Source organism: Cyclopterus lumpus, chromosome 5 (genome assembly GCF_009769545.1).
Source record: "Cyclopterus lumpus isolate fCycLum1 chromosome 5, fCycLum1.pri, whole genome shotgun sequence".
NCBI lineage: Eukaryota > Metazoa > Chordata > Actinopteri > Perciformes > Cyclopteridae > Cyclopterus > Cyclopterus lumpus.
This window is the reverse complement of record NC_046970.1, coordinates 10326682-10398770: the sequence shown is the minus strand read 5'-3', so window position 1 is coordinate 10398770 and position 72089 is coordinate 10326682. Positions and strand designations below refer to the sequence as shown.

General features: G+C 43.7%; 1 protein-coding gene and 1 pseudogene across 1 annotated transcript; both read right to left on the bottom strand.

The window, feature by feature from the left end:
• Positions 1-31892: 31892 nt before the first annotated feature.
• On the bottom strand, positions 31893-61166 carry LOC117730454 (the record flags this gene model as incomplete). Its single annotated transcript, XM_034532173.1, is given in 11 exon segments — positions 31893-32011; positions 32014-32388; positions 32390-33875; positions 34892-34910; positions 45943-46080; positions 46915-47155; positions 56169-56350; positions 56492-56686; positions 58850-59228; positions 59879-60026; positions 61050-61166. Coding segments are annotated over 11 exon segments (3399 nt in total), but the record flags the coding sequence as incomplete, so codon positions are not given.
• Positions 61167-62779: 1613 nt separating this feature from the next.
• LOC117730453 overlaps positions 62780-72089 on the bottom strand; it is an 11510-nt pseudogene continuing 2200 nt past the window's right edge.

The following is a 72089-nucleotide window of genomic DNA, read 5'->3' as shown; positions in this document are numbered from 1 at the left end:
CCGCACTTATCGGGTAACCTGTAGAGGATCTGTGTCTGAGCCTTGTCCTCTCACTACTGGGGTCCCTCGGGGCTCAATCCTTGGTCCTCTTCTCTTCTCTCTGTACACCAACTCTCTCGGCTCTGTCATTCGCTCGCATGGCTTCTCCTACCATAGCTACGCTGACGACACTCAATTGATCCTCTCGTTTCCCCAATCTGAAACACAGGTAGCAGCACGAATCTCTGCCTGTCTGACCGACATCTCTCAGTGGATGTCCGCACACCACCTAAAAATTAACCCGGACAAGACTGAATGTCTCCTCCTTCCAGGAAAAGGCTCTCCCACCCACGACCTGACTATTAACTTCAACAACTCAGTGTTTACTCCGACTCCGACTGCCAGGAACCTCGGTGTGACACTCGAGACAGTCAACTCTCCCTGACTGCCAACATTACCGCAACAGCACACTCCTGTAGGTACATGCTGTACAACATCAGTCACGGCTAGACTACTGTAACTCCCTCCTGGCAGGTCTACCTGCTAATGCCATTCGACCGCTACAGCTAATCCAGAATGCAGCTGCTCGGCTTGTCTTCAACCTCCCGAAATTTACCCACACTACTCCGCTCCTCCGCGACCTTCACTGGTTACCGGTGGCCGCCCGCATCCGCTTCAAAACATTGGTACTTGCGTACCGTGCTGCGAACAGATCGGGTCCGGTCTACATCCAGGACATGGTCAAACCGTACACCCCACCTCGCTCACGTCGCTCGGTTTCTGCCAATCGGCTTGTAGCTCCGTCACTTCGAGCTAAACACTCTACGAAGTCACGACTGTTTGCTGTGCTGGCTCCTCATTGGTGGAATGAGCTTCCCATTGACATCAGGACAGCAGAAAGTCTCTACATCTTCCGTCGCAAACTAAAAACACATCTTTTTCGACTATACCTTGAATAGGGAAGGTAGCGCTGTAGTAGCACTTTGGTAGCACTTAAATAGCTCTTACTGATGGCAGTTTGTAGTTTAACTTTATTGAAGAAATTGTACTTGCTTGATTCTTGTTCTGAGTTTGGACTCATGGTTTAATGCCCTTAATGTAAGTCGCTTTGGATAAAAGGGTCAGCTAAATGACATGTAATGTAATGTTGTAGCATCCAAAGAAAAGCAAATTAATTCAACATCAGCTGTCTGCAACACTTAATTCTCACCAAAGTACAAACAAAACAATCTAAGAACCAACAATTTAGAATGGAATCAATCACTTTTACCCATTTAATCTACTAATACACTTTGACTTTCAATTAATTTCCCCACCTGTGATTTATTTCTCTCTGCTACTACAGCTTCAGACAAATGATGGGTGTTATAGATGTGGTTAATGGGTGATGCCATTGTCCAGGTATAGAGTGTTACAGTTGTATACAAGCCATGTGTCGTCAAATTATGATTGGCAATGCCTTAATCCACAGGTGTCAAACACAAGGCCCGCAAGCCGAATCCGGCCCGCCATGCCATTTTGTGGCCCGCGATGACTTGAAAGACATATGATCACCTTTTCTTAAAAAGATTTGAGAAAGTGCCTTCTGTTCACTCTACTTCATGCTGCATTCACACCAAAAGAGAAGCGAATTCTCGCGTTGCTTTACACGTGTGAGTTTACTCTGAATATTTGTGATCATTCACTTCATTTGCGCTAGAAGCGCCGGAGAGGAGGCGTGGCTTATCGCCATGAAAACAGTTCATTACCGCCATCCACCATGGAAGAAATAACCACTATTTCTACTTTGTATGTGTTGTGGAAGTCCCACACATTTCAGAACATCAAGCCCTCGTGTCTGGGTTCATAATATTAATGCTATATTATACATAATATTATCCGTAGCCACACACAGCTTCTCCAGAAACTGCGTCTGGATGACGGCCGCTTCCAGACAGATAGTCTCTGATTCAACAACAGTATGACGTCAGCGATGTCAGGCGGAGCATCTCAACGCTGATTGGCTTTAACGACATGCGACACAACAATGTTTCGCTTGAGTATAAAAATTGACTGAGGCGCAATCTTTGCGTCAAGTCATTCACGCGCCAGCTGAAATGACGAGTTAATCACATACTGTGCATCGACTTTGTATTAAAAAACATCCCCAGTTCTCCCATTATGAATTCCTCCAGACTCAGGTCTATGTCAGTGTTACACTAAGGTTGAAGTGAGTGTTGCTTAATAAGGTAATCAGAAGAAAAGTTAATGTTGTATACTTGAATCTTTCTTGCATTTTGTTTAATTTACTTTGAGTTGGTGGATAAAAGCTACTCCTCAAGACACTGATTTGTTTCCATAGTGCATTGTTGGCCATAAGTTACATCTTTTGAGGGTTTTTAAAACTACTTCTCACTACTTTTTTATTTCATGTTTTTTAAAAGTCTGAAGTTACTGAATAGTTATATATGTTGTATTATATTGTGTCCTTAAGATGCACTTTTTGTTTTTTAATTGACTGTGAAAGGGAATATGTATAGCTAGTTTTGTTAGTGCATACTGTGATATTCTGAACTCAGGTTCAAACTGCACCATCTTTTCATTAAATCAATTTGAAAATGTTCCTCGAGGATGAAGGTGGGTCCCGCAGCCAGACCAGTTGAGAACCACTGACCCAGACCACATCTGTCACACATATTTACACTTATTTGTTGGACCAGTTACTGTATGTCCTTCTCAACTGTGTCAAAAAAAGCTTTGAACAAAGTTAATGTAATAACGTGCGGTTGATCTTTGATAGATGTGGTTATAACACATATGATTCTTATATTAGAGAAATTTGCTTATATATATATATATATATATATATATATATATATATATATTTATACATTTATATAAATGCATGTACAATATTTGTACACTTGAATAAACAATAATCAAATACAACAATATGGTCGGGAGTAGTTACAATTGTAGAGTGTTACAGTTACAACCGGCCCTTTGAGGGCAGCCATGATGCTGATATGGCCCACAGTGAAAATTTGTTTGGCACCCCTGCCTTAATCCCAAAGGGTTATAATTTAAGCAGAAAATAAGGTATGTGGTTCACACAAGGTTTATTGTCTTAATTCATTATAAACTAAATACAGATTTATTTTCCTAAGAGTATGCCCTTTTGAAATTAATCATTAGTTCATGACAGAAAATTCCATCTTCACTGAGTTACTTCAGCATTTTGTATGAACGTATTTACTTTTACAACATAACTAACTTTTTTTTGATATAACCTAATTTAAAGTGATCTTCAGTTGTGAGGAACAAGTGAATCACCTTTCCATCTGTGTAGATTCTGTTTTTCTATTTCTGCGAGTATAACCATATTACTGTAATGTGGGAGTGTTTAATTCTCATAATAGCTGCAGGCACCTCAGACAGCCGCAGTAGTCGACGGGTCATTTAACTCAAGACGGGACATATCCCTGAAAATGAACTCCATTCAGCAACATTGCAGAACAGATGGAGGCACAAAGTAAACAGTTTGTTTTTTTAAAAACAAAAAAAAAAAGGACAAAGAAGATATCCAACCATGTCTACAGTGTTGTTTTTTTCCAGTGAGGACTCTAAGCTTTTATAAAGTAATCTGACAACACTTGCATCAGAGGAAGCTATTTGACATGCAAATGGTCTATTAATCTAAATATATCTACATTAGTGTGGATATGTTTGAAGCTCATGGAGAAAATCTATTTTGCAGTGTTCCTCTTGGGCATTTTCTATATGGTTAGAGGCCTTGTCACAACATCGCCTTTAGCTCACATCAGGCCTGAAGTATTCTCCAAACTATGTAGTTAAGTAGAATCCTCTTCAAGAAGGTCATGATTATATCCCCCTCACAGAGCTCTTCTATCATCCAGGCTGCCCTGGGCAACTACAGACACAGGCAGCTCTAAATGGTGCTGAGAGGTACCTTAAAGGATGAGAGATAAAATAACTAATCCATGTTAACAGTTTAGCAGATTTGTAAGGTTTTTTACCAAAGAAGCACTCATTTGCTTTATTTACAAACACCTCATTCATTGAGGATAGGCTGTCCGGTTTCATGGATCACAATGCAAAATCAACATTTTGCATTGTGATGACACAAGTCATCTCGAGGCATGTTAGCTCTGTGAAGCTATACTGTAGGCATGTTAGCCTGCCAACATGTTCGCATTGACATTGCCAAGATGTGATTGTTAGCAGGTATAATATAGTAATAATTTTATTATAATAAAAGGTGTACCAGTCCGGTTTTAGGGAGTGGAGTCAGCAGGAAGAGTAGAGGGTGGTGGGGAAGCTGTAACAGTTCCTAATTTCGTGCCACCATCTCGCTCTTGGGGACTGTTGTGACGAGCTGCAGCGATGCGCTCGGCCGACCAGAGGGAGGGGATGGAAAGCGTGGAGCGGGCCAGGAGCAAACAAACCCTCCGCGGAAGGCTCTGTGGATGCAACGGGGCCGAGGAAGGATGGAGACGAGACGAACGGAGGAGCAGAGAAGCCGTTGAGCCCGAAGAGCTGCGAGGTGGAACACTGCAGAACCATGCCAGCCGGGGAGGATGCAATCGCCAACCACGGACCGGACCACGGGAGCACCAGGACCGCTGAGAGGCGACCAGCCTCAGAGCAACAGCATGGAGCAGGGAGTCGGCAGGCTCGCCGGCAGCCGCCAGCCAGCAAGAGACCGTCGGCCAGCCAGCAAGAGACTGTCGGCTAGCCGGCCGACGCCAGTTGTCCAGGATTGTCCAGGCGGCAGCGGTGGAGAGCATCCAGCAGGGAGTCGGCTGGCTCGTTGGTAGCCGCCGGCCAGCAAGAGACTGTCGGCTAGCCAGCCAACGCCAGTTGACGATGCACTGTCGATTTGTATGATACGGAGTGGGGTCAGTGTAACTCAACCTGCATCATTGAAAGTATTTATTTCTTCAGAGGCTTTACAGACTAAAAAGTCCCCTGCACAGTAAATTCCAGCTGTGTTTATATATATATATATATATATATATATATATATATATACACATATTCGTATGAAGAGATTGTATCCATTTGCAGCATGTATACAAACACAGTCTTTGGGTCTGCATCATAGCACAGGGATACTATCAAATCCTTTAATTATCACAATTTAATTCTTGCCAGTATTTTTGTGTCATTAATTAACTTCATATAAATGAGCTAATTCGTAGGTGGCAATACCTCTGAAACATTGTTTCGGAGCCATATGTTGGCAACACGCATAAAATCACTTCATTTGGACTTTTGGCAAGGATTGTGTTGTTTTAGTGTAAATGATGTGTGACCGCATACAAACACATAATAATATAATTATAATTACTATGCATTGTTTGCATATCTGCAACAAACAAGACCAAGGGCAGATAGGAAGGTGGGAACTCACTGCGCCTTTTCTTCCCATATCTAGAAAAATTTACACAACAAACAATCATACCACAGTCTTCATGTAGCATGATACCCTGAGATTAAAGTTATGCAGAAAAAACAGTGCCAATATATGGACGTTAAATTCCAATTCAATTAGATGCAGTACATGAAGTGTAAGAGAAATGAAGATTTATAGAGTAAGGCAATTACCCTAAGCCTGGTGCAGCAGCCCTTATTTAGCTGAATGTAAGCTTGCCTTGCTTGGAGGAGCACTAATTACTGAAGCTTATAGGAGGCTTACACTAATCTTGATTGAATTTTTGAGTGTTATGGGAGATCTCACCATCAAACTTTTTTTCCACCGACAAAAGAGTAACTTTTAAAGGCAATGTTTTCAAACAGGTTTAACCTACAGAGTGTTCAAACAAATCCAGCTGCATAATTTACATAAAGTCACCTGCTATATTTCAAGAAAAAGCTAACAAAAGATGAGTCCATGATATCACAACAAGCAGCAGTCTGAGAATGTGAGCAGTGCTGAATATTGACAGGTTTAATGACTGACTGGGTTTATTACTCTGTATAGAGTGAATATAAATGTGTGAATCACGATGGTTTGGAGCAAAAATGTAACTCAAACATTCCTGATACATTCCTGCACACAAAAATAAAAGAACCAATTAACCATTGCAGACAATACTTGTAGCTCCACCAGTTTAACTCTAGGACCACCAAGACAGTCTGAGATGGCATTTGGGTTTTTATAATGCAATTAACTCATACCACATGATTACCAAATACGTTTTGAGATTAGAGCTGTCACACAGTTAGGAATATATCTCATGATTGGTTAGTCAGTTAGGAGCATAGCCAAGACACAGGCACACAAGTCAGTCACACAGCCTCTGATTGGTCCACAAGTCAGGAACACAGGCTCTAATTGGAAGACAAGTCAGGAACACAGGCTCTGATTGGTCGACAGACTCAACCCAAGGCAAGAGGAATTGCTAGCGGATCAACAATATGCTTGTTCCATATGAGCCAGTCCTGCACAGAATCGATCACCGGCGATTGCCAAGCAATGCTTAAGATTACATTAGTGTCCGACTTGATCCCGATTTGGTCTGACGTCATGAACACGTGGTGAACGATAACCTCACAAGAGCGAAGCAGCGTAGATTCTGCCGCCAGGTTTGACAGTTGATCTGCTCTAAGATTTGACCACAAACACCACATTTCGTAGACAATCCTTATTTTATGTAGTTGTAATATTTAACGCTCAATTGTTGGCTATTGGACTGAGATTTCATCGAAAGACATATCATGTGTGGTTGATAACAAAGCATATGTATACAACACATATCAAAACATGCAGCAAAGTGTTTTACAGGCAGACATAAAAAGTATAAAAGATAGCATACAATGCAGATGCATGAACATTTCCACATGAATACATCCGAACGAAGTCTGTAGCCTACCAATCAGATCTAACAGGATTAACTATTTATGTTTATTCTTTGAAGGCATCTGAAAACTTGGCCGCAGTTTTTTGTCAATGCCCCCTGCTGTTAACGCCTGCACTTGTCCACTTTCCAGGCGTATCGCAGTTCATGTTTTTTTTACCACACACTTGAACTCGTCCTTCATATTTTCATATACACATGAGTGTGTATGGCACGGAATGTTAAGATCTAGAGCAGGCCTGGCCAACCCGCGGCTCGCGAGCCTCATGCGGCTCTTTAACTAGTTTCATGCGGCTCTTCAGGAGCTGTCACATGACATGCGTCAAAAATGCTTGGCTGGCGCTGTCATTCACTCCCCCTACAGCTAGATGGCACACTGACCATGTAAGCCTGTTTGAGTGACGTCAAACGAGCGACGAGAGAATCTTTGGTGTGACATCATTTGTGTTGTAAACAATTTCCGTCAAGTTACCTCTTGAAATGGCAGGGAAAAAAAGCACAGCCAAACGAAAATATGAAGAAGAACACAGGACGTTTTTGCCAGAGTGGGAGAGTTTATATTTTTTTGTTAAACGTAATGGCAAGCCGATCTGCCTTATATGTCACGCAGCATTAGCGCATTTCAAAGCTTCAAATCTTCAGCGTCACTTCAGCTCACTCCACCCTAACATCGAACAGGAATTTCCAAAAGGGACTGAACTTCGCAAGAACAAGTTGGTCGCTTTGAAAAGCCAGGCAGAAAAGCAGGTGCAGTTTTTCCAAAAATTTACGAAACACTCGGAGACCGTAACGCTTGCATCATATCAGCTGGCTTGGAACATAGCACGGGCTAAAAAGCCATACAACGAAGGGGACTTCATTAAAAAATGCCTCATTGACGCCTTTGAAATCTTGGCTCCAGGAGACGACAAACTAAAACGGAGCGTATCAGACGTTCAACTGTCCCGCCACAGTGTTAAACGCAGAATATCGGATATTAATACAGCTGTTGAATCACAGTTGCACTCTGACCTTCAAGCATGTGAGTATTTTAGTGTGGCATTGGATGAGAGTTGTGACATACAAGACAAGCCTCAGTTGGCAATAGTTGCACGGTCTGTGTCAAATGAATGTATGATCAAAGAAGAACTCCTTGATATTGTGACATTAAAAGACAGAACCTGTGGCATAGATGTGAAAGAAGCAATGATGGCTGCGTTTGCAAAAGCAAATCTGCCCATACCGAAACTAACTGCAATAGCCACGGATGGAGCGCCAGCCATGATCGGATCCGTGAACGGGCTTGTGGGGCTGTGCAAAGCTGATCAAACATTTCCCGACTTTTGGAATTTCCACTGCATCATCCACAGGGAGCAACTCGTGTCTAAATCATTGAATTTAAACAACGTCATGAAGCCTGTGATGGAAATCGTCAACTACATCCGCACACATGCGCTTAACCACAGGCAATTCAGGAATCTCATCGCTGAGCTGGACCAAGGGCTTCCAGGTGACCTGCCGCTGCACTGCACTGTGAGGTGGCTGTCAAAAAGCAAGGTATTCTCTCGCTTCTTTGAGCTTTTGGATGCTGTGAAACTGTTCATGGAAGAGAAGGACAAGGACTATCCCGAGCTCTCAGACCTTGAGTGGATTATGGATCTGGCATTTTCAGTCGACATGCTGTGTCACTTGGACAGACTGAACCTGACCCTGCAGGGTAAGTTGAAAATGCTGCCTGACCTGGTGCAAAGTGTGTTTGCGTTTGTCAACAAACTAAAGCTGTTCGAGGCGCATATTCAAAAGGGAGATTTAACACATTTTCATACTCTGCTAAAAGCCAGTGAGCAAGTCACCAGCGCTCTGTCTCTCAATTGTCACTCTTTTTAAACCATGCCCTGGTGTAAAAATTTAGGGATTCTTGTGCTGGTCCTCACATGTGTCGATGGAATCCACAATGTTTCCCACATTTGTCAGGAGAAGCCTTAACGAGGGACCAAGTCCACCTCTCTGCCCCATCCGACTCCATTCTACAACCGAGCCACATTTTCTTTTTTGAAAGAAGTGAGAGCACTTTGTAAACTGTGATTAAGCCGTCATATCTAAACCCAAAAACACATTTAAGGACATGTACACGTTCACAAAAGCCTTGAGCCTGTCCTAACGTCCACACTTTTCTGATCAGAGTTATGGTTTTCTGTGACATTCCACATTTAGTTGTTGTGGTTCTTTTTCATGAAATACCAGATTAGTCAGGGGGACACAGCTGCTTGAAATGAGCTAATCAGCGCAACTTAACCAACAGATGCCCTCTCGCCATGGCAACCAGTGATACACACAGAGGAGAGATAGGGAAATGTGGGTGTGTCTCTGTGTCCACTGATACACACACAGGAAGGAAGGAAACAAGGAAGGAAGCCAGACAAGGAGGCAAGGAAGCCTGGCAAGGAAGGGAGGAAGGAACGAAGGAAGGAAGGAAAGGAAGGAACAGAGGAAGGAAGTCAGACAAGGAGGCAAGGAAGCGGAGGGAGGAAGGAAGGAAGGAAAGGAAGGAAGAAAGCCAGACAAGGAGGCATGGAAGGAACCAGGGCACCCTTCACCCTGGTTTCTCCCTCTCTCTCTTTTAATTTCTCTTTTTCTCTCTTCTATCTGACTTTTTCCCTCTCTCATTTCTTGGATTGTGATTCATATCTTTGATTAGTTAGATAATAGAGTTTTGCTTCCATTATTTACTGTTATACATTTCCACTACAAGGATTGTCAGTAATTCAGGTCAATGTTTTTGGTATTTTCAGCCATTCTCAACTGTTTTCAGCCATTTTCAACTATTTTCAGCTGTTTTCAGCCATTGACAACTATTTTCAACTGTTTTCAGCAATTTCCAGCTGTTTTCAGCTATTGTTTTATATATTTCAGCTTCATTCTTCAGATTTTAGCATTCCAACGCATTTTTTGAAGGAAATGCTCTTTCTAGTTAAACTTAAACTTATTCTTCCTCTTCTATTTCTTCCGTACGTATTTTGAACTGTAACTCGTTGTTACGTGTGAGCTGCGCGCTCTCTCTCTCTCTCTCTGGCTTCACCCCAGGATCCATAGGTGACGTCCATTGCCTGCGGATCAACCACCAGCTGAGGGCAATTGGTCATGAACCTGGTCACTTGATTGCAGGCTGTGCAGCATGGAGACTGGAGCAGCAGAGGGCAGCTTCCAGGCAGCAGCCAAAGGGGGTCACGTTAGTGAACACGGTGATTCCTGTTGGCAAGGTCACAGGTCTGAAGGGGCCTGATGACTGTTTTAAACCATTCATCCATAAAGGATTTGTGTCCCTCACAGGAGAGGCGAAGGATCAGCGGCCAGTGACGGTGCTACGCGACACTGGTGGGTCGCAGTCCTTCGTCCTGTCCAGTGCACTGCCCTCCGGTGCCAAGTCTCCTGTGCAGTGGTCAGGGGGATTGGAATGGGTTTGGTTCCTGAACCTCTCCACCGTGTTTATGTGAAGACCAAGCTTGTGTGTTGGTGGATGCCTATGGGGGTTTGTTGTGGCCAAACAGTGGTTTGGGTCTTATGGGGGGGGTGTTACGTGTGTCGTTGCTGCGCTCTCTCTCTCTCTGGCTTCACCCAAGGATCCATAGGTGACGTCCATTGCCTGCGGATGAGCCACCAGCTGAGGGCAATTGGCTGATTGGAGCTGCTGGGGTATAAGAAGGTTGGGAAGCCAGACAGACGACCCCGTGGGCCCAGTGAGCAGTATCAGAGACGGCTACAACCTTTGTGTTGTTGCGTGTGGCCGGCAGAGTGCTGTCGTTGAACATTCCAAACTATTGTAACTGTTTTCTGACTACCGTCGCTTCCTCCCTTTGAGGAAGTAGTCCTTATTTTATCTTGATTGATTAAACGCCTTTTTTGTTTATCCATTTGTTGCTCTACATTTATTGTTGCTCCCCGCCTCCCCTAGGCCTCAGTCGGGGAACGTAACACTCTTCCTTCATATTTTCAACTATAGAAACGTTCAAATGCTAAAATATTCAGCTCCTTCAGCAGCTATGCGGTAAGACCTTTCATATTTCTAACTTTTCAGATGTTCATATTATAAATCTTTTCATAGTTTTTATTTTAAATGGGATCACAATGAAGAAAATCTTAAACTTTAAAAACGTTATAAGATCTTCATACTTTCAGCTAAAGACACCATCTAAATGTTGACAGAACCTTCAACTATTACTGTATATTTTCAGATTTTTTATTATTTCACAAATAATACTTTTTTTTTTATGGAATAAAAAATGAATCGGGTCCTATAGAGGAACACTTCAAATCCCCTTAAACCTTTTCAACTTTAAAAGCGTCCAATGTCCGCATAGTTTCAGCTAAAGACACCATTTACATTTTTAAATGTTGACAAAATTGTTAGCTATAACTTTATAATTTAGCTTTTTTTGATAGCTTTTATACTTATTTAACTTTCCCCGTTTAAGTTTTATGTGTTTTTCAGCTCGTTTGAGAGTGCTCTGTGTGTGTGTGTGGGTAAGCTTAGAGCTGTGATGTCATCGCTAGAGGGGAGAGAGGATTCAGAATCTTAAACCAAAAAGAATTGTATATCGTCACTACGGCCACAATTGTTACTCTTTTTACACCATTTATGGATCAAAACGTAGGAAATCTTGTACTGGTCCTCACATGGGTCGATGGAATCCACAATGTTTCCCACATTTGTCAGGAGAAACCTTAACGAGGGAGCAAGTCCACCTCTGCCCCGTCCGCCTCATTATATCTTTCCCTCAAACGTCTTCTCACAGACAGTCGGACCTGATTTCTAAATCGCCACTACAGACACATTTCTTACACTACAGTCCCACCGTCACAGTATGTGTTCATCAAGTTATACTTCCTCTCAAAAAAATATTGGCAAAAAAAATAGAGCTATGGTTAACTGACTATTTGAGATAGTTTGATAGGTAATCCCTTTAGCTTTAACTCAATGTAATGCCTTTTAAGTTATCACACAGGTGTTCTAATTAGTGCAGTTTGACAGAACCAAAGACACATGCACACACACACATTCTTAAATATACACATAGACAGACCCTCTTGATGGATAGGAAGTGAATGTAATGCTAGCATGAAGTTAGCTTGTGTTAGACGAAATGTTTGTCTGTGTCTAGTTGCGTGCTTGTGTGTGCGCATGCGCGAACGGCCGCAAATACAGAAATGACACTGTTACAAATACTTATGATACGCCAAACGCTCTCTTCTCTCTCCCACTCTGTATCTCTTTTTTCTATTTCGATCTTGAATGCACCACAGTTGACGTGAGTGGAAGGTACATTGGCTCCTTCATAAGCAGGACAATGTCAGGGAGACCCCGTAGTGTCAGAGGCAGAAGAGCTGGTCACCGTTATGAATCGGAACAGTATGCATGACAGTGAATTACAATATAAGAGGCATACTTCTCTAACACATGAGAGCCAAGCAGCACTTGCGACCATATATATATATATTACTCCTAATACACATCACATTTATTTTTCACTTGCCCAATCGGACAACTGCATGAGGCAGGAAACCTAGTTGTCATAATTGATGCTAGCATTATGCTGTAGAATAAAGTCATACGGTTGCAGTCGCGAAGATACACTTAATTAATCAGCATAATTTGATGTTTGGAAGAAATAGCGTCTGCCGATCAATTGATCCTTTTCTATTTTTTATTTTTACAACATTCTTGGGGGTTGAGGCGTGATGACCTCGTTCCTCAGCATTAGGTGAACTAATTGTGTCCTGGTTCTGAGTCTTCTGCACCCTCTTACATTACTTTTGCTTTAGACGGTAGCGGATTCAGGAAGATCATTAGTGTGTAGTGCGTATAAATTTGAATAGAACCCACAAAATAGACTTCTTTTGCGGTGAATGACTTCACCCGAGTTATTATTAAAATACGCAAAGAGTAAATACAAAGCTCTAGATGTAAATAAAAGGAATAATGAATATCTACAGCAATCTAATAATAGCCGTATTCATTACTAATGGGTATTCAACAGGCGTTTGAAACGAAGCCGACAATTTTAACATGCATATTTATTTGCAATGGAACATGGATATAACTTGAACAATGATAACATAAAAACATTTTGATATAGTAAAACACAGTAAACAAACATGCACTTTATATTATTATTATTATTATTAATAAAAAACATTTATAGAAAAAAGACTAACACTATAAGAAAGAATATAACAGAACACAGTTTAACAAAGGAATTAATAAATGTTAATCATCCACGACCTCTGCCGTCTCTATTCGGTTCCCTTTTACCAACATTTTTATTTGAATGGGCGGGCTCTTCATTTTAGCCGCGATCGGCAGCCATTCATCCTCCTCAATAATAAAGGTCCGGTTGTCCTCCAGGAGCGGGTCCGGTTGTCCTCCAGGAGCAGTTCTAGCTCTCCTGGACTCCCCTCCACGTCGATGACGCCGAAGGCCCCGACCACCTCCAGGCTCGTGGAGCTTAACACCTGATGAAAGACAGCATACTGTCAAAGCACTACAATGATTCAACACAACTGATAGCATACGACAATATATGGTACAGCACTTGCTTTGAAAATTAATTGTATTGATTGTTAAATTGATGAAGTATTATTATAACGCTCGTCATCATTTTCCTGTACATTTTGAAGATGGGATTGTTCAGCAATGAATGCTGACAGGGCTGTCCTAAAATACACATCCACATGCTTCTACAAAATCAAAGAAAAAAAAGAACACGGTGGATTTGTTTGTTAATTTGAACATTTCATTAATATTTAATATTAGTTTTATTCTCTAACAATATACTACATTTGTTTCCACATTGCAGTCCTAGGACATGACTTACTTTTACCACCTCCCCGTCCACCGTGAGGAGACCCACGGATTCCCGGCAGGTACTGAGGGGGGTCAGAGGCGAGCGAGGATCAATCAGGGCTTCTGCCTCTTCTCTCAGGTCTGGCGAAATGTTTATTTCACTGCTTCTATAGAAGGCGGTGTCCTTGGTCACGTTGACCTGGTACGGGGGAGATGTGCCCCTCAACCCGTACCCCCGAATGACGTAGCATCTCCCAAACTTAACCTTATTTTTAATATCTTCAAACAATGTCACTTTAGCAACCGACTCCCCATCTGAAATCGCCATGGATGCATTTAGTTTCGTGGCCCTGGCTGTCGCACCTGCTTCAAAATCCCAGATTAGCGCCCTGGGCTGGTCTTTCAAAGCAACCACACATATGTGGAGTGGTGGGGGCTTGTAGTATGGCACCTGGGGCTTGGTTGAAAGGAGAGCTCTGAGTGACATTCTGAAATGAATAAATAGACATGGACAACGTTACAGAAAGCCTCCACTATATATACATTTCTGTATGTTCTGTATTTATTACTCAATAGCATCATGTATTCATTGACTGTAGATTGGACACCAATGATCGTTTTCCCGCTGCTGGGAGCCTCTATTGTTCCCGATTGAAAAAAGAGCTGATGTGGCGACGTCATCAACTTGAATGCAATTGGAACTGCTGTTCCAATTGCAGAACTGCTGTTCCAATTACAGAAAGACCATACTGCGTCCAAACTCCACAAACTCCAGAGTGCACAAGTATATGTATATATATATATATATATATATATATATATATATATATATATATATATATATATATATATATACATTTAATGATTGAATTGAGTTTTTAAACCGTAAAACGTCCATAAAGCCCTATAACGCACACATGCAGCTTCTGGAAGATGGCGGAATTTCCGAGAGTCCCTGAAGGCAATCAATCCAATCTCACTGCGCAACACCGGTGACTCCATTTTGTCCTGAAGTCTTGTCTGGTAAGTAGCTGCATTAATCAGCAGAAATACAGGTTTAATGTTTACAATGGCATAATACAAACATGAGCACAATGGCGACATATTCCCCCTGTTGGTACCTAGTAACGTCTTTATTGAAAGTATAATAATAAGTATATATATAATATAATATTAGCAATGATGCTATAGCATAGCTGCTAACACAGGCTTTATATCATCTTAGTGACTTCAGTAACAACAAGCTAACTTATTATACACTCAAAAAAAGGATATTGGGTGGCTGTAACATTGACTAAAATGTAACATTTCGAACGATATTTATTCATGTTTCCAATGTGATTCAGTCATGTAGGATTTGCCTGAAATTCAAAAACGTAACATTTACTAGATCCATTCAAGTTGAGATAAACTGAGACAATCGAGTCTGTAGGCATAACCTCGAAAAACAAGGTGAAGGCGGAGCTTGAGAAGAACACTGTTGGCTTGCACATGGAAAAGGTAAGGAGGAATCCATTATCATCTAATGTTAAATGCAAAATAATATATGTCTATAAATGTCTTCAGCTGTTAGAGAACTGTCTAGTTGTTCTGTTAAGGCTATTTATTTAGTGTTATTTTCGACCAGACTTAAAAAGCCGACATGTGCATGGCTAATTAAGCCGAGTTAGCGTTAGCTAACATTAAGTTGTAACTTTTGCAACCTCTGACATGACTTTCCAATGTGAACGGCGAGCTATTGTATTAACAAGGTAACTTGTTAGTAACATATACGGTGTCCACGACTAGCTAACGTTAATGAACAAACACACGTTAATGACGTTAGCATACTTCTTGTCGAGTGAACTTAGCAAATGAGTCCAGACCAGGGCCAAAAGCGGCGCACGGCTAATTTACTGTTGGCATCCTTTTACCGACTCTAGTAAAGGGAAAGCTAACTTTAATAATTACGACTTCTATTTAACTTGAAAGGTAAGAAGTTAAAGTTTAGTTTAACACCAATAAATTAATGACATTATCATTTTTCTCAATATTCTAGCTTAAGTGAAGTTGTATTGCAAAGTAAGCTAAACACGGTCCGTTAAGCTAGCTTAGGTGTATTTTAAACTTTTCTTTTTTATGACTGTAGTATTACTACTAGAGGGACAATCGGTTCTTATATGCATCGCCGTTTTCGCTTGAAAGATTATGACTCGATACAGAAAATGTAATAATTGAAAATGTATAACGTTAGCTAACTCAAATCGCAACATCATGATCGCCCGTACACACCGTGACACCGGGTTATCCGTTTTTTTACGGCTCTCCCTGAACGCAACATACACGTAATACATGTGCGTCTTGTTTACCGTCTTAGCTAGGCTAAATACCACCTGAGCTTTGGCTAAAGTCATGGAGTAGCATTACCGGAGGAAAGTGGATATGATAGTAGTAACACGCTACGTGTGGACATCCATTGCCATAGAATCTAGTCACAGTGACTCTAGGTTGTAACCGTGCACTTTATCACTGTAAGTATAGTTTTACCACATGTTCCAGAAAGAGTTATTGTTGTACGACAGCTGAATATCCATTGCCTATACAGAGAGATTTGTTTGAAGAGAAGTGTTTTTACTCCAAGGATGTTGCTACACCCATGGTGTTATTTTCCCCCCGATTGGTTCTCTTTGCAATGATAGAAGAGATGTGTTAACTTGAGGGTAACATTTATATGTGTTAATAATATTGAATTGATAAAAGTTCATTTGTTTACATTATGAATGTTTACAAATATGCTGTGTAGAAATAGAAAAAAGTCCCAGGGAGAACAAATATATAATCTATATATAAATGTTGATGACTCAATGTTAAATTGATAACCTTCATGGATATTAATTGATTGTTCTATCTCACTTTTTTACAGCAACTTCTGAATGCAAAACATTCTCACTGACTGCACCGTCCCACCGTTTCTTAGTCAACTTTACCAACTGCCAGACATAAAACGGTGAATGTTTCTGACTGAACAAGCCATTGGTTTTAATGTTAGGACGTTCAAACATAAAAGCTTCTACCAGCAAGGGTCAGTACATTGTCGGTCTCAGATTATCACATTCTTGTTTTGGTTTTGTTAGGCTGAGGGGATGTGGAGGTGTAAGGAGTGTAGTGTATCTCTATCTGGTAGATATGAGCTACTAAAACATATTAGACTACAGCACCGGCAGAGGCAGCGCTATCCATGCCCACATATAAACTGCCCATGTTCTTTTAAGACATGGAATGCTTTGCACATTCATTTAAGTAGAGTCCATCCTCAACAAAAATTCGCAGGAGCTGCTGGAATTGTCAACATTCAGTTGTCAATTGTGCAATTGTATTGATCTTCCTACAGAGAAGGATTATTTTGTACATATTTGCGCTCATTTGAAGAGTCATGAAACTGTTACTTGTATGTTTAGGGGTTGCAGTTTTAAAACAAATGTATATGGAACATTTCACTCTCAGGAAACGCAATCCACATACGTTAAAAGATTTCAATCCAGGTGTAGTTACAACCACTCGAGTTTCACAAGAATCCTGTGATAATCCTGAGGAAGATGAACATACTCAAGATAGCCCTGCAGTTGAAGCATGTTCAAGTAGTGCACTATTTGTTAAGTTCAGCAACATTGCCCCTCTCAATTGACATTATGAAAGGTGTACTTCAGAAATATAGTTCCACAACTGATAAGTCTGTAATAACATTACCACTGCTCTTTGCACATCTAGTCCCTTGCTCAAAGCCATAAGGAAGGATGGTCCCCTCAGCACATCTTATCTCCGGAATAAGTATTATAAAGAGAGCTTTAACGTTGTAGAACCCATTGAGTAAATGCTCGACGCAAAGGAAAAAATAAGTTTTCAATATGTGCCGGTACTAAAGACTCTGAAGCAGCTATTTGACAGGAGGGAAGTTGTGGACACTGTAGTTGAAAACCACAGAGCACAGCAGAGTAATAGGGTGACTGGTAAACAACATAATTACAAATCTTTTCAGGATGGTTCACACTTCCAAGAAAACTGTTTTCTGTCAGGTGAAGAGTTGAGAATTTTGTTAACTTTATACATTGATGATTTTGAGATTTGCAATCCTCTGGGTACTTCTCGCAGGAAACATAAGCTTTGCGGAGTCTACTGGACTTTGAGTAATTTTTCTCCAGGCTCACATTCATCACTATCCTCTATTTCAGGGGTGGCCAACTAGTCAGAGACTAAGAGCCACTTTTTTTCTGTGTTACTGCAAAGAGCCACATCATACACATGGGTACACATGAACATCATCTTTTAATCATGTATGCACGCATACACATCTAATGAAAATAACCACACCAACATGATAATATCAGTAATTTTCAACAGTTAACATTGTGTGCACTGTCTCACACACACACAAACTCTCAGTTCAAGCAAGTCCACAAACAATAATAGAATAATTTTCAATAACATCTTTCTCTTACTATGCTGCTTAGTGAGACTTCTGGCATTCCTTATCTTGAACAATCCTCTTCAAATCTGGCTTGTATTCTGTTGTTGCCACTCTAAGCAATTCTTTCAAATGAGTGTCAGTCAGAACAGATCGATGCTTTGATTTCACATGTTTCAGGGTAGAAAACAGACTCGCAGACGTACGTTGACCCAAACATGGACAGTATCTTAAGCGCAGCTGTTTGATGTTGGGGTATTTTTCAATTGGCACACTTTTCCAGAACTCAACGGTCCCTTCCCTTAAAACAGCTTTCAGTTGATCCTCCTCACAAAGGTCGATCATCTCCAACTCAGCCGCAGCCTCATCTGTGATGAGCGGGGCTTTCAAACAGTCTGTCTCCGCATTAAATGGGTCGACGAGGAACGTAATCTGTGGTCTTTTCAGTTGTAGATCACAGAACCGGGTCACAAAGCTTTCGTGCAGGTTTGCAACCAGTGTTGCATATCTGTCTCTTTTCTTTTTCAGGGCGGCGCTGGTGACTTGCTCACTGGCTTTTAGCAGAGTATGAAAATGTGTTAAATCTCCCTTTTGAATATGCGCCTCGAACAGCTTTAGTTTGTTGACAAACGCAAACACACTTTGCACCAGGTCAGGCAGCATTTTTAACTTACCCTGCAGGGTCAGGTTCAGTCTGTCCAAGTGACACAGCATGTCGACTGAAAATGCCAGATCCATAATCCACTCAAGGTCTGAGAGCTCGGGATAGTCCTTGTCCTTCTCTTCCATGAACAGTTTCACAGCATCCAAAAGCTCAAAGAAGCGAGAGAATACCTTGCTTTTTGACAGCCACCTCACAGTGCAGTGCAGCGGCAGGTCACCTGGAAGCCCTTGGTCCAGCTCAGCGATGAGATTCCTGAATTGCCTGTGGTTAAGCCCATGTGTGCGGATGTAGTTGACGATTTCCATCACAGGCTTCATGACGTTGTTTAAATTCAATGATTTAGACACGAGTTGCTCCCTGTGGATGATGCAGTGGAAATTCCAAAAGTCGGGAAATGTTTGATCAGCTTTGCACAGCCCCACAAGCCCGTTCACGGATCCGATCATGGCTGGCGCTCCATCCGTGGCTATTGCAGTTAGTTTCGGTATGGGCAGATTTGCTTTTGCAAACGCAGCCATCATTGCTTCTTTCACATCTATGCCACGGGTTCTGTCTTTTAATGTCACAATATCAAGGAGTTCTTCTTTGATCATACATTCATTTGACACAGACCGTGCAACTATTGCCAACTGAGGCTTGTCTTGTATGTCACAACTCTCATCCAATGCCACACTAAAATACTCACATGCTTGAAGGTCAGAGTGCAACTGTGATTCAACAGCTGTATTAATATCCGATATTCTGCGTTTAACACTGTGGCGGGACAGTTGAACGTCTGATACGCTCCGTTTTAGTTTGTCGTCTCCTGGAGCCAAGATTTCAAAGGCGTCAATGAGGCATTTTTTAATGAAGTCCCCTTCGTTGTATGGCTTTTTAGCCCGTGCTATGTTCCAAGCCAGCTGATATGATGCAAGCGTTACGGTCTCCGAGTGTTTCGTACATTTTTGGAAAAACTGCACCTGCTTTTCTGCCTGGCTTTTCAAAGCGACCAACTTGTTCTTGCGAAGTTCAGTCCCTTTTGGAAATTCCTGTTCGATGTTAGGGTGGAGTGAGCTGAAGTGACGCTGAAGATTTGAAGCTTTGAAATGCGCTAATGCTGCGTGACATATAAGGCAGATCGGCTTGCCATTACGTTTAACAAAAAAATATAAACTCTCCCACTCTGGCAAAAACGTCCTGTGTTCTTCTTCATATTTTCGTTTGGCTGTGCTTTTTTTCCCTGCCATTTCAAGAGGTAACTTGACGGAAATTGTTTACAACACAAATGATGTCACACCAAAGATTCTCTCGTCGCTCGTTTGACGTCACTCAAACAGGCTTACATGGTCAGTGTGCCATCTAGCTGTAGGGGGAGTGAATGACAGCGCCAGCCAAGCATTTTTGACGCATGTCATGTGACAGCTCCTGAAGAGCCGCATGAAACTAGTTAAAGAGCCGCATGAGGCTCGCGAGCCGCGGGTTGGCCAGGCCTGCTCTATTTACTTGGCAGTCTTGTGTAAAACTGATGATCTGAAGAAGTATGGTTATGACCGTGTTTTACATCCTCTTCTTCACGATATGAAAACTCTGGAGCAAGACGGAGTTTTCATTCCATTGCTTGGCAGATGTCTTAAAGGCACAATTCAGGTTGTTGTGGCAGATAACCTGGGAGCTCACAGTATAGCTGGTTTTAATGAAAGTTTTTCTGGAGGGTATATCTGTCGATTTTGCACAGGAACCAGAACAGACATCCAAACAAAAGAAGTAAAGTGTGGTGCATTCAGTCCCAGGACAAAAGAACTCCATGAATCTCATGTGAAAACAGCTCAAGAGAATGGTGCAAGCTCTTTTGGGGTGAAAAGACATTGTGCTATCACTGAAACGCTTGCCCACTTCAGTCTTCACACAGGCTATCCTCCAGATATATTAAATACCATTTTATTGCAACATCTCCCATTTGTCTTGTAATGTTTCCAGCCAACCAGGCTGTATATTTTATTAGAACTTAAGATTCAGTTTTCATTCACAGTAAACATTTAAAAAAATTTAACACTGAAGTTATTTTTAGAATTACCTTATCTAAATCATGGAAAGTATTTCAACACGATTAAACTTCTTTCTTTAAGCTATAAGCAATTATGTTGGTCCAATATAATTTACTTGGGCCGGTACAACTTAATTTATTAGGGTTGGTCAAACCTAATTGACTAATGTAGTTTTTACTAATGTAGAATTAGTTTAACCAACCCTATTAAGTTAAGTTGGACACAACCCTAGTGAATGCGTTTAACAAACCCAAGTAAATTGAGTTGAACCTACTCAAGTACTTTAAGTTGGATCAACATAATCGCTTAATGCTTAAAGAAAGCATTTTAATCATGTGGAAATCCTTTCCATGTTTTTATTAAGTTAGTTGAAAGCATCGTTTTTTTGAGTGTACTGGCTGTGCTTGTCTTTGGCTAACAGTTTAATATGATCGGCAGTTCTAAATATATTGTTAGCCCGTTAATCTAAATGCTTTATTTGTGTACTTGACATTCTGGGTAGTTAGCTAGTGTTAACGTAGCTGTTGAATGTTCCTCAGTTTACTTCGTTTTCAGAAGTTACACACTAATGGAAACTGGCTTGAGCTTGAAGTGAATCTTGATTTATCATATGTTGGTAATATTAAGCAAGAGTAATATCTACTTCCACAATGCCCTAAAATGTACAGGCTTTATTAGTCGTAATCCATCAGTGGCATTCAAGCATATCATATATTCTTTGATATTTGCAACTGTGACTCGCAGCCAGACTACCTGTTAGAGCAGACTTATGCTATTTACTAGTTTCTTTTTTTTGGAGGCCTGCAAGTGTGAACCCAAAAACTCAGTTTGTATTTTCTTATTTTTTTTATCAAAAACAATTCATCAAGATCTGTCCTTAAGTATAGAAATATCTAAACTGAAATTGATATGATACCACATAACTTGGCTGTGGATTACTGTTAAACATCCTACACTTTTGATGTTGTTTTGGAGACAATTAATGCCAGACGATGCTTTATCTTGTGTACGGTGCTGTAAGGATTATTCCTAAAGTCCCATGAATCAAGAAGACAAATTCAAGGGAAGCAATCTTGCCTTGTTGACAACAAAGTCAGCATTAGTACACGACTTAAAGTCACAATGCTATATAAGGAAATACATAAAAGTACTTTAATTACTTTTCAGAAGTTAACCTTGAAATCTCCCTCCCTCCTCCTCCTGCTTCCACTGCTGGCCTCCTTCCTGTCTGCAGCATCCCCGTTGTTGACTCCTTGCTAAATCTGAAGTGTAAGTTTATCCAAATATATTATGATTTTGCTTTCACGTGAAACTGATATTTTACTGGTTAACAGTACAGAACAGGGGTATTCAATTACAATTTCAGTGAGGTTCATTTAGAGAGAATTTCCTCATGCAGAGGTGTTATCACAATAATATTTAACTTGTGCTATGATTTAGTTCCATATATATTGGGGTCAATGACAAAAAAAACATTAGTGCACAGATGTAGCCAAACAAACGTAAAACAGAGTAATGTTGTTATAGTTGAGTGATTTGATTTGGTGACTTATTCTAAAGTGTTGTTGCAGTGGGCAGGAATGTTCTCCTGTATCTGTCCTTGTGACAGCAGAGGTGGAGGAAAAAGAGCTCCACTGTCACTCCAGTAGGTGGTGAGCGTGGTCCGGGTTATCCAATATGGATAATCATTTATCCATAGTGTGGATCTGGACTGCGGTCCGTCTATTAGTGGTTCAGAATATCGTCTTACTGCCAAATGTTTTACCCCAATAACTTTCATTACATAAAATTAAGGAGGTATAAACTAAAGAGTCCATTCATTGGGGCTTTAAATATGTGTGACGCCTTTTACAAAACACATGTTTTGACATCACAGGGTGTTGCCAGGATAATTGCAAAACAGCCCACTGATACATTTAATGACACCAATGTGTTTTACATAAAACTAGCAACAACTGGAAAATGCAGCATTAATAGGGATATTGGGTGGATCTCTTTTCAATCCAATCAGACACGTTTTAACAGCATTTTAGTTTTTGGTAGAAGTGGCTTCAAAGTTTTTTTTATATTCAAACAACTGTCTAATGTATGTTCTTTTGGTTTACATGCAGCATCTCTCCTCTCCTCTATCATATTGGTTCTCTATCTTTCCTATACCTTCTATCCACTCTGTCTACATATTGGTTCCTCTGACTTTCCTGTCAAATCTACCGCTCTGTCTTTGATTTTGGACGTTCCACCTTTGTATCCCTCTTCTATCCTGCTCTGATCTTTATTTGGATTTTTGGTGAACTTGGTGAAACATTTTGATGAAAACAAACTTTGGTTGCCCTTCATTTGGTTTCAGGTTACCTGGTCAGTCTTTTTGAATGGTCTCTGAGAGTCTCTCTTCTCTCACGCTCTACCTGTTCTCTCTCTCCCTCACAGATCTTTTGATCTATACATATATATATACATATATATATATATATATATATATATATATATATATATACATATATATACATATATATACATATACATATATATATATATATATATATATATATATATATACATATATATATATATACATATACATATATATATATATATATATATATATATATATATATATATACATATATATATATATACATATACATATATATATATATACATATATATATATATACATATACATATATATATATATATATATATATATATATATATATATACATATATATATATATATATATATATATATATATATATATATATATACATATACATATATATACATATATATATATATATATATATATATATATATATATATATACATATATATATATATACATATATATATATATACATATACATATATACATATATATATATATACATATATATATATATACATATACATATATATACATATATATATATATATATATATATATATATATATATATATATATATATAGAGGGAGCTGAGGGTGGAGATCAGGGAGGGTAAAGATGTCTACAGGACCAGGATGGAGGACCAGCTGCAGCAGAACAACACCATCGGGGTCTGGAAGGGCCTCAAGGCGATTTCTGGGTTCAAGGGGCTCAACAAACAGCCTGAGGGGGACCATAAGTGGGTGAATGATCTGAACTCATTTTTTAACAGATTTGACCAGCCATCCTCCCCTCCCCCCACCCAGACCTCCCTGCTGCGGCCGTTGCAGCCCCCATCTTTTGCACCCCCTGCGGATTGTTGCCCCCCCTCCCCCTGCACCTCCCCCCTTTCTACAGCACTCGGCCCCCCTTCACACCTCTCATACTCAGCACTCTACGACCGGCAACCCACCCCCACTCCAACACCTCACAGCACCACACCCCCCAGCGTGTCCCGTCACCAGGTGAGGAAGGAACTGAGGAGGATCAAGGTGAGGAAGGCCACGGGTCCAGATGGCATCAGCTCAAGGCTCCTCAAATCCTGCGCAGACCAACTGTGCGGGATAGCGGAGCACATCTTCAACTTGAGCTTGAGGCTGGGGAATGTACCACAGCTATGGAAGACATCCTGCGTGGTACCGGTACCAAAGACCCCACGGCCCAAGGACCTCAACAGCTATAGGCCGGTGGCGTTGACATCCCACCTGATGAAGACCCTGGAGAGGCTGGTCCTTGTCCATCTCCGCCCCCTGGTGAGCTCATCCCCGGACCCACTTCAGTTCGCCTACCAATCTGGCATCGGGGTGGATGACGCCGTCATCTTCCTGCTGCAGAGATGCCTCTCTCACCTGGAAAAGGCTGGAAGCACTGTGAGAGTCATGTTCTACGATTTCTCCAGTGCCTTCAACACCATTCAGCCTTTGTTTCTGAGGGACAAGCTGAAGCAGACCGGGGTGGAACACCACCTCACTGCATGGATCCTGGACTACCTCACCAACCGTCCACAGTATGTGCGGATACGGGAGTGTGAGTCAGATCGGGTGTACTGCAGCACAGGGGCTCCACAGGGAACCGTTCTGGCTCCATTCCTCTTCTCCATCTACACATCGGACTTCAAACACAACTCTGCCAACTGTCACCTGCAAAAGTTCTCTGACGACTCTGCGATCGTCGGCCTCATCACTCTACAAGAATGGACAGAGCAGACTCTTTCTGCTGAGGAGACTGAGGTCCTTTGGGGTGCAGGGAGCACTCCTGAAGACCTTCTTCGACTCGGTGGTGGCATCAGCCATCTTTTATGGAGTGGTCTTCTGGTGCAGCGGCATCACAGCAGCTGACAGGTGGAGACTGGACAAACTGGTGGGGAAGGCCAGCAGCGTGCTGGGGTGTCCTCTGGATACTGTGGAGGTGGTGGGAGACAGGAGGATGATGGCCAAGCTATCGTCCCTGATGGACCACCCCTCCCACCCCATGCAGGGTACTCTGGCAGCGCTGCACAGCTCCTTCAGCTACCGGCTGATTCATCCCCGGTGTCTGGTGGAGAGGTACCGCAGGTCCTTTCTCCCCGCTGCTGTCAGGCTACACAACAAGCTGAGCTCCCAGTAGGCCACAAACACTTGAACACTTTGGACTTCGCACTGAACAGCACTTTAGCCCAGTTGCCCAGTTGTGCAATACTAATACGTTTAAGTACTTTTTAATTTTTAAATTTATTTTATACACTTTATCCACTTTATTCTATTTCTACTCCGTCTGTATATATAATATTCTTCTTGTTTTTTACTCTTTTATCTTAATTCTGTTATTATACTACTTGTTTTACTTATTACTGTGAGCAATGCTGCTGTAATCCTGTAATTTCCCCACTGAGGGACTAATAAAGGATTATCTTATCTTATCTTATATATATATACACATATATATACACACATATATATATATATATATATATATATATATATATAAATACACATATATATATACACACATATATAAAAAAATAATCTATAATTATTTTAACAAACTACACAAACATTTGAAATTGACTGGAAGATAAAGACATTGAAACTGATTACAAAACTAGTTTACAAGACTTACAACAATTCATAGAAATGATTTAGCTGTAATTGAAAATTAAACTTACATATTGGACTGTAAAAGGAATATTTAATTCTAAATTGAATCTTGTACATTTTTGTAGTGAAAATCCATATTTGATACGATTACTTTAGTTCCCGAACGTCGTTGCTGTTTTGGAGAACTATTGGTTTGTATCCAAAGGTTTGTTTGATTGCAAATATCTTCACATTTGACTTCATACTTAGTTTTTGTTTATTCAGCTAGTCCAAATAAGTGTACAAGTAATACTACTACATATATTGTACTAATTCACCCTGATTCACTCAGTTGTATCTTGTCTAGAGATCTCCGCAAATTGTTTGAATCAGTTACTTTATGTGTTTTGTTGTTTGTACCTTTTATATACTATAATAAATCAACCTTAAGGAGAGACTTTATTTTTGGATTCTGATATAAACACATTTGTGGTTTTGAAACACGACAACAATGCCAAAGAAGGGTAAGAGGTCACAAGATCAGAGCCTGCGCTGGCAGAGGTCCAAGGGGAATCCCTGTGCAACAACGTCTGAAGCAGTCCTCAGAGCAGTGGAGAGGTAAAGATGTCTGCAGCATCTCATGCTGGAAGTGTGAAACTGGGAGATCAGCCTGATGCACCATGTGAACAATAGGTATCGTATGCAGCTGTTGTAAAGAGAGGACGACCGAGTGATGATCCAAGTGCAGCAGGGCCTTCTAATGTGAAGCAGGTGAACCCCAAAGGTCAAGGTGATGCGTCATGTGTACCACAGATGTTTAATGCAAGTGCTGTAAAGAGAGGACAACATGATCCATGTGCAGCAGGGCCTTCTAACGCAGACTGTAAACATCGGGAGATCAGCCTTCTGAACAACAAGTCTGTGCATCCCGCAGCCAGGCTTCTACTATATACGGTAGATTCAGAAATCAGCAGTGTACCTGTAACTCACTAACCTTTCATGCATTCCTTCATGAGAATGAAAATGTCACCAGAGCAGACCTCAACCTTGTTTTGGATAAAGGTAACACAATGTACAGAGAGACTAGGAAACAAGTCCCTAAGCACATCTATTTGACTACCGATGGACCGATGGACTGATCAGGACTGAGCTGCTTGTTATCAGATGTGAAGTATGCTTTGTTGTTGATGAGACTGTTATGTATTGCAGTATTCAGAACCAGGTCAGGCAGATATAGTTTCTTTGACCCACACTCCAGAACACCCAGAGGCTTGCCCCTACCACCCGGTTCATGCACTCTTGGTACTGCTGTCATGGTGACCTTCACATGTCTCAGTGATATGATTGACAGGCTCAAGAAGTCCCACAGAATGATGGAAACACAGTCCTCCTGTAACTATGAGTTGAAGCCTGTGGAGTTCGACAATGTGAACATGGTCAACCTGAACGATGCTCTCCCAAACACAGACTGCAGACCTCCAGCTGTTGTTGTGGATGAACGTCTTCTGTTGGATGAAGCTGCCGATGAATCAAACTCACCTAAAGTAAAGACAAACACAGCCACTGATCATCCTGAGACCCTTTTACCTGAAGTGGTCCCTCACACCACAGCTGTGAAACAACCAGAGGTCCTCATCAAGTCATTGCCATCACATGATGCTCCTCACAGCGAACCAGAGTTGACTGCTCAAGTGATAAACCATGTTCTCAGTGATCCCTCTGATAACATTTTGACAGGAGTGTCCAGTGACATCACGTCTATGTCATCTGTGAGACAACAAGAGGTCATCTTCCCTGATCGACAACATGAACCAGAACCCTCAAGTGAGCTCAGTTTCCTTCCATCACATGATGCTCCTCTTAATGAATCAAACATTTCTTCTTCAATGATAAATACTGTGGCTAGTGATATATCTGATACTGTAATACAGGAAATCTCTTGCAAATTCGCAAAGCATAGTAAACAGCAAAGGAACAAAATGAAGAGAAGACTACTGGTCTCAGAAAAACCTCCACAAAGAAAAGAGAATCAGAAAAGTCAAGAAAGAGAAAAGTATGCTTCAAATAGCGTAAAAAAAAAACAACACAATCCTGAATTTAGACAAAAGAAAAGAAATTATACAAGAGACAATGTTGACTTTCAGCAAAAACGGAAAGAGTACATTTCCTCCCGGTACAAGAAAAATCCAGATTATAGAGATAAAACAGATCTTCGTCTCTCGTTACAAAAACAATGCTGAATTTAGAGAGAGAAAAAAACAAATCTTGTTCTTACGTTACAGAAACAATGCTGAATTCAGACAGAAACGGAAAACAAATCTTGGTCTCTCAATACAGAAACAATTCTGAATTCAGACAGAAACAGAAACAGCACTTTATGAACCGTTACAGAGGTAATGCTGATTTTAGACAGAAGAAAAACCAAATCTTTTTATCTCGTTACAGAAACAATGCTGAATTCAGACAGAAACAGCACTTTAAGAACCGTTACAGAGGTAATGCTGATTTTAGAGTGAAAAAAACCCTGTATTTCACTGCTCTTTATAAAGACAGCATAGAGTTTAGACAGAAAGAGATCTCATATCACTCAGCGTTATGCTCATGACGAAGCATTCAGGCTACGACACAAATAACTAATGAGACAACGAATGCAAGACAGAAAAAAAAACAATCCTACATTTAGGAGTATGCATAACATGAGATGTGCAATGAAAATAAAAAGGAAATACAGACAGATAATTTAGATAAACAGAAGAAAGTGACAACAGTTTGCTCAAAGAGGCCATATCTGTTTTCAGATCACAAATAAAAGCCGGTCCCACTTATGTGTGCGCCGTCTGTCATAAAGCATAATTTCCAAACCAAGTGAAATCCTGTAAACGGTCAAACTATGTAAAAACTCCAGTCATGGTTGCAGCATGCCTCACAGGAAAGTACCTTCATGTTTGTGATGAGTGCAGAAATGAACCACAGTGCAATGTACCTGATGAGAGGAAGGAAGAGTGGATTTGTCACACCTGCCACAGACATCTCAAAGATGGAGTCATGCCAACAATCGCTGTAGCTAACAACTTGGAGCTCGCTGACATTCCACCTGAACTGTGTGACCTCAACATATTGGAGAGACATCTCATAGCTAAGTGCATAGCGTTTGCCAAAATTATTCCTCTTCCCAAAGGAAGACAGAGAGCCATACATGGTAACATGGTTTGTGTCCCGTCAGAGGTGGAAGTGAGTCTCAAGTGATGAGAGTGAAGCTGAAGAGACGATTGTGTTACAAAGGTCATCAGCTGTTCCAGACTGTCACCTGGTCTAAACTCGTGCAGGCGCTGCATAAACTCAAACGCATTCATCCACAATATCAGGACATAACTATCGGAGATGAGACAGAGCGTTGTGACCCAACACTTCCTGATGAGGATGATGAGGATGCAACCATGGATGAGGATGGATATGATAAAGCTGATTTAATGGACATTGACATGTGTGAGAAAAGCGCACTGTGTGAGGCAGAACATGAGACTGAAGGTGACCAGGATGTGTACATGTCGTCTTGTGATGGTGAACAACAACCAGAGCAGCAGAGAGATGATGCAGAACAGGAAGGGGACATGCCTAACGGTGATTTTGCTCTAGAATCATGCCTTCAGCCGTGTGATGTTTCAGAGGAGATTTTATGTTTCACTGAAGGAATCTACTCTGTTGCCCCTGCTGAAAGAAACAGTCCTGTTGGCTTTTTCAAAACCCCTAAACTTGAGGCGATGGCTTTCCCTGTGCAGTTCCCTACAGGTCAAAACACACTGGATGAAATGAGACTCATTAAAGTAACACCCAGCAGTTATTTCAATTGTTTTTCTGTATCGATGATCGTTTTGCCAGAGACACAAACTATTTGTTCTTTGCACAGTTTGTGACTGAAATACACTTGGCCACATCCAGCATGACAATACAGTTGAGGAAAGGAAAGCCTCTGACCAGAGATGGGCGAAAAATAACTTCAGGAATGCTGCAAAATAAACGAGAGGTCGAGGAACTGGTGAGGAATAAAGATGCCGTCCGATTCATGCAGCCACTGAGAGGAACACCAGCTTATTGGGAGAAAACCACAAAAGATCTTTTTGCCATGATCAGACAGTTGGGAACTCCCACATTCTTTTGTACGTTTTCTGCAGCTGAGATGCGTTGGCCTGAGGCAATAAAAAGACAGCAAGGTGAAGAGGTCAACTTTGAAGGACTCGACTGGTCAGCAAAGTGTGACGTACTGAGAAGCAATCCGGTGACAACAATGCGCATGTTTGATAAGCGTGTTGAGGCGTTATTCAGAGATTTGATCTTATCTCCGGCACAGCCTCTCGGCAACGTTGTTGACTTCTTTTACAGAGTTGAGTTTCAGCACAGAGGAAGCCCGCACATTCACTGTCTCATATGGGTAGAAGGTGCACCTGTGTTTGAGCAGGACTCTGATCAGACTGTTTCAGATTTTGTGTCCAAGTACATCACAGCTCAGCTGCCTGACCCACATTCACAACCAGAACTCTACAAGAAGGTCACAGAAGTGCAAATACACAGCAAAAACCACTCAAGGACCTGTTTCAGAAGCTCCAGCTCTGGTTGCAGATTTGGATTCCCCAAACCACCTGCCAGGAACACAATGCTAATGAGACCTGGTGAGACTGTTGATCCACTCCAAGTGCAAACAGCAAAGTCAAAACTCCAACCACTGAACTTGTTGCTGAAGGAACCTGAAACTGCCTCACTCTGTTTGCAGCAGCTCTTCGCTAAATGCAACTTAACGCTCGATGAGTATGAACAATGCCTCAATACGATCAACAAATCCAGTGCGGTGATACTGAAACGTGAGCCAAAAGACTGCTGGGTAAATGGATATAATCCACATCTACTAGAAGCTTGGAATGCCAACATTGATGTAAATTGTATTCTCAATGCATATTCGTGCATCATGTATCTCACCAGCTACATAACCAAAAAGGAATCTGGACTTTCTGAGTACCTCAAAACAGTCATTGAGAACTCCACCAAAGACAACGTCATTGAATGTGAAGGAATGTTCGGGAAATCATGCAGGCGTACTCTAAAAAGAGAGAGGTCAGTGCTCAGGAGTGTGTGACTAGTGCATGTGGTGTTCACGTGGTGTCATATTCATACCGACAGATGACAACGTACTGGAAATGAGTCGTCCCATGTCTTACCTGGAGAACATGACATCAGAAAGTGTAAATGTGTGGATGACGTCTTTGACTGACAAATACAAAGCCAGACCTGAAACACCATAGTTTGAGGAGATGTGTTTGGCTGATTTTGCTGCTACTTGCAGAATTGCCTATGGACAACAGAAAAAAGGTAAAGAGGTTTTGGCCCTCCTCAATGAGATGGGATTTGTGAAAAAGTGTAAAAACGATAAGCCTGCATCATCAGATTTTACCGGTGCTCACAGGAAAAATACCCTGAGAAGTTCTATGGCACATTAGTAAAACTGTACCTTCCCTACCGATCAGACCAGGAACTGAAAAGACCGCATTTCTCCACATACGAGTCCTTCTTCAAAAGTTGCTGTGTTCAATTACGAGGTTCTGACTATCCTGAGTATGTCTGCCACATTGTGAATAGAAACAGAGACAAATATGAGAAAAACAGTGATGAGATTGAGAATGTGTTGCACACGGAAGGATGACAGTTGCTATTCAGTATTTCAGATGCTTTTATTGCCTGTGAACATATATATATATATATATACATATATATACATATATATATACACATATATATATATATACATATATACATATATATATATATATACACATATATATATATACACACACACATATATATATATATATATATATATATATATTACATTACATTACATGTCATTTAGCTGACGCTTTTATCCAAAGCGACTTACAATAAGTGCATTAAACCATGAGTCCAAACTCAGAACAACAAGAATCAAGCAAGTACAATTTCTTCAATAACGTTAAACTACAGAGTACTATCCGTAAGTGCCATTTAAGTGCTACTAAAGTGCTAAACAACAAAGTGCTATCGGTAAGGGACATTTAAGTGCTACTACGGCATTTAATTGCTACCTATTCAAGGTATAGTCGAAAAAGATGTGTTTTTAGTTTGCGACGGAAGATGTAGAGACTTTCTGCTGTCCTGATGTCAATGGGGAGCTCGTTCCACCAATGAGGAGCCAGCACAGCTGTGATTTTGTTGAGTGTTTAGCTTGAAGTGAAGGAGCTACAAGCAGATTGGCAGAAGCCGAGCGGGCTGGGGTGTACGGTTTGATCATGTCCTGGATGTAGACCGGACCCGATCTGTTCGCAGCACGGTACGCAAGTACCAATGTTTTGAAGCGGATGCGGGTGGCCACCGGTAACCAGTGAAGGTCGCGGAGGAGCGGAGTAGTGTGGGTAAATTTCGGTAGGTTGAAGACCAGTCGAGCAGCTGCATTCTGGATGAGCTGTAGAGGTCGAATGGCATTAGCAGGTAGACCTGCCAGGAGGGAGTTGCAATAGTCCAGCCGTGAGATGACCAGAACCTGTGCCGCCTTCTGAGTGAGAAGGGGTCGTATTCTCCTGATGTTGTACAGCAACAAGCGAGCGAATGACAGAGCCAAGAGAGTTGGTGTACAGAGAGAAGAGAAGAGGACCAATGACTGAACCCTGAGGGACCCCAGTAGTCAGAGGACAAGGCTCAGACACAGATCCTCTCCAGGTTACCCGGTAAGAGCGGTCGGTGAGGTAGGATGAGAAGAGTGAGAGCGCGGTGCCTGAGATACCCAGGTCCTGGAGGGAGGACAGGAGGATCTGGTGGTTCACTGTGTCAAAGGCAGCGGAAAGGTCTAGAAGGATGAGGACAGAGGACAGAAAGGCTGCTCTAGCAGTGTGAAGCTGCTCAGAGACAGCAAGGAGGGCAGTCTCTGTTGAGTGGCCTGCCTTGAATCCAGACTGGTGGGGGTCTAGAAGGTTGTTGCAGTGAAAAAAGGAGGAGACTTGGTTAAAGATAGCTCGCTCTAGAGTTTTGGAAAGGAAGGGGAGGAGAGAGACAGGTCTGTAGTTATTGACTTCAGATGGGTCGAGAGTGGGTTTCTTCAGGAGAGGGTTGACTCTTGCCTCCTTCAGAGAGTTAGGGAAATAGCCGGTTGAGAGGGAGGTGTTAATAAGATGGGTGAGAAGGGGAAGATGGTCCGGAGCAATGGACTGGAGAATGTGAGAAGGGATGGGGTCAAGGGGGCAGGTGGTTGGGCGGGCAGAGGTTACCAAGGTAAGAACTTGATTAGGAGACAGGGGGATAAAAGAGGAAAACAAGGGGGAAGAAGGTGAAGTTACTGGAGGTGTAGTTATGGAAGATGGATTAGTAAATGAAGAGCGTATGTCGTCTATCTTTTTTGTAAAGTAGTCAACAAAGTGGCTTGGTAGAAGGGTGGAGGGAGGGGGGGGACCAGGGGGGTCAAGGAGGTTGGAAAAAATTGAGAAGAGCTTTTTAGGGTTAGATAAAGAGGATTCGATTCTGGATTGATAGAACAGACTTTTGGCTGCAGAGATGGACGCAGAGAAGGAGGAGAGAAGAGATTGATAGGCAAGCAGGTCGCTGGCGTGTTTGGATTTTCGCCATTTCCTTTCCGCTGCTCGCATAGTGGCTCTCTCGGCGCGCACCGGTTCGGATAGCCACGGAGCCAGAGAGGACTTGCGGACCTTTCGAGTCGTAAGAGGACAGAGAGAATCAAGAGAGGACGACAGCGTAGAGAGAAGAGTGTCAGTGGCGAAGTTAGGCTGCATAAGTGCGAAGGAATCGGTTGAAGGGAGGGCTGACAGAACAGAGGAGGCCAGAGAGGAGGGTGAGAGGGTGCGGATGTTGCGACGGACAGGTGCAGAATCCGTTGTGGGAGGGTTGTTAGTTCCAAAGAGAGGGAGAGTGTAAGATATGAAGAAATGGTCAGAAACATGAAGTGGAGTTACAGTGAGGTTAGCTGTAGAGCAGTTTCTGGTGAAAATATAGTCAAGGTGGTTGCCAGCTTTGTGAGTAGGAGGGGAAGGACTGAGAGAGAGCGCAAAGGAAGACAGTAAGAGTAGCAGGTCCGATGACTTCTCATATACACACATATATATATATACACATACACATATATATATACACATATATATATATACACATACACATATATATATATATACACATATATATATATACACACATATATATATATATATACACATATATATATATATATATATATATATATATATATATATATATATATATATATACACATATATATATACACATATATATATATATACATACACATATATATATATATATATATGTGTATATATATATATAAATGCTGTTCATTCTGTACACATGACATCTATTGCTTCTGTCCATCCGGGGAGAGGGATCCTCCTCTGTTGCTCTCCTGAAGGTTTCTTCCCTTTTTTCCCTGTCAAAGGTTATTTTTGGGGAGTTTTTCCTGATTCGATGTGAGGTCCTGGGACAGGGATGTCGTATGTGTACAGATTGTAAAGCCCTCTGAGGCAAATTTGTAATTTGTGATATTGGGCTATACAAAATAAACTGAATTGAATTGAATATATATGTATATATAAACACCTCTCGGTAGTAGCCACACCATCTAAATTTCTCACAAAATGTTCTAGTTGCATATGATATTCTGGCAGACCATGTAGGGGTGCTAGAATTCTGGTGGTCCTAGTGTTAAAGGACTAGTGTGTTGGATTTGCTGTAAAAAGCACTTATTCAGTGTGGCTATGCGAAGCAGCAGGCTCATAGAGCCTTGCTGCAGCAAGCTACACTGCGTGTACTCCTGTCGGCTTATTATTCGGTGTGGCTTTGCGAAGCAGCAGGCTCATAGAGCCTTGCTGCAGCAAGCCACACTGCATGTATTTCTGCGGGCTTGTTAGTTGGAATGCTTCAGCAGTCCAATGATTGTTTTTGTAATCTTTATTAGTTGTAATGCTTCAGCCCAGAAATCTTCAGAAACCCGAACAAAAATTCCATCTATGAAAAAATGTCCAATTGATCAAATAAGCGCCATCCTTTTGTTAACATTTTAAACTTTAAATCATTTCTCTACCTTGACGTATGGCGAGTCACTGTGGGCACAAAGATAAGCGTTGATGAGCGTTTTCTCTTCCGAAACCCCATTCAAATGAATGGAACAATTTCTCGCAGTTTTTTGGCGTTTTGGGGGCTAAGCGCCGGTCCGATCTCTTAGAAAAGCCATTCCTCATGATTCCCGATCAGGCCGCACGTTTTGATGTATTTTGATGCATCTGCGAGATACGCTTTGGGATCCTTAGTGGTCCAAAGTATTTGGGCTCTATGAGCCTGGCTGCTTCGCATAGCCACACTGAATAACATATTTTGCAAAAGATACATTTTGTTGGTTGGAATCTAGTCATTTTACACCTTCAGTATTGTTAAATGGATCACTAAACTGAAAAGATGAGGTGTTTGTAGTTGTATTTTTTGTCGGCTTAGCAGCACTGCCCCTCAGTCACTCGGCTTGATAGAGTACCTAAAAAGTGTGTTTTAACAAAGACAACAAACCAGAGATAAATACAAAGGAGCCAAAGCACAGATACACATATCTCAGTATCTGCTCACGTCTGCATAACACATTGCCAATTAATTTAGATTTATTTCCCTAAGATGCTTTTTTCAATTTCTACTCCCCCCCCCCCCCCCCCACGACAGCCACTGAAAGTAAACTTATTAAACTGCAGTGCATCAAATGAATATGTGAAAGGCTTTAATTGTATATGCCTATGGGGCTTCATAAATGCTGATGCAATGCAATTAACATTGTTTATGTGTGTGTGTGTATTTGTGCTTTGTGTTTGAGTGTCATGTCTGGGAGCTGTGTTCTCAGGAGCTTTGACTGGGTAAAATAAAATCCAGAGTACACTCACAGGGCAACTTGACTGAACAAATACAATAATTCAATTTTGTCTTCAATTACATTTGCATTCAGACTTTCCCCCACCTTTAATTAAACCTATTGCACATGTCAGTGCCGAGCAGATGCAAATGTAATCAAATAAAGTCCATCATAAGTCCCAATATTCTACCTCATGAACCAAATTTTTATTTTTTAGTCTAAAGCAAATCTGTAAAATACTAGTGTGAAATGATGTTCAAAGCAATATGCAGTTAACAAACTGAAACTAATTAACACATTACAAAGGCGTTCACAGGATGAAAATGAACACAACATGCATACTCAGCTATCATATCAGTCATACGTCAAAAGCATTGATTGTCCAGAATTCCTCAATGTTGTTGGGAGTGGGGAATTCACTGAAGGTCATCAATAGGGACAACACAAAACAACACAAGGCTTCCGATTGCTTATTCATGGATCTGTCATCAAACATGTTCTGAACTTGAATAAATGTGCTCTCCCTGTAGGGGGGAACACACAAAGTCATTTTTATACACTACATGCTAGATGTTGAACACTTTCCGGTCTCACAGGAAGGTCATGGCAGCTATTGATTTGGACACCCAAGGTCACAGACATAACGAGTGAGGACAAACGGTCAGTGGCACATACATTTATGTAGATGGTGGTCGCAAATGGAAGCAAAACCTAACATGAGGTGGTTTTCCACAATGAGCTTCCAGCTTCAGGGTTTCTTGTGACCTTATCAAACCTTTCAGTTAGCCATCGTGGTGTATGTCTGTATTCATCATTTTATTGATAACAAATATATTTGAAATAATACTGCCGTATATCCTGGACACTTGAATGAAGAGAGGAAGCAGAGCTGTCAACTGATCACCTCCTGGTGGCGAGTTGGATTAGATGGCGGGGGAGGCTTCCTGACAGACCTGGTAATATACAGATGTGGCCACAATAGATTGTACGACAGCAGCATTCTGAGTGAACTGAGGTTCCTGAACGCATCGCTCTCTCTCTGCCGGTAAGCGTATTGCATCACTTCCGGTTGCCAGCTTAGCAGCTAGCAATGTTTTCCTCCTCTCCCCCTCCCGCTCCCTCTTGTTTAGAGTGTCTCATGTATAGCTATTCCTCTGCCTCCCTTAATGATAACAGTACATGCAACAAGTGTAGTTCATTTTCTAGGTTGGAGGCAGTTCTAAGTGGGTTAGATGCACGGATCCGCACCATCGAAGCTCAGACAGTTAGGTTAGTTAACTTGCCCCCTCCCATAGCCGGTGCGGAGCTGCTAGCCGTAGGTTCCACTAGCTGTTCCCCGGCAGCCCTAGAGCAGCCGGATGGCTGGGTGACTGTTCGAAGGAGTTTGAAGTTTAAACAGAAGCCCACTGAGCACCACCAACCTCTTCACGTTTCAAACCAGTTTTCCCCACTCAGCGACACACCCGCTGAGAAACCCACTCTGGTTATAGGTAGCTCCATAGTCAGAAACGTGAAGATAGCGAAGCCAGTGACCAAAGTCATATGCATCCCGGGGGCCAGAGCGGGCAATATTGAATCTTGTTTAAAACTGCTGGCTAAAGATGAGCGTAGTTACAGTAAGATTATAATACAAGCCGGCGGTAATGACTCCCGACTGCGGCGGTCGGAGGTCACTAAAATTAATGTGGAATCGGTGTGTACTTATGCCAAGACAATGTCGGACACCGTAGTTTTCTCTGTCCCTCTCCCCAAATTGATCAATGATGACATGTATAGCCGCATGTCGTCATTCAACCGCTGGTTGTCCAGGTGGTGCCCAGCAAACAATGTGGGCTACAACTGACAGACTTTCTGGGGAAAGCCTGATCTGATGAGTTGAGACGGCATTCATCCCACTTGGGATGGAGCGCGTCTCATTTCTGCAAACATGGCCAAGTTGATTAACGGACTTAATCCATCACCCAGAGTTCAGATCAGAAAGTAGAAGCAGAGTTGTAGTCTTCCACCCTTCTCTGCACTTCCATCCGAGCAGTTACCCACCCTTAAGAAGAGGAGTCAGACAAAAATAACCTCATACAGGTTAACAACACTACTGCAACAGTGCAACAAAACAGGATAATTAAATGTGGACTCCTAAATATGTATTAGTAAATGATTTAATATCAGACAATCACATTGATTTATTGTGTCTTACTGAAACCTGGCTGAGCCATGAAGAATATGTCAGCCTAAATTAATCAACTCCAAGTCATATTAATACTCACAGGCACCGGCCGAGGAGGTGGAGTAGCAGCCATCTTTGACTCAAGCCTATTAATGAATCCTAAACCTAAACTAAACTACAATTCATTTGAAAGCCTTGTTCTTAGTCTTTCACATCCAACCTGGAAAACATTACAGCCAATTATATTTGTTATACTGTACTGGCCACAAGGTCCATATTCAGAATTAATATCTGCATTTTCAGAGTTTCTATCAAGTTTAGTCCTTAAAACTGTTAATGACTTCATTAATTTCTTTAATAAAAAGATTTTAACTATTAGAGTCAAGATTGATGATCTCTTGCCCTCATCCAGTGCCGATCTGTCATCAAGAGGAGTGGCCTTGGAAACGGCTGTATGCCCTGGTGTATATTTGGATGGCTTTTCTCCCATTAACCTTGACCAATTGTCCTCAACGGTTTCTACTTCTAAACCGTCTACCTGTCTCTTGGACCCCATCTCAACGAGGCTGCTTAAAGACGTGTTGCCTTTAATTGGCACCTCTATGTTGGATATTGTTAATGTGTCTTTGCTAACAGGCCATGTACCACATTCCTTCAAAGTAGCTGTAATTAAACCTCTCCTGAAAAAGCCCACTCTTAATCCAGACCGATCTCTAACCTTCCCTTCCTCTCTAAGATCCTTGAGAAAGTAGTCGCAAATCAGTTGTGTGACTTCCTACATCAGAATAGTTTATTTGAGGAGTTTCAGTCAGGATTTAGAAGACACCACAGCACAGACAGCACTGGTGAAAATTACAAATGACCTCCTAATTGCATCAGATAGGTGACTCATCTCTGTACTGGTCTTGTTAAACCTTAGTGCTGCGTTCGACACCATTGATCATGACATCCTATTACAGAGATTGGATCAGTTGATTGGCATTTCAGGTACCGCACTAAGTTGGTTTAGATCCTATTTATCAAATCGATCTCAATTTGTATTTGTGAACGATGAAGCCTCAATGAACACAAACATTAATCACGGAGTTCCACATGGTTCTGTGCTTGCACCTATCTTCTCTTCTTTCTCTACTTATGGATGAATTTACATCTCTCCATTGCACCTTATTAACTCTGCTTCCTCCCCGGAGGCTGGCGGTGTCTGATGCCTGGTGAGCCGGCTTCCCACGTTGGCCCTGCTGATGCGTGCGTGTGTGTGTGTGAAAGAGTTTTTCCTGATCCGATGTGAGGTCCTGGGACAGGGATGTCGTATGTGTACAGATTGTAAAGCCCTCTGTGGCAAATTCGTGGATCTGTCATCAATTTAATTTGTGATATTGGCCTAATATTGTTTTCTTGCAGAATGCTATTTGTTAAGGATGCCCAATACATAATAAAAAAAAATACAAAAACAAGAAAAATGCATTGAAGGTATCCCCCACTTTTCCTGAATCATTTTGTAGATAGGAGGTTTTTCTGTTATGGTGTGGTGTGTTCATGGACCCAAATGCAGCGACAGGACAGCAGAGTTCTTCCTTAGACCAGTAGTTTATTGCATAGATGGAGAACAGGAGCAACCAACTAGGTCTGGGTGCAGACAGGAACATACAGTGAACATATGAAATTGTCAATTGGAGGCATGTTCCCGCGCTCCGAGAAGCGGCTGATGGTAGCGGCAGCAAACTGACAGTTAAACGGAAGCGCGCACCCACGCTCTGCTTCGGGCCGGAAGGTGGCTGTTTAACGAACACGTAATCCTCTCCGATCCGAGCCGGAAGGTGGCTGTTTAACGGCAGGCAGACCGGCAGGCGGGATCGACTGTGTGATGCCCGAGGCTCTACACAGCCCATACAACTCACCGCTGATCTCCGTGGAACGAATGGGAGGTCCTCTTCACGCAGGTGAAACCCGAGGCTCGACACTGGCATGAAGGTAAAAACTCAGAGGTAACTGACGGGCTACTCATGAACGAAGATGCCAGGTTGGCAAACGGATGGACTGACACTGGAGACGAGCATGACTGGAGTATTTACCAGAAGAGACAATTACAGGAGACGAGAAACAGATGTGCTCACGAAGAGAGGTTGCGGCTGTGGGCGGAACTTATAGAAAACAAACAGTGATAGGCAACAATCCTCACATTTTCACTTTGGCCATTGATATACAAAAAGTGATCTAACCTTCTGGAAAATTAACAATGTTAAAAAAATAATTTATTTGACCATTTATTGTTTTATGTTAAACTGTGAACAATTAGCAAAGAAAAAAGCGTGTGAACTGCCTGAAGAAAAGAAGGGCAGCACGAGCTGGTTGTTGCACTTCCCAAAACAAATGCAGAATTTATATGCAAATTGTCTATATACCTCAATCTATCACCAGCAAAGGGATTGACACCTGTTGCGAATATGCATGCATTTATAGCAATTAAAAGCAGGAGAGCAGTGGGAGGAGGATACAATGATAGCACAGGCAAGAAGAGCTATGGGCCATTCAACACTCCTCTCCTCCACACCACTTCACACAGCTACTTTATTGGTTTTGAAATTTAAATATTTTTTCCCCCTCAGTCCTTCCAATCTAACTCCCACTCTGCTGCTTGTGTGCTGGATCTCTGTGTACACATCTCCTTGACTCCAACCCTACTTTTCAACCAAACACTTAAGATTACATAACCAAAATAAAATGTGTCTCCCTGCCTAAACACAATGACTTTATGCAAAAACTCAGTTGTCTGATGACAGTAAACTTTTTAAGATTTGTCAATGTCAGGAAAACTGTTTCTGCGCATCTGAAACAGAATAAAGTAATTTAATTCAATGAGAATACCGTAAACTGCCAAATAAAACAGGGATGGAACCATTTATGCATGGATTGAAAAAAAACATTAAAAGGATAGGATAAAATTATTAATTTCATAGTCTTGTCACTTATATTGGTTATAATTGTTGTAATGTTAGCATTCCAACGCATTTTCAGTAGGAAATGCTCTTTCTAGTTCTTCTATTTCTTCTGTACGTATTTTGAACTGTATCTTCTCCTTCATATGTTGAACTATAGAAACCGTTCAAATATTAAAAAATTCAACTCCTTCGGGAATCAAGCGGAAAGACTTTTCAACTTTTCAAATCTTCATAATATAAATCTTGTTATAGTTTTTTTAAAAATGGGATCACAATGGAGAAAGTCTTAAACTTTAAAAACGTTATAAGATCTTCATACTTTCAGCTAAAGACACCATTTGAATTTTAAAATGTTGACAGAACCTTCAACTATTACTGTATATTTTCATATATTTTTTATCTTTTCATATCTTCAAATAATACATTTTTGTATGGAATAAAAAATTAATGGGATCCAATGGTGGAAAACTTCAAATCCGCTTAAACTTCTTCAACTTTAAAACCGTCCAATGTCCGCATACTTTCAGCTAAAGACACCATTTAACTTTTAAAATGTTGACGAAATCGTTAGCTATAACTTTATAATTTAGCTTTTTTTGATAGCTTTTATACTTATTTAACTGTCCCCATTTTTAGTTTGATGTGTTTTTCAGCTCGTTTGAGAGTTTTCAATGAGTGTGTATGGCAAGGAATGTTCAGATCTAGAGTGACAGAGCCAACTGCTAGAGTGAGAGAGGACCAACCGACAGTCCTAAAAAATGAAACGTATTTTGCCACAAGTCTCACAGTCGGCACTCTATTTACACCATTTATGTATCAAAACGTAGGGATTCTTGTGCCGGTCCTCACATGTGTCGATGGAATCCACGATGTTTCCCACATTTGTCAGGAGAACCCTTAACGAGAGAGCAAGTCCACGCTCTGCCGATGATGCAGTTTTCCTTTCAATTTTTCCAATTATACATTTTGTAAGATTTGTGTTCAAAGCTCCGGGTCCCGTGGCCGCAGGAAATGGCAAAGATAATACTCATGTAGCTTTCACGATTGTGGGGCCAGAAAGGAGGAACTCTCCACAGACGGAGGAACTCTCCACAGCCCCGGTCTGGCGCTCTCTCCAGACCAGTAGAACCATGTCACCCCAGAACAAATGCTTGGTCGTTAGTATGGTCATGCAAATGAATTCACACCTAAAGGTTAGTTCTATTGGTCAGTTCAAAGGAATGCCGCAGTTCTGTTCGCTAAGCCAATTAATAAGCTGGCGAGGTCAAAGCTCACACTTCCGGTCAAGGACAGGAAGTTCCCCTTCAGAATAAAACCTACTATCCTGCCTTCAGAATAAAAGCAACACATTAGGTTTCAGTCGGCATCCATTTTAACTATTGTCTAAACAATAAAACATTCATTCATTCTCATGCATCACACAGTTAATCATTACATTTGTCAAGAATAATAAAACAGTGATGTTTCATAATACATTCCTCCAGAATATTCCTCATAATATCCCAAATTAATTATCATATCTTTCTTTATGTATTAATTTAAAACAAACTTCTCTTAATGTGCAAATATATATAAAATCCACTACAACCCAACAATTTAAACAAGGTTTTTCAGCAATTCAGTTAAATGCTTTTGGGCTTCAACACTTTTCAGCAGATAGTTTGTATTGTATTTTCATATATATTCGTCTATTCCGCTATTTTCAGATATATTCAGCTATATTCCGCTATTTTCTGCGATATTCAGCGATTTTCATATATTTCATACATTTCAGCTTCAAGCTTCACATTTTCAGCAATTTTCAGCTGTTTTCAGATATTGTTTTATATATTTCAGCTTCAAACTTCAGATTTTAGCATTCCAATGCATTTTCAGCAGGAAATGCTCTTTCTAGTTATTATTCTTCCGCCAGAACTTTGGTCGAGCGTACAGCTCGCAGCGTTGGACGCATCTGCATAAAAAATACATCAAAATGTGCGGCCTAATCGGGAATCTTGTGCATTTAAGTGGCGGAAAAGCGTGAAAAACAGCGAAAAAAATCGCAAAGCCTATGGGAAAAAAACTTTGGACCACTAAGGATCCCAAAGCGTAGCTCGCAGATGCATAAAAATACATCAAAACGTGCGGCCTGATCGGGAATCGAGAGCTATTTCGATAGAGGGTGGTGATAGACAACCACTTCTCGGACATGTCGAGGCTCGCTAGGTCCATTAGGCACCACATGGCCGGTGAAGCAGGTACAAGATTTACAAAGCAAGAGGGCTACAGACTTAGGAAGATAGCGCAGAATGTGGAGAGAGAGATAAGGGAGGGTGAGGAGGTCCTGCAGAGACTTCCAGAGGCGACGGTGGCTGCCCTGCTCCGAGGACAAAGGAGAGATGATGCAAAAAGAAGACGGGACAGAGATGCTGCAGGAAGAGGAGGAGGACGGGACGGAGAGGCTGCAGGAGGAGGAGGACGGGATGGAGAGGCTGCAGGAGGAGGAGAAGGACAGGACAGAGAGGCTGCAGGAGGAGGAGGAGGATGAGAAGGAGATGCTGCAGGAGGGTGGAAGAAGAGGAAACTCCCGACTCCATACTGAGTGGGGTCTCAGGACCACCTCTCAGGGACACAAAGGGAGTTGAGGGTTTTTGTTTGTTGGGTGTAGTTAGGTAGTGTGTCTGTATGTTCGTATTGTTCTATGTAGAAATAAAGTTTTTGTAAAAATAAAAAAAATAAAAAAATTGGTGGGTTGAGTGTGGGTGTTTGCGAGCTGCCGGCGCGCGCTAGCGACGTGCTAACGGTGGGCTAGCGGGGAGCTAACGGCGGGCTAGCGGAGAGCTAGCGGCGGGCTAGCGGAGAGCTAGCGGCGGGCTAGCGGAGTTAGCACGCCAAAATGGACTTGAGTTGGCTCACACGCAGGCACGGGATTCGGCTTATGCCGGTGTTCCCGTGCACGGTGGAGGACTGCAGTCTGGCGGTGGGGGAGATGGTGGGCTACAGCAGCGTGAAGTCCGCTGCCCGGATGAACAAGGCTGTGGTCTTGTTCCTGGACAGCATCAGCAAGGTCAACACGGTGGTGGAGAGCGGGGTCGTGGTGTTCAACACGCACGTCCCCGTCTCTCCCCTGGTCACGGCGGCGGTGAGGGTGACGGTGGCGAACGTGCCGCCGTTCGTGAAGGACGAGGTACTGGTGGGGGAGCTGTCGAAGCATGGGAGGGTCACGTCCCAGGTGAGGAAGATGTCCTCTGGGAGCAGCTCTCCACTATTGAAGCACGTGGTGTCGCACAGGAGGCAATGCTTCATGCTGCTTCATGGCAGGAGCGAGGACTTGGACATCACTTTCACGGTGAGAGCTGATAACTCTCTTTTTATTATTTATGCAAAAACTGACAATATGAAGTGTTTTAACAGTGGGAGGGAAGGACATCAGAGCAGGGCCTGTCCTCGGAGGAAGGCTGGTGGACAGGACGACACCAGGGGGGACCCCAAAGACGGAGAGGACACGGAGGGGGGTCGGGAGCAGCAACAGGAGGAGGCAGGTGGGGTGAAGCAGGTGACCACAGAGCGGGGAAGTGGGGGGAAGCAGGTGAGCACAGAGAGGGGTAGTGGGGTGAAGCAGGTGAACACAGAGGAGGCAGGTGGGGTGAAGCAGGTGATCACAGAGCGGGGAAGTGGAGGGAAGCAGGTGAACACAGAAGGGGCAGAGGTGGGGCAGCAGGAGGAAGAAGAAGAGGAAGAAGGGGCTGAGATGGGTCAGCAGCAGGAGGAGGAAGAAGAAGGGGCTGAGATGGGTCAGCAGCAGGAGGAAGAGGAAGAAGGGGCTGAGATGGGTCAGCAGCAGGAGGAGGAAGAAGAAGGGGCTGAGGTGGCCCAGGAAATGGAGGGGGAGAGGGCAGGTGTAGTACTGCAGGTGGAAGAAGAGGGGGCAGGGGCAGCCCAGGGGGGGGGGGCACATATTCAGGAGGACAGCCAGGGGTGCACTGGAGGACAGGTGGAGGTGGGTAGGGGGCAGGAAGGAGGAGGGAATGAAAAGTGTGGGCAGGTCATGGTAGGAGAAAGTGAGGTGGAGATGGAGGAGGGTGAGGAGAAGCTTCATCCTCTGAAGAGGAAGGCCGGGGGGGACGAGGAAGGCTCGCAGAAAAAAAAGGGACCTGTGGGCCAAGGGTATGAGTCTGAGTCCAGTATGGACGACGACTCTGTGGTAGAGAGTGGGTCCTCTGATGACACTGAATGTGAGAGGGAATATAGTCTGGCCAGGCTGAAATGGTTCCTCAAGGACACAAAAAATAGGAAGTGTGAAGTGGAGAAGCACTTCACCGATCTGCCAAAGCTGATTCTATCTATCCGGCTTCATATGAAGAACAAGACGAGGAGAGGTTTTACACGCCAGGAGATTTATAGGCTTCAGAAGATCAGGACAGTGGTAAATAAAGGGCTGAAGGAGAAGGCTGACAGCCAAGCACAGGAGGCCGGAGATCCGGAGGAGCAGCCCGGAGGAGCAGCACGGAGGAGCAGCCCAGAGGAGCAGCATGGAGGAGCAGCCCGGAGGAGCAGCACGGAGGAGCAGTCCAGAAGAGCGGCCCTGAGGAGTGACCCTCAGGCGCAACCCTGAGGAGCGACTCAGCCCAGAGGAGGAGAAACCTTGACTATGACATTGAAACGGGGTCTCAGGACCACCAGCGGACAGAAGCGTTGCGTTTGTTGTTTGATTTAGTTTTGAAGTAAGTGCAATGTTCTGTTTGTTTGTTCGTTTTTTTATGTAAAATAAAGGTTTTCTAAAAAAATCTCTCTCTCTCTCTGCGTGAGGACGGAGGTTGTGAGCTGAGAGCGGTGTTGTGTGAGTAAATGGTGGTTTTTGTCTGTTTTTCTTGTTGACTGGTCGACAGAAGGCAGTGTATGTTGTAGCGTGTGTGGTAGTGTGTGTTGTAGTGTGCGTGGGGTTATTGTGTGCACGAGGGGGTTTGGTGGCTTGTTGTGTGTGTTGGCGCAGCCGGCCGGCGATGGACCTCAGCTGGTTGACTCGGGGACATGGTCTGAGAATCGCACCGGGTTTCGCCTGCTGCGTGGAGGACTGCAGTCTGGCGGTGGGGCGGGTGGTGGGTCATGGCAGCGTGAAGTCCGCCGCCCGCATGAACAGCGCGGTCGTGATCTTCCTCGACAGCGTGGAGAAGGTGAGCACGGTGGCGGCGAGAGGCATCGTGGTGAAGGGCACGGTGCTGCCGCTGCTAACGCCGGCGGTGAGAGTCACGGTGGACAACGTGCCCCCGTTCATTAGGGACGAGGTGTTGCTCGGAGAGCTGGCGAGGCACGGGAGGGTGGTGTCGGGTGTGAGGAAGGTCTCCTCAGGGTGCAGGTCTCCCCTGCAGAAGCACGTGGTGTCTCACAGGAGGCAGCTCCTCATGGTCCTGAACAACAGGAGTGAGGAGCTCAACCTCGTGATCAAGACCAGAGTCGAGGGTTTTGACTATGTGCTGTTTGTGACCTCTGGAAACGGGAAATGTTTCCGGTGTGGACGAGAGGGGCATCAGGCCAGGGAGTGCCCAAGTAAGCGGGCAGCTGAGCGGGACGCTTCTAGTGAAGCGGCTCCTGAGGGACAGAACCAGGAGGGTCCGGAGGGGGTCGGAGGGGACCGGCAGGAGGCACAGGGAGGACACCCTGCTGGGTGGGGGCCAGCAGGGTGAAGAGGGGGGTCGGGCTGGGCTGGGTGGAGCCCAGCAGGGTGAAGAGGGGGGTCGGGCTGGGCTGGGTGGGACCCAGCAGGGTGAAGAGGGGGGTCGGGAGGAGCTGGGTGGGGCCCAGCAGGTGGAAGAGGAGGGGGCAGGGAAGGAAAGATGTGGGCAGGAGGAGGGTTTTGTGTGGTCAGACGGTGAGGTTGACATGGAGGAGGAGGAGGAGAAGGGTCAGGCTCACCGTCTGAAGAGGAAGAGCAGGGAGGATGAGGAAAGCTCACGGGCCAAGAAGGGAGCTTCGGGTAAGGGGGACGAGGAGTCTGAGGTCCAGTATGGAGGAGGACTCCTCCTCTGAGGAAGGTGAGGAGCACCCAGATGTATACAGTGTGGACGAATTAAAAGGGTTTCTAGGTAGGACTAAAAATCAGAGGATTTTTATAGAGGATCACTTCTCGGACTTGCCGAGACTTGTTAAGTCCATTCGGCTCCACATGGCCAATAAGGCCGTGAAGAGTTTTACTGATCGGGAGGGCTGGAGGTTGAGGAAGATCGCTGTTACTGTCGGTAGAGCGATTAAGGAGTTTGAGGCAGAGTTGAAATGCAAGGGCCGACGTCCAGAGCACCGTACTGACGGAGGTGGCCGGTCCTGAACTGGGAGGCGTGTCGGCGGTGGTTTCCCTGCTACGAGGACGAGACGGAGGTGCTGCAGGACAAGGATGCGACGGAGAGGGACCACCTCTCAGATTTATTTGTTGTTCTATTTAGTTAATGTGTTTACAATGTGTGTGTTTGTTCTCTCTCTCTCTCTATATATATAAATGTGAAGATATATGTAAGCAAATTTCTCTCCTAAATTAAATTAAACAATTCAAAAAAGATTCAAGTATACAAAATGTACTTTTTTGTAAATACTGAAAAACATTGTGCTTTAAAGAAAAAAGAAGCAGCACTCACTTGAACCTGAGATGTGAGTCAGGAGGAATTGATAATGGGAGAACTGGGGATTTTTTTTGCATACAAAGACAATGCACAGACATGTATGGATGCAAAAAATTAGCCTAATTCACGGCAGCTGAATTTTAGAACTCGGCCGAAAAGTGTTGTGCTACTGTGTCGTTAAACCTCTCAGGGTTTAGATTCTCCGCCTGACATCACTGAGGTCATAACGTTGTTGAATCAGAAACTAAGGATGATAAGTGTTACGGTTTGTCTCTGACCCCGATCGCACGACAACAGGAAGGTTTGTCTTAGTCGAACACACGGCGTAGTTTATTAGAGCACAAAAAACTCAAAGTGTCCCTTTAATCCACGAGTGATTGAACATCAACCCGACAAACAAAAAAACTCCTCTTCTCCAGGGGAAGGGAAAAAAGGTAATCCACTTGATGGTCGAACAGAAAATACTCCATACAAACATTAGCAAAGACACGAGGGAAACAGCAAAGACCCGAGGCGGGAAAGTCCACAGACATCATGGCACGAACTCGCAACGTCAGCACAGACCGTCCTGATCCTTATTCCCCGTAGACAACGAGCTGACGAGCTGCAGCTGTCGGACAAGCTGAGTGGCTTCAGGTGTGAGTTGGAGCGCACCTGGCTTGTCCCCGCCTCCAAGCCTGTAGCTCCCTGGCAGCGCGCTCTGAGGTACCGGGTGTCACTGTGTGAACGGGCTGAGGAGAGAGTCCGGCTGGCTGAGTCCTGACAATAAGTTGATAGTTTGGAAGCGACCGTCATCAAGACGCAGTTCCTGGAGAAGCTGTGTGTGGCTATGGATAATATAATATATAATATTAATATTATGAACCCAGACACGAGGGCTTGATGTTCCAACGTTTGTGGGACTTCCACAACATGTACATGGTTATTTCTTCCATGGTGGATGGCAGAAATGAACAGTTTTTATGACGATAAGCCACGGGCCTTCCCTCCGGCTCTTCTAGCGCAAATGATCACAAATAGTCTGCCGAGTAAAAAGTGATGTCTTTCAAGCGCGACGGGCCACATAAAATGACGTCACGGGCTGGATTTGTTTCGCGGGCCTTGACACCTGTGGCCTAGTTAGTGTACCCCACTGACTTGGTGAACCCCTGACTTGACTCTCGCGGCATCAAGCGGTTGACATTTGTGGTTGAAGTGTCTCACATTGATGGATCTTTGGAATACCATTAATTTCCCCTTCAGGATGAACTGTAATAGCTCAGGTGATCCTTAGACTCAGAATCTGGGCACAAAGCAAGGTATGTAATGGAACGCTTACCCCTTTATTCACATCCTTATTTTTAGAACAGCTTTGCCTTATGCTGCCACATTATGCTCAAGATGGTCACAGCAATTTTGGACATTACAGGTTTCAGCATCTGTGGTGCAAAATACAAATAAAATATGTAGAGATGGATTCTTTTTTTAAAGGAATAGGTCTTTCTGAATTCATCTGCATAATGTGCGAGTGGTTCTGATCTGTGAAAAGAAGCTGGAGACATAAGGGAGGGATGACTCAGGACGAGGGCCAAATCTCTGTTCAAGAGGTTCAAGCTTGTGTAAAAGAGAAAGCATCTTCTCCCAGTTATGTGTATGCATGTTCATTATCAGCCGAGGTGTGATAAGAGTGTACATTTTAGTTAACTCAGCCTCTAATCTAATGATATTCATTGATACACTGGAGTGTGGCCTCATCTTGCAGAGCAGAAAGTAATTAGTTACACTTTTAAACCCAAGCTAATCCTCACTGACGATACGCTGGTTGTTTATCCCAAAATTTCTGGGCAGCCCAAAGTCTGTCTGTGTTTTACATTCATAGATGCAGCATCAACATGTTTGCATGATATTTCTATAAAATATGGGTACTTTTCAGTAAAATCTGTAAAAAACAGACAAATCACAGCTACAACATAAAGAATGATGTTGTTTAATAAACTGACAGTTCTTCCATTAGTTTATTAACTGATCAGAGGAAAAAAAGTTTACCCTTTTGACACTTTAACTGGGGGGTGCCAAAGCGGCTTTACCTTTTTTATTTTTATTTTTCTGGCAAAAGTGATGTCATAACATATTTTAGAAAAGCATTGGTAGTGCTTTCAACACTTCATTCAGATTGATCAGGCCACCGCAGTGGTCGTAGTGTCCCAAGTAAAATAAACCAAAAACCTCAAAAGGCCAAAAAAGTGTTTATAGTAGAAACATTGAACACATGATGGACAACCACAAATAGTTTACTAGGTAAAGGCTAAATCCATTCACATCATATGTTTGCTGTGGTGAACAACACATCTATGCTGTTAACAAGAGCCACTATGGAAAATGGACTGTACTTGTAGAGCACTTTTTTAGTCTTCTGACCACTCAAAGTGCTTTTACATGTCATCATTCACCCATTCACACACAGAAGACAGGAGCTACCATGCAAGGTGCCAATCAGGACTAGCAATTTGTACTAGTCGCGCCGAAACATTGAGCCACACAATGCAATGATATAACCACAAAATAAACACAAACATTACACAACAATAAATTAAATTATTGCATAAGTATCAGGAAAACTGTTTTATATTTATCATATAATCAATAGAGTCAAAGTCTTAGAATTTGTAATTCTTCATCTTATCTATGAGATATTTGTAATATTACAGAGAAAATTAAAGACACAATTTAAAAACAATTGTTTCTAATTATGTGATCTTTTCTAATTACAAAAAAATATGTGTTTTTAGAGATGGCAGTAGTATTTTTTTAAATCTTAATTTCTTTGGACCCCATTATCACTATCACAGCAGCTGCTAGTCCTGCTTTTCCGACTTCTTTCAAATAGACTTTGCTGGCAGCACTGGGGGTGCAGTATATATAGGTGTTGTGCCTCGGGACTCACACCGTGATTTGCTGTGCCAACCTCCGACGTCGATCCTCAGGACTCACGTCGTGATTGCTCATCTTCTTTTACGGAATAAAGTTCCTTACCCTTATCCTGTCTCCTGTGGTCTGCTCTTGGGTCCTAACCCTGTTCTCCCGTGACAAGTATTCCTGAAAGTGAACAATGTAGTCTCTCTTCTAAAGGAAACGAATAAGGAAGTAATTTGCTTTACACCACGATAATTTACATACAGTGCCTTATTTGTCAGCAATCTCCCTGTATCTACTTTGTTTATTAAAAAAAGCTTTTCCACATGCACCATATACAGCATTCCCTCATCGAACAACAACCTTCACCAGGACTTGGCCTGTGGTTGCTATAAAAACAACACCCACTTATGTGACAAAGTGTTGTCGGTCAACCACTATTTTTTCACTATGGTGTCTGTGGCAGCGGAGTGTGGTTAGGCTCAGCTGCAGAGTGGGTGGAGCGGGGGTGTAGTTCAGGGAATGGTGCCGTGATGTGTAATCAGCCTCAGCTGGGGTCAAATGGGTGTGTTTGTGTCTTCCATATAAAAGCAGGAGTAGCTGGTGAACAAGGAAGGAGAGCGCGTAGCAGATGCCTGGAGCGTTCGGAAGCCGAAACGGGACTGAAATTAATAAAACCAGTTACTGCACTAAAGATCGCGTGTGTGTGTGTTGCCCTCTTTTGTGCCTGCCCGAGACTCAAACGTGTTACAGTGTCATAGTCTAATAATGCAGGCGGCACTAAAGGAGACATCGCTTGGTCAATGCTGCACATTTGCAGAATACAGAAGAATGCAAGGGTGGAATTTGGGACAGCACCTGTCAATCTTAGTCTAAGTACTATAACTCCTTGTTTCCCCTTTCTGATTTGTTGCTGTTCTATTTTTCAGTCTGCCTCTGTAACAGGGAGCACCCATCATCGTCAGCCCACCATCCACCACAATGCCATCCATTTCATCTCCTCCTCTGGATTTCTTTTCTTCTGCTATCGCACATTAGACTGAATGACACATTTGGAAGGGACTCTCAAATGTACATTAGGATTGAGAGAGTAAGCAAATGACCCAGAAGGTGAATTTTTATGCATTACAGGTGGCCTGAGAGCCACTCAGCCACCATTAACCAAGATGAGGGACCAACGGGACCACTTCCTGCCAGGAAGTAATGGGAGAAATGTGGAGTGCATGTTTAGGGCATGTCAGATGTTCCATGTCTGGAAATTACTATCAGGACACACTCTGGACTGTAGCACTGGATCCATTTATAATGCACTGCCCAGAAGTTATTTACAGCAAAATGTGCGTCTGTGCTACCTTAAGTCTAACTTGACTTACATAATGTGCTATATTGTGCCATCAGGGTCAATGCATATGCAAGACACTCAGCATCAACTCAGCAACAGAAAGTAGGGAAAACAGTCAAAATATCTAAATGTTTAAATGACTCCTAAATGAAACGATGATTGCAGACATTAATCAGACAAAGAAATCAAACCATCAGAGTATTATTCAGCACAGGGACGAGTCAGACACATCCACTGATAGAAATAATCCTCCTGTTTTTTTATTCTTCAGGATGAGAATAATTCAAGTATGAGAGTTTGTATCCATTCATTCTTTTTATTGTCAAAGTTTGCTTCAAAGTAACTCATGCTTTTAATCAAAGAGGGAATTGTGCATTTAAAATATATAGTAGTGTCATAAACCACCTTCACTGGTTATTTGAACAGGCGTACAACTTGCATATATCCTCAGTAAAACTCAAATCATCACTGTCGGCCAGAAACCTTGTATGTCCAAAACCTAAAATAACACCACGTTGTCAAAGTTGCTATTGTGTCTTTATATATGACTGATGATGAAGATACATATAGGCAATGCTGCATATGTGCAGAAGAAAACATTCTTATCCATAAGTTCAGAGCATATGGTATACCACTCTACGACACATTTGTGGTCAAACTACTGAAGAGAAAGCTTACAGACTTCAAGAACTGCAGATTGCAGTCAAGGGAGTCAAAGTCGCTTCATCAACTTCACAAGGCTGATTGACTGTTGGACAGGAAGACCCTGATCAGGTCAGGTACATTCATCTGGTTGAGCTTGTCTTGCTGCAGAGTCTGGATTATGGAGTTGAAGGTGGAGCTTAAGTCCACAAATGAGTCCTGACATAGATTCCTATGTCCAAGTGATGGAGCATGATCATGTTGACTGCATGGTGCTCTTTAGGTGAACTGCAGCGGGTCCAGAAGTGGGTCAGTTATGGCTTTGAGTTGGGACAGCACAAGACGCTCAAAAGATGTCACTCGAAAATTTGTCAGGGTGACAGCCCTGTAGTCATTAAGTCCTATGGTCCTCTTTTTGGGGATGATGGTGCAGGTTTTGGCACATGGTATGTCTCCAGTGAGGTGTTCGAGATGTCTCTAAACACTGGGGACAGCTGGTCAGCACAGTGCTTCAGGGTGGAGGGAGAGACAGAGGCAGGTCCTAATGCTTTTTAAGAATTTCTGTCAGACATTCCACCACATTTTAGATTGTTTTCATCCCATCTGCCTGTTTACTAACTCTCCTGTCATTTCAGATACTCCCACAGCATCAACTCTCACCTGGTACTCCTCCCCACCTCACCTGCAGCACATCACCTCATCAGTCCCTCACTACTTAATCCCTTTACTCATGCCTGTTCACTACCAGATTGTCTTGTGTGTTTTTACCAAGCTCTCAGCGTTATCCTGTCACCATATCTGTTCTGCCTGTTCTGACCCTGTCTGCCCCTTTTTGACCCTGCATTCCTGCCTGCCCCTTTTTGGACTTGTTTGCCCCGATGACAGATCTCCCGGTTTTGACCCCTGCCTGAATACCAGTAAAATAATTGTCCTTACAACTCTGTCTCGTGGTTGTGCTTTTGGGTTCAGTTCACAGTATTGTAATCCTGACAAGTTCTGTGTGTAGACAAGATGGATGGAGAGAGCCATCATTGTGGTAGGGACAAGGGGGCCTCTGAAATGGGTGCTGTGTTGGAGTTGGAGTCATAGGTGATGGAAGATAAACACAGACCAGTATTAAGGACATAAACTTACAAGGAGAGTAAAATGGCCTTCGAACAGAGTTGTAGAAGTGCCTCGGCATTTTTCCCTTTCCGGCCGCATACCAAAAAGTAAGGGCTCCTTCAATAATTGTCAAATAAATCCTCTGGGTTAGCTTCCTTAATGCTCAAGATCTCTTTTCGGGTGAAAGAACCCCAGATACTGGAGCAAAACACAGATCAGGAGTTACAAACAGAACAAGAGAAAACAAAGTGCACCAACACATGAGGCAGCCATCCGTGATGCCATCTTAGCCCGGGTGCTTTGTCTTATATTGAGTCATTATTTTTAGTTTGGTGGTTTCATGATGCATATTAGCTCATTAAAACAGAACATGTGCTTTATGGTCAAAAAGTAACCAACATCAGTCATAAGATAAATCCTCTATGTACACTGAAAGTTGTCTGCACAGTGTCAGCAAAGTGTGTTTTACATGTTGGGAGTAAAACACATCACAAACTCATTCGCTCATCTTTGCTGTTTGCTGCAAATTGCTACCCTCCCTTTGACACTTTCACATCAACCTTAGGGGGTCATTAGTAACTGTATAAACCGCCTTACAACATAAAGCCGCAGGACAGACAATGATGGCAGCGCTGCATCCACTTTGACAGATAGCAGCGCTGTCAGCAGCCCTTGTAGAGAGATGGAAAGGTAAAGCTCAATATGTAACTCTGGTAAATTTCACGTCCATGTGCATGATATTCTTCTAGCTATCAAAAGAGGGTCATAGGCCACCATCTTATCTCAATTACATAATGTAACATATTGATGTTGTGTAATTGCCCTACAGTGCTGTGGACAGTTTATCATTGCCTAAAAATAAAGTAGAATTAGGTCTGTGCAACAATTCAGTTTATTTTCAAATAAAATCACGGTAATAATTTATAAGAAAGGTCTGATGTTGTTTTATTATTTTTTTTATTTGCACAATTCAAACAATAAAATCACAACAGAGATAAATGAATATCACAGTGCAGGAAGAGACAAAAAGCCAACTGGGCTTATTTGAAGCCTCCACCTATATAATATTTAAAATTTTACAAACATAAAATGCACAAGATAGACAACTAAAGAAAGACAAGCTCACAGTGATAGGTCTAGGATTGTGTGGGTCTCTCCAGGCAAACCTGCTATTTTCTTCTTATAGGTGGAGTGGCACAAAGTCAAAAGGGCTGGATAAACATGAATATAGATCAGAGGTTAGGCTGAGGGTATCACTTGTCTCATGGCTCTGAAACAGCTGTGCCAATCACAGTGACACATGGCAACAATAGCTTGATAACCAACTTGGTGAAGCAGTTTATATGATTGGATCGATACGATGTTATTTCATAATTCTTCTGTATTTTGGGTGTAAATAGTTACATATCGTACATTGTAACATGCGACACAGCATTTACAGACATTACATTTACATTGTAATGTTGTAAATATATTATCAAACAAAAACACTAATTATTTTAAACTGGAAAGGAGGTTGTGGGGCACAGGATTAATGAGTCGCTGTAATCCCATGTCCCCTATATAAACTGGCATAGTGCCAAGTTTTAGTGGATCCGTCTGATGTGTTTAGAGGTGTGTCTGTGGTTGTTCCGTGGCAGCCTGCTGTCGTTTGCACACCCATTAATGATGGTAAACTCAGTGGACAGCCATGCGCAGTGGCATTCAGTTCTGAGTCTCTGTGGAGTCGGGAGCTTCCTCTTCTTCTACCCTCCTGCTGCATCTCCGTCTCATCCTCGCCCTCCGAGCAGGGAAACCACCGACGACACGCCTCCCAGTCCAGGACCGGCCACCTCCGTCAGTCTCCGCAGGGAACTCGGGCCCCGCGTGCCAAGTACTCCTCAGACGCCTTTAGCACTCTAGTAATGTTCTGAGATATCTTCCTCAGCCTGTAGCCCTCCTGATTTGTAAAACTTTTTACAGCTTTATTGGCCATGTGGAGCCGAATGGACTTAACGAGCCTCGGCATATCGGCATAAATTCTCTGGTTCTTAGTCCGATTCAGAAACCCCCTTATTCTGCCCACACTGTACAACCCTGGGCGCTCCTCACCGTCATCAGAGGAATCACCTTTATCATCAGAAAATGAGTCCTCCTCCATACTGGACTCAGACTCCCCGTCCCCTTTGCCCGAAGCTCCCTTCTTGGCCTGTGAGCTTTCCCCTTCCTCCCTGCTCTTCCTCTTCAGACGGTGAACCTGACGCTTCTCCTCATCCTCCTCCATGTCAACCTCACCATCTGTCCACTCGACATCCGCCTCCTGCCCACATCTTTCCTTCCCTGCCCCCTCATCTTCCACCTGCTGAGACACACCAGCCCTCTCCTCCTCCACTTCCTGGACACCTCTGTCCCCCTATACCCCACCTGCTGGACCACCTCTGCCCTCTCTTTCTCCACTTCCTGGGCCACCTTTGCACCTTCTCCTTCACCCTGCTGGGCCCCACCTAGCCCCTACTGACCCCTCTCTTGACCCTGCTTGGCCCCACCCAGCTCCTCCTGAAAAAAAACTTCATCCTGCTGGGCCCCACCCAGCCCCTCCTGACCCCCCTCTTCACCCTGCTGGGCCCCACCCTGCCCCTCCTGAACCCCCTCTTCACCCTGCTGGACCCCACCCTGCCCCTCCTGAGACCCCTCTTCTGTGCAACAATTCAGTTTATTTTCAAATAAAATCAGGGTAGAAAGGTCTGATGAGATAAGAAAGGTCTGATGTTGTTTTATTTATTTTTTTATTTGCACAATTCAAACAATAAAATCCCACCCTGCTGGGCACCATCCGTCTCTCCCTGCCCTTCCTGACGGTCCCCTCCGACCCCCTCAGGACCCTTCTGGTTCTGTCCCTCAGCAGCCGCTTCACTAGAAGCGTCCCGCTCAGCTGACCTCTTGCTTGGGCAGTCCCTGGCCTGATGCCCCTCTCGTCCACACCTGAAACGCTTCCCGTTTCTAGAGGTCACATACAACACTTAATCAAAGTCCTCGACTGTGGTCCTGATGACAAGGTTGAGCTCCTCACTCCTGTTATTCAGGACCATGAGGAGCTGCCTCATGTGAGACACAACGTGCTTCTGCAGGGGAGACCTGCACCCCAAGGAGACCTTCCTCACCTGCGAAACCACCCTCCCGTGTCTCACCAGCTCTCCGAGTAAAACCTCGTGCCTAATAAAAGGAGGCACGTTGTCCACCGGGACTCTGACCGCCGGTATTACCAGCAGCAGAACCGGCACCACCGTGCCCTTCACCACGATGCCTTTAGCCGCCACCGTGCTCACCTTCTCCACGCTGTCGAGGAAAATCACGAGATTTTTTTTGAAAAACACTTTATTCACACATTCATATTTTTACATTGTGTGTTTTTTTTTTTTAAACGACAGGTTTTGTTAAAAATAAATAAATCATCTGATAAAAAACTGCGCAAACACCAGCTCCTCTTCCACAACAGAACAATCAAGGTTTTTAAAACACCAACGTTGTTTAAAAGCATCCAAGTCTCCAATGTGCTTATAAAAACGGAACTCCAGCCAGAGTCTGGCTCTGATGTAACAGAGCCACACTGCCCTGGCCTCCTGCCCCTCCCTGTTCTCCACTCGCTTTTTCCGCGTTAAATAAACGGACATTTTAACTTTCCCAGAAAGGTAGTTGAGGAGCTGCCACTTTTCTTTTTCTACCTTTTTGTAGGCAGCTCCCATGATAAAAAACCTTCTCAGTAAAAAACACATTAAAAAGACTAAAAAACAATGTTAAAAGAGTGAAGAAACCTGAAAGTCTCTTACTCAGTTTACTGAGTTCGCACTCAGTAAAAACATGGTAGATAGTCTCACGAAGGTCACAGAAGGGGCAGCGGCTCAGGACAGCGGGATTAAAAACAGAGATAAAAGCATTGCAGGCGACAGCACCGTGTAAAATCCTCCACTGAAGGTCGGCCGTTCGTTTCTTGAGGGGAGGTTTATATAAAATCCTCCACTGTGGGCCAGGTCCGCAATGTCCAAGTCTCTCTGACCACACAGTGGGAGGCCTGTTGCACACTCCGGACCTGTTTGTGCTCTTCACACAATTAAAATACACATTCTTTTTGTCCGCTCGGTGTAATGTCATTGCTTCCGGACACGTCGTAGCAAGCAGGGGGCCGGTGAGTTCCCCTAGCCCTGGGCTAAGGGAGATCTCGGGAAAAGGGTCTGCAGGGTCCGGCTCGATTTGTCCTTGGCTGTAGTCCATGAGGACTCCTTCCACCTCTCCTTCCCGGTCAGCCTCTGCCTCCACAGCTCCAGGAGCCTCCTCGCCACCCGGACGGAGTGTAGACCCAGCAGAGCGCCCAGGGCCGGGGGGTCGCTCAGCGTCGGCCCCACTGCATCCACTAGCTGCTGTAGGCACAGGGTCCGTAACCTCAGCAGTGCCAGGGGTGACGCTGCTGCTGATGTCCAGCTTGGCCCTGTGAATCAATGGTTCTCTCAACAACCAGTACAGAGAGTTAGACTGTGGGCATCTTTCACGAGTAAAAAGGGCCCACGACTTAAAAACGCCCTGATAAAACGGAGGCAGCCCACTTAACTTTAAAATGCTAGAATCCATTAAAAACAGAGCAGTATCCAGCCCCAGGTTGTTAGCACGTCTGAGGATGCAGCTGGCCACATCTCTCCACACTAAAAACTCCGGACTAGTCAGGTATTTTTTGACAAACTGTATTCTAAAAGTGGCTGTCCGGCTGGCCAGGTGGACGAGGCCCTGTCCCCCCTTCTCTCTGGCTAAAAACAGCACCCCTTGTGGCACCCAGTGTAGACCCTCCCAAAAAAAATCCACCATTTATTTTTGTATGTGGGCTAGCAAGCCTGAGGGAGGATCTAGGCATGTTAGGCGGTGCCACAGCTGGGATGTGATAAGATTATTTAAAACCAGTACTCTACCTTTAAAAGACATCTGAGGGAGCAGCCACTTCCATTTGGAAAGTTTTCCCTCAATCTTTTCTGTGACGCCCTCCCAATTCTTTTGGACCACGTTTTCCTGTCCGAGATATATCCCAAGATATTTAAAACCGTCCTTCCTCCACACTAGTTTCTGGGGAAGGACTGGGAGGCCGCCACACCATTCACCGACAGCGAGGGCCTCACTTTTCTTCCAGTTCACCCTCGCTGCCGATGTCCTGCTAAAAACCTCTACGATGTTGGTTAAAAGGTCTGCATCCCTCTGGTCCTTAATAAAAACAACAATATCGTCGGCACAAGCCGATAAAATCATTTTCTCATTAAAACCAGGTAAAACCAGTCCTTGCAAGGTAGAGTGTATCTTGATGAGGGGCTCCAGGGAGAGTGCATAGAGCATCCTGGACAGAGCACAACACTGGAGTGGAGGAGTGCGCCGCGGCGCAGCAACCCGGCGCCGGAACGGGCCACCCAGACGCCACGGCCGCAGCCGCGCCCCCGATCGGAGACGCGAGCGCCGCCGCCACACCCACGCCGCCAGTCGGAGCCACCGCACCCCCGACCGGAGACACACGGGCCAGGTGGAGCCGGGTCACCGCGCTTCGGACAGGCTCTCGCGGTGTGCCCCTCCTCACCGCAACTAAAGCACTTAATCACCGACGATGTCGCATAATTCTCGTAGTCAAAATCATCTACCTTCACCCTGAAGCGGAGGTTGAGGTCCTCGTTCCGGTTGACAAGTATCATATACAAGTATCTGCGGTGGGACACTACGTGCTTCAGCAACTGATCTTTACACCCAGACAAGATCTTCCTGATCGGGGAAACCACCTTCCCGTGTCTGGAGAGCTCTTTGCTGAGGAACTCGTCGGTGATGAACTCTAGTAGCCGGCCGGTAACGGAAACACCTGGACAAACAAATCGTTCACCGTGAGGCCCGCCTCCACCACACGGTTCACCTTCTCCACCTGGTTCAGGAAGATGACCACAGCGCCATTCATGCGCACGGCAGACTTAATGCTGCTGTGCCCGACCCTCGCCCCCACAGCCATCCTGATGTCCTCCACGCTGCACGAGAAACCTTAATGCCGTGCTTCCTCGTGAGGTGGGACAACGTGTCTCCATTTACCATGGCGAGACACCGGCAGGAGGAAACAAACACCCATAGAAAAACCACAAACTACCCCAAAAATACACAACCCAAACTACGGTGAAACCCAGCCAATAAACCAAATGAAATTAATATACATAACTAAGGGAAATAAACAATTTGAAAAAAAGATCCGCTCACTCAGCAACTCGCTCACACATGCAAACTCCCAGCATAAGAGAGAGAGAAAGATTTAGATTTTTACAAAACCTTTATTTTACATAAAAAAACGAATATACGAACAAACACACACATTAACTAAATAGAACAACAAATAAATCTGAGAGGTGGTCCCTCTCCGTCGCGTCCTCGTCTTGCAGCACCTCCGTCTCGTCCTCGTAGCAGGGAAACCACCGCCGACACGCCTCCCAGTTCAGGACCGGCCACCTCCGTCAGTACGCTCAGTACGGTCCTCTGGACGTCGGCCCTTGTATTTCAACTCTGCCTCAAACTCCTTAATCGCTTTACCGACAGTAACAACGATCTTCCTCAACCTCCAGCCCTCCCGATCAGTAAAACTCTTCACGGCCTTATTGGCCATGTGGAGCCGAATGGACTTAACAAGTCTCGGCAAGTCCGAGAAGTGATCCTCTGATTTTTAGTCCTACCTAGAAACCCTTTTAATTCGTCCACACTGTATACATCTGGGTGCTCCTCACCTTCCTCAGAGGAGGAGTCCTCCTCCATACTGGACCTCAGACTCCTCGTCCCCCTTACCCGAAGCTCCCTTCTTGGCCCGTGAGCTTTCCTCATCCTTCCTACTCTTCCTCTTCAGACGGTGAGCCTGACCCTTCTCCTCATCCTCCTCCATGTCAACCTCACCGTCTGACCACACGACACCCTCCTCCTGCCCACATCTTTCCTTCCCTGCTCCTCTTCCACCTGCTGAGCCACTCCAGCCCTCTCCTCCTCCACTTCCTGGAACACCTCTGTCCCTCTAACCCCCACCTGCAGGACCACCTCTGTCATCCCGTCCTCCACTTTCTGGGCCACCTCTGCCCCTTCTCCTTCACCCTGCTGGGCCCCACCCAGCCCCTCCCGACCCCCCTCTTCAACCTGCTGGGCCCCACCCAGCCCAGCCCGACCCCTCTCTTCACCATGCTGGGCCCCACCTAGCTCTTCCCGACCCCCCTCTTCACCCTGCTGGGCCCCACCCGTCTCCCCCTGTCCTCCCTGTGCCTCCTGCCGGTCCCCTCCGACCCCCTCAGGACCCTCCTGGTTCTGTCCCTCAGGAGCCGCTTCACTAGAAGCGTCCGGCTCAGCTGACCGCTTACTTGAGCAGTATCTGGCCTGATGCCCCTCTCGTCCACACCGGAAACATTTCCCGTTTCCAGAGGTCACAAACAGCACATACTCAAAGCCCTCCACTCTGGTCTTGATGACAAGGTTGAGCTCCTCACTTCTGTTGTTCAGTACCATGAGGAGCTGCCTCTTGTGCGACACCACGTGCTTCTGCAGGGGAGACCTGCACCCTGAGGAGACCTTCCTCACCCCCGACACCACCCTCCCGTGCCTCGCCAGCTCTCCGAGCAACACCTCGTCCCTAATGAACGGGGGCACATTGTCCACCGTGACTCACCGCCGGCGTTACCAGCGGCAGCACCGGCACCACCGTGCCCTTCACCACAATGCCTTTCGCCGCCACCGTGCTCACCTTCTCCACGCTGTCGAGGAAGATCACGACTGCGCTGTTCATGCGGGCGGCGGACTTCACGCTGCCGTGACCCACCACCCACCCCACCGTCAGACTGCAGTCCTCCACGGAGCACGCGAAGCCCGTTGCAACTCTCAGGCCATGTTCCCGAGTCAACCAGCTGAGATCCATAGCGGCATTAGCACGCTGCTAACGCGCGCCGGCCGGCTGCGCCAACACGCACACAACATACCCCCAAACCCCTCGTGCACACAATAACCCCACACACACTACCACACACGCTACAACATACACTGCCTTCTGTCGACCACTACCAACAAGAAAAACAGACAAAAAACACCATTTACTCACACATCAACGCTCTCAGCTCACAACCTCCGACCTCACGCTCAGAGAGAGACAGAGAGAACTTTATTTTTACATGGAACAATGCAAACATACAGACACATTAACTAACTAAACACAACAACAAAAACCCTCAACACCCTTTGTGTCCCTGAGAGGTGGTCCTGAGAGCCCACTCAGTATGGAGTCGGGAGTTTCCTCTTCCACCCTCCTGCAGCATCTCCGTCCCGTCCTTCTCCTCTTCCTGCAGCATCTCCCTCTCGTCCTCATTCTTTGGAGAAGGGAAGCCACCGTTGTCTCTGCAGGGCCTCCCCACACTCCCTTAGCACTCTCTCCACCTTCTGCGCTATCTTGCTCAGTCTGTAGCCCTCCTGCTTTGTAAAGCTGCTTTACCGGCCATGTGGTGCCTAATGGTCCTAGCGAGCGTCGGCATATCAGAGAAGTGGTTCTCTATCACCACCCTCTGGTTCTTGGTCCTGTCAAGATACCCCCTTATCCTGCCCACTCTGTACACTCCTGGGCTCTCCATCTCGTCATCAAAGGAGTAACCCTCAACATCAGAGTAGGAGTCCTCCTCCAAACTGGCCTCAGACTCCTCGTCCCCTTTGCCCGAAGCCCCCTTCTTAGCCTGCAAGCTTTCCTCATCCTTCCTACTCTTCCTCTTCAGACGGTGAGCCTGACTCTTCTCCTCATCCACCTCCATGACAACCTCACCGTCTGTCAACTCGACATCAGCCTCCTGCCCACGTTTCTCCTTCCCTGCCCCCTCAACTTTCACCTGCTGGACCACCTCTGCCCCTTCTTCCTCCACCTGCTGTACCCCACTTCCCCCCTCTGTGCTCCCCTCCTGCACCCCACATCCCCCCTCCTGTGCCCCACATCCCCCCTCCGTGTTCCCGTCCTGTGCCCCACGTCCCCCCTCTGTGCTTTCCTCCTGCACCCCACATCCCCCTCTGTGCTCCCCTCCTGTGCCCCACCTCCCCCCTCTGTGCTCCCCTCCTGCACACCACCTGCCTCCTCCTGGCCTCCCTCCTTGTCCCCTCCGTCCTCCCCGGTGTCCTCCCTCGGCGCCGTCCTGTCCACCAGATGTCTTCTGAGGACAGGCCATGCTCTGGTGTCCCTCCCTCCCACAACTAAAACACCTCATGTCATCTGACGTTGCGAAACAGACATACACACACCCCTCCACTCTCACTCTGAATGAGGCGAGCAGCACGCGCTGCACACCGACACAAACACACACACTACACCCGCTAACCCACACACACAACCCGCCAACCCACACACAACCCCGTGTAACCTACACCCCGCTACCCACTCTCATACTCCACACTACCCGGTGAAAAAATGAGACAATAGTCCAAAAACCGCTCTCGTATACCACGCTCCGAACTCTCAGCACTCCTTCCACTTAGAGAGAGAGAGAGAGAGCGCGAGAGAGAGAGAAATTGTGGAAAGGACAGCTCCCTCTCATCCCCCTACAGGAGAGAGGCAGAGAGTCAGTCCAAAAGTAACAAGTGAAACCTCATTTAGCTCTTTTAACAACTTTCCCTTGCTGTGCTCTCCGTATATTCGCGACATGTCAGAGTACAGAAACCCACTCACTGCTTTGGCCACACCCTCGACCTTGTTCTTGCATATGGCATTGACATTGAGCATTTGGAGGTCTTCCCACAGAACCCTCTTCTGTCAGACCATTACCTCATAAGTTTTGAGTTTATACTCCCGGAGTGTACACCGTTAGTCTAACGTTTCTACACCAGATGTCTAACTGACAGTGCTGTAGCTAAATTTAAAGAAGCGATTCCTTCTGCATTTGACTCAATACCACGTCTCAATGTGACGGAGGACTCCTGTGCTAACTTTAGTCCGTCCCAGATTGATCATATTGTCGATAGTGCTACAGGCTCACTGAGAATGACACTAGACTCGATAGCCCCACTGAAGAAAAAGACAGTGAGGCAAAGGAGGTTTGCTCCCTGGTACAACCCTCAGACCCGCGACCTAAAGCAAACTTCACGAAAGCTCGAAAGCATATGGCGTTCCACCAATCTGGAAGAATCACGCTTAGTTTGGCGAGACAGCCTTAAAATATATAAAAAGGCTCTCCGTAATGCCAGAGCAGCCTATTACTCATCAGTAATAGAGAAAAATAAGAACAACCCCAGGGTTCTCTTTAGCACTGTAACCAGGCTGACAGAGAGTCACAGCTCTGTGGAGCCGTGTATTCCTATAGATCTTAGTAGTAATGACTTCATGAACTTCTTCAATGAAAAGATTTTAACTATTAGAGGCGAGATTGATGATCTCTTGCCCTCAACTACTGCCGATCTGTCATCAAGAGGAGTGGCCTTGGAAACGGCTGTATGCCCTGGTGTATATTTGGATAGCTTTTCTCCCATTAACCTAGACCAATTGTCCTCAACGGTTTCTACTTCTAAACCGTCTACCTGTCTCTTAGACCCCATCCCAACGAGGCTGCTTAAAGACGTGTTGCCTTTAATTGGCACCTCTCTGTTGGATATTGTTAATGTGTCTTTGCTAACAGGCCATGTACCACATTCCTTCAAAGTAGCTGTAATTAAACCTCTCCTGAAAAAGCCCACTCTTAATCCAGAGGTGTTGGCTAACTACAGACCGATCTCTAACCTTCCCTTCCTCTCTAAGATCCTTGAGAAAGTAGTCGCAAATCAGTTGTGTGACTTTCTACATCAGAATAGTTTATTTGAGGAGTTTCAGTTATCTTTGACCGAGACTTGTCCTTTAACTCTCACGTTAAGCAAATCTCAAGGATTGCATTTTTTCATCTACGTAACATTTCAAAAATCAGGCACATCTTGTCTCAAAAAGATGCAGAAAAGCTGGTTCACGCGTTTGTTACTTCCAGACTAGATTACTGCAACTCCTTATTATCAGGCTGCTCTAATATGTCTCTTAAATCCCTCCAGTTGATCCAGAATGCTGCAGCTTGTGTACTCACAAAAACTAAGAAAAGAGATCACATTACTCCTGTATTAGCTGCTCTGCACTGGCTCCCTGTAACATCAAGAATCACATTTAAAATTCTTCTCCTCACCTACAAAGCCTTGATTGGTGATGCACCATCATATCTTAAGGAGCTTGTAATACCATATTGCCCCACTAGAGAGCTGCGCTCACTAAATGCAGGGCTACTTGTGGTTCCTAGAGTCCTAAAAAGTAGGATGGGAGCAAGAGCCTTCAGTTATCAAGCTCCTCTTTTATGGAACCAGCTTCCACTTTCAGTCCGGGAGGCAGACACAGTCACCTCATTCAAGAATAGACTTAAGACTTTCCTGTTTGATAGTGCTTATAGTTAGGGCTGAATCAGGTTTGCCCTGGTCGAGCCCCTTGATATGCTGCTATAGGCTTATAGGCTGCTGGGGGATGTTTTAGGATACACTGAGCACCTATCTCCTCTTCTCTCTCTCCTTATGGATGAATTTACATCTCTCCATTACACCTTATTAACTCTGCTTCCTCCCCGGAGTCGTTGTGACTTCACGTCTCATAGGGCCCATTGGACCTGGAGGTGTCTGATGCCTGGTGAACCGGCCTCCTGCGTTGGCCCTGCTGATGCGCCTCGCCCCCCCTCCTCTCTACCTCCTTCTGTTTCATGGATTGGAGTTCCATTCATACATTGTCATATTCATGTAATGTGTTTATGTAACTTTGTAAATGCTGTTCATTCTGTACACATGACATCTATTGCATCTGTCCATCCAGGGAGAGGGATCCTCCTCTGTTGCTCTCCTGAAGGTTTCTTCCCTTTTTTCCCTGTGAAAAGTTATTTTTGGGGAGTTTTTCCTGATTTGATGTGAGGTCCTGGGACAGGGATGTTGTATGTGTACAGATTGTAAAGCCCTCTGAGGCAAATTTGTAATTTGTGATATTGGGCTATACAAAATAAACTGAATTGAATTGAATTGACATGTTTGTTCAACCGGCAGCGCTTCTTCTCATCCAGCAAGCTAAAGTAGGCGCCTTCTCCGTGCTTCACCCTGAAGGACACCTCCAGGCTCTGTGCAGGTGAGCCCAGGAACATGAACACCTGCCGCCTCAGAGACTGGACGTGCTTCAGTTTAGGGTCTTTGCATCCCAAACTCACCGTCTTTAATCCGCTGGCGAATTTGCCAAACTTACGGAGCTCAATTAAAATCGATTCACTCAGGATGAAGGGCGGCACACCGGACAAGGTGATCCGCGTAGAGGGCGCTGACAGTAGGGACACATGCATGTGCGTGCCCCTGACGACCACGCTGCTCTCAATCAGCTGGTACACATACATCTCTTCTTTGAGGAACATGACCACCGCCCGGTTCATTCGGGACGCAAAAGACAGGTTCTTATGTCCGACTTGCTCCCCCACAGCCAGCAGCACCTCCTCCACAGTAACGCCGTTATCCGGTGGCACGATCCTTACTCCCTGCCGGAGAGACGGATAGGGAGTCACACAATGTTATTTCAATGAAAGATTAAGCATTTTGTTACAATTTTGTTGGGGAGAGGCATGAACATTTTTCTTCCTCCAAAGTGGGGTTGTGACATACAAAGTTTGAGAAGAAAGCTTGTAGCGTGGTCATTACAGTAACACAAACATCACGTCAAACCTCTTCACATTTTGATGATAATGTATGTCCATTATTTATACGTTTTAAATTAACATTCTGGCCAGGCTTACACATTGCACCTCAATTATGCATGTATGTTGTATTCTTTCTTGCTTTTAGTCTTAAGTTATTTTTTTATGAGATTGCACGAAGGATTAATGTTGACTGCTAATCACATAATGTCATCTTTGGGAGCCATTTCTCAGCCAAATTCTCTTCTGTTGGAAGCCTTTTAGTGTTTATTCAGATGGATCTGATTGGTTCCTGGGCCCCACAGGGAGCACTGCTGAATAATGAGATTGCATGTTCTTTCCACGCCTGCATGGGTTTTCTCCGAAGCATCCAAAGTCCAAATAATTAAATGGTGACTCCAAATTGCCTGTCGGTGTGTGTGTGAGTGCGAGTGTTTGTCCGTCTCTCTGTGTCAGCCCTGTGATTGACGGGCAACCCACCCAGGGTGTATCTCTCGCCCACTGACAGTCCCGTGACCGTCTAAAGGATAAGCTATGGCTAATGGATAGATGTAACCAAATGAGGTCTCAAAGTCATGGCACCAATACATATGCATGCAACATGTAAAGGCATATGAAATCACATGTTGAACTTCACCTTGGATCTAATATTGCACCTCTGTGCTCCCACTGCCACCCCCCATATTTCTAATTAGCTTTACTGAGCGCTTTCACACACCACCCACCCTGCCTTCATACATCACTGCATGACTGCATCACATTTACCCCTACGACACACCAATAGCTGTGGGCTTCTTCCTCGACTTGGTGGAAAAGGTTCATGAATAACAAGAAAAAGACATTTCTACAATTCAGATTCCAGGAAATTCTTAAAATAAAATAGAAAACATTATTTTTCATATTTCTAGTTTACATTCAACATTTAACTACTGTACATATTTCTACCAATTAAAGTGATTGCAGCAAAGGATGAAGTTTATCTGCCAGCTTAATAACTCTTAATATGTACTCTGATCTTTAGAAGCAGCATGTGTGAATGTAATGCTGCGTTCACACCAAACGCGGCGTGAATATTCGCAACGCTTTACTCGCGTGAGTCTCGACTCCCAACAAGTTGTGCTGCATTCACACCAAATGCGCGATCAGATCCCAAAGTCAATGCGCAGGCGCGTTTAGGCGCGAAAAGGGGGCGTGGCTTATCTCCGTGGCTTGTCTCCGTAAACAGTTATAACAACCGCCGTCCGCCATGAAATAAATAACCACTATTTCTACTCTATACTTGTTGTGGAAATCCCACAAACGTCGGAACATCAGCCGCCCTCGTATTTGGGTTCATAACATCACCTGTCGTCGCACACAGCTCGGTGAATTTCACTGTCTTCTCCAGGAACTGCGTCTGGATAACTGCCGCTTCCAGTGCTACTTCAGGCTAACCTGTAGTTGTATTAAAGAGCTCGAGGCGTCCGCAAACCGCTACGATGTCCTCCATTTTTTTCTGATTCAACAACAGTGACGGGCGGAGCATCTCAAGGCTGATTGGCTTTATCGCCCGAAAAATTCGCGCCGCGTTTGGTGTGAACGCAGCATAAGGGAACAGACATAGGCACACTGAAAAAAATGATTCGGACCCCTTTTAGATATTACTTGATTTAATCAAGGTCATTTCACTGATTTTAATAAGTTATTGAATCCTACTTCTTTTTTAATTAATCTTAACTCATAATTCCATGGTTTACGAAAAGCTCATTTCCTTCATTTAAAGGTAACATGAAAAAATGATGTACATTTTAATTTCCGCATTCAATTTCCACATCTGCACATGTGCGTCCACAAGCCCCGCCCCCTTTCCCCCCCTCTAGGCGCGAATTTCTTTCATTTGAAAGCTGTGCTGCTAGCTCCTGCTGTCGGGTTCCCAAAGCGCTCAGTTTTCAGTAAGTACACATTTTAAATTCATTGCTGTGTTGTAGTTTTACTTTATCAGGATTTAGTTGCCACCAAGAAAAGTAGTTAGCTAATGTTAAAGCTGTCTGCTGTGTCTTACCTAATGTTAATGCCTACTGCTGTTAACGTTAGCTCAATGTTGCCCACCATTAAGGCTAGGTTAACATTAGTTGAATAATTTAAGTGAAAATAATTATCTAACTGGATGCTGCTATCAAGATAAATGCGTGATGCATCACATGCTTTTCTTGGTTGACTCTTGTAAGTTTGTGGCCACTAAAAGTCAAACCTAACCAATGTAAATTGACTAGCTAACTGTTAGCTGACTAATGTTAATGTACTTTAGCTAACGTCAATAACTTGTAGCTTAACCTTCCCAGCAGACCGACTTTAAGTATATTTGTTTAACGTAAACGTATTCGTGCGGTGATATTAGGGGGAACAGAAACTAAAGTTAAACATCATTTGCTACTCTCTGGCGCCAAATGGGTTAATGTTACCGCAGCCATCGTTAACGTTACACGCTAACGCTCTGCTCCTCAACTCTTTTCGGTGCGAGTATCTTTTCACTTTGTGGTAGCTTTTCCTCGGTTATACACTAATGAGCCAGCGTTAGCTTAAACATGTAAAGGTAGCTCTGAAAGCACGGAGGAAATGAAAAATGTAAGCTGCAGCTCCTCTGAACACGACAGAGGAGGACAAGCATGGTTGATATATGACCACAGTCTGAAATTAACTAACTAAGATAGCTTACCCGCAGTATTTTGTCTGGTAATAATTCAGAATTGACACTAATCATCAAAATATATATATTTTATTTTTTATTCCAAGTCATTGTGCAGGGGGTTATACTTCACCTATTTTGCAAATAATGGTGATTGATTTAAGAAACCTTTTTGCCTTTTGTTGGTCATTTCTATAGTAATAATGAGGCTTTATTTAAATATAAAATGAGTTTTTTATGATCTGATTTGAGTTGTTAGCTTAACCCAAATTACTAAGGATTATTGAACAATTTTTAACTTTTTCTTAAAACAAATTTACAATTCGTGAATATTTTTTTTTCTGTTTTTTTCTATCTGATGTTGGTGTTAGGGCCTAACTCCTTGGGGACCTCCTATTGTTTTGGTAAGTACATTTTACAAACAAACTTTTCACAGGCATGCTGATCCCAGCAGTACTTCTCAGGATTCTGTAACAGTGTGGTACCAATGGCCTAACTCTTTGTATTCTGTCATTTTGTTTTTTGATAGAAGATACATGCTGACTTCCACCGCATTACAACCATCACACTGGAATCTACCTTCATGGTACAGTTGGAGAGCCATTTTGCCCAACTGACGTCTATCTTCCAGACGAAGGGTGGAGTTGCTGGCCAGAAACTAGCTAAACATCTAAAGATCTTGCAAGAGGTAATATGTATGCCAATTGTCATACTGTTTGTATGCCAATTGTCATACTCTTGAGCTACTTTCTACTACGATTAGAGCTCAATTTGCCTCACTTACAGCCTGGATTATTTTCAAGGTGCACATTTACTCAAGGTAATCTGATGCAATGGCATACAGGTTAGACAAGTAGGAAAGGGAAAGAGCAGCACCTGCCTTGAGCAAGGCCAGCAGATCAGACTGTGGTTGTATAATTCTCCAACTGTCTTTAGTTAAAGATGGCAGTTCATTTACACACAGCTGTGGCTAAGTTTCTCCTGTGTGCATTTCCTTGACGAGACACTGACCCCCAAGTTCTTCCATGGGCGTTTTTCATCTTAAATGCAGAGGTCAAATTTCATGTATATTTGTGATTTAAAAAATTAAGTTATATTGTACATTTAGGTTATTCATCATATAAATATTGTTCAATTTTTTGAAATTGTTGTACTTATTTATGTATTTCTAATTATTTAATAATTGAATTGTATTTTATGTGTCTTTTACACAGGAGACAAGTGATGTCCTTATGCTGCGTTGACACCAAAAGCGGTGCAAATCTTTTGTGTGAGTAGATCCCATACAGATGTGATTTTTCGCCGGGCAGTGTGACAAATTATCCAGAGTTGAAATATTTCAACTTTGCGAATATTCGCAACACTTTTGCTGTCAACGCAGCATAAAGGCTCTTTGCATCCACCTGGGTGAGGATGAGGGACAGCTCAGATGAGGATGAGGGACAGCTCGTTCGGGAGTATATGGTAAGTCATTTACCATATACTCCAGTCACATTGTCACACTGCCAGTCACATGTTATGTGTTAAGATCATAATGTCACCCACATCAATTTTCAGAAGTTCATGTTATAATTGACAGTAGGTTGAGCATATTCATATGAAAATGAACAACTGGCTGCACAGTATTGTGAACAGGTACCCATTCTTAAACATTCCTCCAATACTTGATCAAAAACAGTATGGCTTTGACAAGCTTTGTGTTCTGGAAATGAAATCCAGAACTTTAAAACAACATGCTTGTTGTTATGGAATGATGATAATCTATGAAAAGGCTAAATCTCTTAACATTTTTGTATCTGTTTTATTCAAATGAACCAAACTGTTTAAAATAAGAAGATACCCTAACTTACCAATATTAGTCCATCTCTTAATCTTATCTGACCTATGGCATTCAGAACGAAGCTCAGTCATTCCTATGTAAATCTTTAATAACACCTCACAGATACATAGTTTTATTAAAAACTATATATTTTTAGGGATTTTTATGCAATGTTGATACAGTTAAGTATACAAATTTCATGAATACGTGTTTTTTTTCTCTCTCCTATTTTCTTTAAACATACAGGATATCGAAGGAGATGAGATCCTGAGAGACCTGCAAAAGCGGAGTATGCGCATATGTCATCAACAAGGAGGAGAAATGGGACATTGTGATGACGTTTATGGACTAATCATCCTCAACAACTGGATCTGTGGCCTGAGCTTGTGCAAAGATTCTGGGAGTCATCTACGCTCTGAACATGGCTTACCCCAAAGAGCTAAGATACTACTATGAATTCATTCATAAAGTGCTCTTTCGAATGCATCGTGAAAATCTTTCCCCCCAAATCCTCGGACTAAAGATCAAAGAACAACATTTATGCTGGACTGTAGGAAATCTTCAACCGTTCTTGTAAACTGGTGCCATTAAAGCATGGCAAAAGAAGAGTATGAGTCAACGTAATTAAAAAAGCACCAGTCAAACATCAAACCGGGGAAACGACATGGCACACTGAAAATATGATGTTTGTTATAATGTTTGTTTCATTTATTCAATTCAATTCAGTTTATATAGCCCAATATCACAAATTACAAATTTGCCTCAGAGGGCTTTACAATCTGTACACATACGACATTTATTGATGTGACAGTCTTGGTTATATATTAGTTTACATCCAGTTGTGGAAAAGAATGTGGAAATATGTAATTTCTTGCTAGGTTTGTTTCATGTAACTGTGTGGAAGGTTAGTTTCCCCATTGCTCCACATATCTGTTCTGATGTTTTCATTGTCACTATTTATAGTGGTGGAGTAGAGGCTGAATTGAAATGTGAATTACATGCTTCATGTAGGAATACTTCCATTGGTATGTTTTTTTTTATTTGCTATGAATGGCAATGTAAGAAGTGTTTATGCTACACTGTGTTTAAGTGGATGGTGCTATTACATTCAACTCAATGTTTCAATTCAGTTTATTTTGTATAGCCCAATATCACAAATTACAAATTTGCCTCAGAGGGCTTTACAATCTGTACATATACGACATCCCCGTCCCAGGACCTCCCATCGGATCAGGAAAAACTTCCCAAAAATAACCTTTCACAGGGAAAAAAGGAAAGACACCTTCAGGAGAGCAACAGAGGAGGATTCCTCTCCCCGGATGGACAGATGCAATAGATGTCACGTGTACAGAATGAACAGCATTACAAAGTTACATAAACACATTACATGAATATGACAATGTATGAATGGAACTCCAATCCATGAAACAGAAGGAGGTAGAGAGGTGGGGGGCGGGGCGCATCAGCATGGCCAACGCGGGAGGCCGTCTCACCAGGCATCAGACACCGCCAGGTCCAATGGACCCTATGAGACGT